We start from the raw sequence: 67,564 nt of genomic DNA on the forward strand, positions 1-67,564 counted from the left end.
AGATGAAATGGGCCAGACACTTCCTCGTACCTTCCCGACCGTGCTCACATGCTCTCTCCGACCTTTAAAGCTTTCCTGGACACGTTATGGACCTTTCTTAAAACACACACACACACGTACACACACATAACAAACACACACCACTGATATCCTAGAAGGTTTTAAATACCTTAGTCTTGATTTGAAGCTCATTGTATGTAGGTCTTACTTAAAAAAAAAAAACATGTTATTTTTTTTCCTTTGTGTTCGTTGCTCTTTGCTTCTTTTGTGGAGCCATTTTTAAGAAAAACAAAAAACAGGATGGACATTTTACAAACGTTTTAATCTGGTAATGATTGTTGCTTATTAAATTCCCTGGGAAAAAATCCTACTGTACGTGTCCTGACCTCTTCCTCCTTGTGTCTCTCACTCTTTTCTTTTCTTTTTTGTCACACATTTATTTGTAAATACCCATATGCTATGCTACCTTGCAGTTAAACCTTTCTGAATATCCAGGATCATTAAAAGTTGCAGCAGATAGATCAAATAAAGGAAAAACAAAGTGTAAGATTTGTGCATCTATGAAATATATACTGGCACCTGAAGTTTAGTACGTTAGCTTTGTAATAACATTAAAAGGCCAGGTAGAAACTCTGTGATATCTGAATCCTGAACTGCGAGTGATTGGAGTATTTTTATTTCCTTTTCCCGTCACATTATTCTGGACACCATCCAGTCTCCTTACTGGTCAGGGACTCTGAAATCCAGTTGAGCACTGGCGAAGTGTGAGACCGATCTTCACCTTGGAAAGCTTAGACGATATATTGTTACAGAAGTAGATGTTCAGGTTTTTGTTCTACCATATATATTTTTTGTACTTGTTTTGGTTGGCCGTAGTCTGCTTTTAAAAATCGAGACTGGAAAACTTTCAGGTTTCTATTGATGAATTATTTTTGATTTTGTTAAAAAGTTTGCCTTTTCTCTTGATCATATTTAACTTCTTTTTTTTTTTTTCCAGAAAAATAAAATGATTTTAGATGTTACGATGCAGTGCATTTTTCTTGATCAAGTGCAGTTTGAGAAAAAAAAAGAAAAACGACACCTCTGGTCGACTTAATTTTCCACTTTTTTTAATCAAAGAAACATGACACTGTCACAATAAATAACCATGCTTTTTTTTTATACTGCTGATGCTTGCTTCCAAGGAAACAAAAGAGAAAAAAAAAAAAAGTCTCAATCCAAATGGAGAAACCGAGATGCAACAGCCCCTTGTTTTTATGCTTCGTCGTCGTGCAATATTGTACATAGAACACCAGGAAGACGGGGAGGAGGGGGCTTCTCTTCCTTTTTTTGTCCTTTCTTTTTATTACAAAATATAGATCCAGCCATCAATGGTGCGCTCTAGTGATAAAGAGACGGTTCTTTAAGAACCCGACTATTTACAAGTAAAGGAGACTGTGGACCCCTAACTATGAGCTTTGTCTGGGGGGGGGGGTTTGGGGCTTTGGCTGGAAACAGTTCACCACCAGTGGAGAAGGTGCACGTTCTCTGTGTAGTAACTGTAATGAGGGCAAAGCAAAAGGAAGAGAGTTTCAAAAATAAAAAAAAAAGGCCATGTGTTAGGATGAATCCAAACCCCACTTCTCCATATGCAGAGCGTTTCTATACAGTCCATGTACCTCAGATCAAAATGAGCGAGGCCTGCTATCGGCTTCAAAGACCAACAGAGGAGTTCCAGCCCCTTTTTTTTTTTTTTTTTTTAACTCATCAAGCATCACATTGATCTTTTTTTGGCTGTGTAGTAAAGCATGTCTGGATATATAGGGCATCACCTACACACCTCTTTATATGGCCAAAGGTTTGATTGAGATCTGCTGGATCGGATCAGTAGTCTGTGATGAAGCCCCCACTTTTTAAATAATCGACATCAGGATTATGAGGGACAGCAGATCCTTAATCTGCGGCTGAAAATAGCGCGCACATGGATGAAAGCGATTGTTCTGAAAATGAGTTAAAAACAAAACCACAGCATCACAAAAAAAAAATCAATGGCATTCAGAATCACTTATTTCTTCCTTGAGGTCGGTTATCTCCTGTGCAGAGCGGAGGAGAACGTTTTCCAGCAAACACGGCTCGTTAAATCGACAGAAAAAGGCTTTGGTTCCCCACGAGTATGAAGCCAAACTGGGTGTGCTTTAAAGCGGAGGATTCCTGGAGTCTCTTTCTTTCCACAGGTTCACAGAAGAGTCCTGCGGGCTCCACGAGCCGAAGGGGGGAACGTTAAATCTAGCAGACGCCCCATCACCACATCATTTGGCCAAATACAACAAAGGCAGCGTAGAACATGCAAGGACGACACAAAAGACACGAGAAAAAGGTTGGATTGTGGTGTAGCAGAAAAGGTAGCGTGTGGTGACCCTCTTAGCTAGCTGTCACCTCCTGTGTTGTTAGGGACTGAACCCCCCACCCCCACCACCCCTTTTCACCAAAGCATCAAAAAGAAAAAAGATTTAATTTGGAGCGATTTCTCCTGGGTTCACAAACGCATTTAAAGATATTTCTCCGTCTTACTTGTAAACTAGGCATAGTTTATATTTAAAATAACTTTTGTTTTACAATGCAATGTAAGAAAAAAAGAAGTATATCCCCGTTGTATTTTCAAATGTACACGCATCTATTTACAGATAACTTTTTCCTTCTGTGCATGTGCGCAGCTGTTAAGAGGATGTGTGATCTCTGATTCTTTAAATCCACCACCACCCCTCTGCTGTGGACTGAAACATCGACTAATAACTGATCAGGAGCTAACACACTGCTCTAGGCGCGTCAATAAAGTCCAGCAAGACCGTACAAGTATTTGATGTCCATAACAGATCTAACTGGTTGTTGAGGGGAGTAAATAGTGATTGGATGTGAGGCCAGTATTCAGGACGCCCCTTTACATTTTTACCCTGGAAAACCCAACAGGCAGTGGCAGTTATCCGATTCTCTGCGTTATTGAGAAACAGACATTTCAGAGATAAGGGAGAAAACACTTCAGAGCAAGTATGATTGAAGAGGAATGGAAGACAAGATGCATGACTGAGAGTTTGTGGTGAAGTTTTACACAGTTTGAGTTAGTAGCAGAGAAAGACTCTTAATGGACAGATGGGGTCAGACAGGCAACAGAGTGGTGTGCTGCTTATTTGAAGATTGTAGGGCTGTCGGTGTTTTTGAGTTTGTAGCAAAACAAACTTGTTTCGAGAAGAAGGCTCAGACTGCTGTGGTGAATCGGGAGGGGGGGGGAGTGGGTTTGTCTGCGTAACAAAAAGGCAATGGTGTGGATGGTGTCGAGGGGAGCTGATGCTATGATGAAGGATCCTCACACCTGGCTGGGATTCAGTTGCTGAGCAGCAGCTCTGTCGCTGTTTCCACATCCCAGGATTTTGAAGACAAGGCTGCTATTACTGCATTCTGAGAGAGAGAGAGAGGGGAAAGGAGTTAAAAAAATATTGGATTGCAAGTTTAAAATCAAGCTAAAGCGCTACAATTGATTTTAAGAAATGAGTACAATATAATGAACACAAAATGATAAACCCTAAACACCACAGAAATAAATACTTTCACCAATTATTATTTTTTTTAAATGGTTCCAAGCACATTCTGGCAAGCATGCTGTCAGAAAACTAACTATCTGTGACTCTTTCCATTATAACTTCTAATTGAATTTGGGAAACACACACTGCCAATCACTGGTCGCTAGAGTCTGAGGTCTAAATGTCTGATTAAAAACAGCCTCAAAGACATTCAGTTTACAATCCCAGAAAATGAAGAAAAACTGAAAATATTATCATTTCAGAAGTTGGAATCAGAGAATCTGGTATTTTTCTATCAGGTGAATTTATTATGACAGCAACAAACAATTCATTGACTAACTAAAGTGTTGCCCTCGTATTGTTTTTTTGAGCAATCAGCTGTTTTAGCTCTTCCATCAAACAAACAAACAAACATCCCCACTCTGTCGTCAGACATCATGCAGCCATGTTCAACATCAAAGTACAACAAAACAGAAAATGTCTCTGACCTTATCAAAGCCCATGGCACAGAGTTTGTCTATTTTGCGAGTGTAGTCTGGACTGGATACAGGAGCGCCTGCGTACACGTGAGACCACAGCCGCGCAGTCTGTTTGAACATTTCTGGGTTCTGCTTGTACTGAGGGTGCAAAGAGGAAAAAAAGAGACATACTGCCAATACTGACCACAAATGAGGAAAGAAAACACATTTTAAGAAGTTTAATAACTCCAAAAGTTCCTTTGTTTAAAAGAAAGACTACAACAAACTTCTCACCTGGTTTGCTACGACAGCATCCTGTGGATCATCTGGTTCTGCTGCAGCAAGGAGAGCCTGTAGAGACAACAGCACCGTCCGGAGGGTCATAGCAGCCGCCCTGTGGGGGGAAGCGAGGTTTAAAAGGTGGAGCAGAAAAGGGTGTTTTCACTCGAGTTTGACGCCCCGTGTAGGGAGGGACACGCAAGAACAATGTGAGGACCGAAGGTCAGGAACATTTCACTCACCACTGGTCTTTTAAAATGTCCAGACAGATCGCTCCTGTCACAGAACTGATATTAGGATGCCAGATCTTAGTGATGAAACGCACCTAAGAAAGCACGGAGTCAGAGGGACAAACAAGGGCATGGTTACAGAGAAATGGGAGGCAAGTGTGGGTTAGACTTTTATATGTAGAAGGCAGTATGATAAAAAAAAAAATAATAATTAAGATAACACAAGGCTGTAAACCATCTCAGATTTTTATACGGGTTCAAAAGTGAAAGTTGTCACTGTGACATGAACTCTGTGCAGTATTACAGAGCCATAAACTAAAATGCCTGATATTTATATATCATGTGTTCACCTCTGTAGTCAAAGTCAAAATAAGAAAAGCCTTTCTATTTCTCATCTGGTTTTTAATACACTTCTCACTATAAGGTTAAACAGATAGATGGTCGTATGTGACTCATGTCCTTGTAACGTTTACATCAGGATTCATCTCCCTACGAGTCTGACTGTATCCAGGGTTTCTTATTTGTCTGTGTGCATGGCGTCTTTTTGATTCCTGAACTTTTTTTGTTGCTCTCTCGATCGCTTATTTTTGTACTGACTCGCTGTACATCATCAGTTTGGGGAAAACAAAGTTATTTTCTGGCTGCCTGCACTCTGTTGAATTCACCTTTTCCATTGGTACACTTGAATCAAAGACATGGGCAAAAAGACAGTTTACCCTTTGTATTGTCAGTGCTGGACTTGTTTTAGCTCACAGATTGTGACAGCATCATTCATCTTTATAAATTCTCCATTGCATACAGCAGGGAATCATCAAACCCAGAATATATTCACTGCTAAGCTAAAGCCTGACTGACATGTCTCTGTGGTTTAGTTGGGCTCTATACCAGTCTACTGCTTATACACTGGTACGGGTTTAAATAGTTTGGTATGGATGGTATTGAACTTTTTGTAACAGAATATAGTATTCAGACACGATGCTGACGATGACACGTGTAAACCAAGCCTCTGTTAAATACTCTCACTTGTCAACTTTTGCAAAGTCCAATGGGTAAAAAAAGATTATTGCACAATCAATGTTTATAGATCCATTTTTGTTCCTGCACACAAGGGACAATACTGATCGTAATATCACTAATCTGTTTTTTTTTTTTTTTTTGGCCTGGTTTGGTTTCAGTATCTGTCTCAAAATCCCCACATCATCAGGTTCTACCCAAAACCGTAGTGCTAACCAGAATCACAGCATGCAAGTAAGGAAAGGCATAAAACATACAAATAAGAAACTGATGTGTAACACTGAGGCACATACCTTTGGCGGGTTAAAAGGATAGGTTTCTGGGATTTTTATTTCAAGCTGATATTTGCCACCTTGCAGATGAAAACAAACAAACCAGTATTTAGGCATCAGAAAACTTTTTTGAAGCATATGTAATTGTCATGTGGTTAAAATGCAGCTGTTGATAACTCAGTGGAGACAAAGATTAAAAAAAATGTTTTCATCATGGAAAAAAAAAGATCACAGCCAGATTACAGCTGAAAACAAATGGATTTGATGTAATATGGGCCCCAGTGATGCAGGTAATGCCTGGGCTCTAGTCACCTCAGCCTAATTTAATTGATTGATTTATTTTACTTTAAATGCACTTATCTATTGTATAGCAATTTACCTATATGTTTGCAGAAGTCGAGGAAACAGGATTTAAAAACGATGTGAAGGCTGCCATATGTGTGCAAGTAAGTCTACGTCTATCTAATGTAGGTATGAAGGAAAGGGTGTGTGTGTACGTGTATGGATATGGATGTGTAGTTGTTTGGTAAAATGACATGTAAAATGGATTTCATGAGAAAATGGACAAGTGTAAATGAATGTTTTATCTGTGTACTAAATAAAAAATAAGTAAAAAACAAAAACAAAACTGCTGGTCAGTACCTTCATATGGTGTATCTGGAGGACCTGCTATCTCCCCCCTCAGTTCTGTGAAGTTCTCATCCACCATGTCGACTTTTATCTGGTTTTTACTTGTCTGTGAGATGGGACAAAATGAGAGGGACGCTGTAAATAACCACCCTGACACACACACACACACACACACACACACCCACACACACACTGTGTCTGGACATGTCTCTCTTTCAAGTATCAAGCCACACTTTTAAAAACAAACAGACCCAGACTGACATTTTTCCTTCCACAGAAACATTAACACCATGTTTTCAGAGCTCTTCATGAGGTTACCTTAGCAACAGAAACCCCATAATAAAAAAAAACAGCTTGAAAACGGTGGTAAGATCACAAAATACTGACCTTAAAGGGCTAAGATATTTACAGATTTTAAAAAAACATTGACATTACAATGAATTAAGGTTTAAAACATGTGATTCGGTGACGTACGCTGAAGCATAACAACACAGCTTGATGCTAGGCTAATGGTAGCCGAGGACGATACATGACGTTTCAAAGCTGCTTTACAAATCGTCAGGAACTCATTTCCGCTGCAAAACAGATGGATGAGGATTGTACAACAACCCCATACGTGGTCGGTTAATTGTAGTTGACAATAACGCAGAAGTATTGCGTTCTTGTGTGTTAAAAACATTTGGGCCTGTAAAGTGGAGACAGCGGAATCCCCGGTGTTTCCTGAACACACCCACCTGACATAACAGAACAGGTTTGGGGAGGAGGGGTGGGGGGGTTTTAAAGCTAGCTGAAGTTCTCCTGTTAAGGCCTGACCTGTACTGCAACACAAGGACTGTAAAGACCTGACGTTAGCAGAGGTAAATTTAGTCTGTGTCGTGACGGCCAATGTAGTTCCCGCAGAAAACACAGAGAAGAGTTTTAACAACAACAAAAAAAAAACAATACAACACCTCTTCGCTTTTGACAACTTCTTTGAACTCCCGCTTGATTCTTTGGACCGCGATGTTCGCCATGGCTGAGTCTGCTGAGACGATCCCTGCCTTCCAAGTTCGACCCGGGGCCTCTGTGTCCCTGTGTAGTCCCGTCTGTGTGGAGGGATGATTTCACGAAGCCGTCCTTTCACTTCCACCGTCCGCCGCTTATCTTCACCACAGAGGCAGCTCAGTGTTGCCTGCCTGCTTCCCCTGCCTGCCTGCCTGCTTCCCCTGCCTGCCTGCCTGCCTGCCCACCAGCCAGAGCACAGCCAGTGAGTCCAGAACATACAGAGCACACGCACACACACACACACACACAATGCAGCTACACCAAGAGCAAACTGGAACTTTCATTAATGAGCTCTATGAGTTAATGTGCTTTTTTTGTGACACACCTTCAGGACATTTCTCAGCACGTCGGAATTCTAGCACAGCCATTTGCATACATTTTAGATCTGGTTGTAAATGCTCAATTCATAGTTGTTTATTTTTATTTTTTAACTGGCCAGTGTTAAGGTAGCTGCCAGGTTCTACTTTTACTTTTTACTTAACTTATATGAACTGACACTTAACAACATGCAGGGCACACACTTCATCTCTTCAGAGCTTCAAACTTAAATTGAACCTTTCAATATCATCCCTTTTCTTTTACAGTAAATTCAATTCAATTCAATTCAATTCAAAGGCACACGGAGCAGTAAATTAACAACAGTGTGTTAAAAAGCATTTATATAATAAACATTTTAACCTAAATATAAAGTGTCAATTTAAATGCAACTTAAAAATACAAAATATAAAGGAGTAGATATAAGTGGACAGTGATCGGACTAACAGATGTAAACAGAACTATGTGCAGTAGTGACCAGATGTAAACAGAACTATGTGCAGTAGTGACCAGATGTAAACAGAACTATGTGCAGTAAACGAGAAATAAATATATATATATATACACAGAGCTACTAATAAATATATATAAATATATATATATACAGAGCTAAGATTAAGATTAACTTTATTGTCCCAGTGGGAAATTTGTCTTGGACTTCACAGAGCTCTGATGCAGTCGCAAAAAATAACAAAATACTTTCATTGGTCGGTAAAACATGTCAGTTAAATAATCATTAAATTCCATACAAGTGAATTACTAAAATCATAAATATGTAATAGTTAAGAAAGGTGATAAACAGTGCAGGTACATCTACACATCTTCACACACACACACACACTCACACACACTCACACCACCTCATACATGCACACACATACACACACATTACAGCTTAGGTACTGTTGAGGGCTTTGATGGACAAGGGAACAAAGGTATTTCTGAAACGGTTGTTAAGCTTTGTGCAAGTAGGCTAAATACTAAATGATAAGTTAATAAGGTGAATAATGGAACAACAGAACTATTCATAGTTTTTTGTTTTTTTTAACTGGCCAGTGTTAAGGTAGCTGCCAGGTTCTACTTTTACTTTTTACTTAACTTATATGAACTGACACTTAACAACATGCAGCGCACACACTTCATCTCTTCAGAGCTTCAAACTTAAATTGAACCTTTCAATATCATCCCTTTTCTTTCACAGTAAAGCTGCTTTCATGGTCAAGATGTTAACTTATTATTTGGGCTTCCATCTCTCACCGAATGTCTTTATAAGTGAGTAGATACAATTAAGATAATTAAATATAAAGTTCACAATATATGATGATACTTACACATGACCTCTTATTGTTTTGTTAGGTGTATTTCCTAAAGTATTTTGACTATTGAAATTGAAGAAATAGGCAGTTTAATTCATATGCTTTCAGTAAGTATTCGTGTATTATGCGTGACTTTACTAATGGTGGAAGAAATATCCAGAACAGATATGTAACAATATTAGAATGAAAGCTGAAGACCTCCATTCACACCCGAGATAAAGTCAAAGTTGAAGTATAAATACTGCAGCAGAATGGGCCCCTTTAGTTTAATATTTATATAAAATGATTAGCCTATTGTTATTTCTGTGCACTCTGTAGATGATGTTATTATTAATTTGATATATTTACGGATACTAGTGCATCCTTTGTTTGAAATTGATGTCTTGATGGTGCGAAAAATATATATCTGAATCAGGAGCTACAGCAAGTCAGCTCTTACAGTGTAGATAAAGTACGATTTTTCCTCTACCTCTCGACTATAATTTAAAGGTTACGTCTTTGTTTAAGCACAATAATTGTATAAACGTTATCAGTTACATACCACACATGTTTATTTGGTTACACAACTGTACAGCTGTTGCAATTCGGTTATTGTGCTTCTGTAAAGGTGATAGGCAGCTCCACTGTTTGTTTACAATCCAGACCACAATGGTCTTATCGTCCCCTGATTGGCTCAAAGGCCCGCCAATCAAAGCGTTTCACCAATAACAAACGTTGACAACGCCCCTTGAGCGTGTAGGCCACGCCCCTCGCCCTCCCGGATGTCTGTCATGAAGAATAGCTAGGCGGCTGTCTCACGTGTATCAAACAAAACACAGACAAAAGGTTGATATTCCTGCAGATTTACGGGTTTTGTGGAGGGCAGCAGTGAAACAGCAGCGCAGCTAATGCCCTTTGGAGACACCTGGCTTCGTGTTTACATCCATAAAGCAACAAAGTAAGTCGTGTTTCGCTTCCGTGTTAATGTCACATCTGTCTGTAATCATAAGTCCATTAACAGGCGGACAAAAACAGCTGTGAGTTTCCTCTCGGTTTGAAATCTAGGTTAGCAAGAAGCTAGTTCAACGTTGGCATAGTATTCAGTGTTATGTGTGTGCACAACTCAGCAGGCTTCAGTTTTCAGCAGGGTCGAGATGACATGGCCTCTGTATTTATTATTCCCTTTAGAAATATTCAGGCATCCGTGGAAAATCTAAAATGTAGGCTTCATATTTTCCACATAAATAGTCTTAAAACAGGTTGTAACTGAGTGGAAATGCTGCGATTTTATGTATCAGTGTTGTATTTTCATGATTTGGCAGGTTTTTTCCCCCCATCTTAAACTATCATTTTGCAGTCGAGCAGAGCAATCGTTGCATCTTACATCTAGTATGATGCATCCTTTGTGGGTCACTTAAAACCGTGTGACTTTCCACTGTGATATATGCATGTATAGATTTATGATCAGATCGATATGTCGGATGTTTCAGTGTAATAACATGTAATAGGATGTATGTGGGTGGTAGGCCAGTGTTTGAATTGCAGAACCAACATGTCACATGTTTATCTGTTAATGTAGAAACCATGATGCACACAGTTTAACATGAGGTTTATTTCCCCACTCAAAAATGACTGACTCTATTTTCTCTAAAGTAATATGGATTTGTTATGTAAACTGCTGCTCATGTTTCTGTAAACAAAAGCAATTGAATAAATAGAACAAATATCAGATAACAGAGTATCAATATCTCCCCAAACACCTGTTTTTTTGGTATAATGTTATTGACCTAGATAACATGTAGATGACAAGACGAGTGTAGAATCATTTGCATCATTTTTGCTTGTTTTTGTTTATGCAAAACTGCCTGTCTGTCTCCTTTTTCCTTGAGGAAATTCTGCTTTACGTCACCCTATCTCTGGGGAGTATCATGTTTATAAATTGTTGTCAACAGCTAATTAGTTAAATTCTTGTTTTTAGGACCAATTCACTGACTTGATATAGTTCTGTTAACATTTGTCATATAGTTATGTTTACATCTGTTGTATCTCTGTTCTACTTGATCTATTTTGTATTTAATGTTATATTTTATATTGTTAGTTTATACTTTTTTGTCTTTTTGTTTTTCTGCTTCTCATTTTTTTCTTTTCATACGACTGCTCTATGTGCCTTTGAATTGCCCCCCGCGGAGAAATTCAAATTTCAATTGAATTGAAAGGTTCATGTAGGAGTCTATATTAGTGGTATTAGATAAATGAAAACTTCAGGCTTAATATTTTGAAAGTACATGGTTAGCACTAGAATAAATACATGGAGAATATTATTATTTTGAATAAAGGCTTAACTAGTGTAGCTAAGATATATATATATATATATATAGAGAGAGAGAGAGAGAGACCATTTTTAAAACATTTCAAAAAGTCACAAGTTCAAATGTTCACTATTTTACATTGCTGCAGGCTAAAAATGTATTTATTAATGGTGACCTTGAACGAAGACATTTTCACCAGCCTCTGCTGTTCACAAAAAGCTAGATTGCGTGGCAGAGTCCGTCTTTCTTTAACTTAGCAGTCTCCTCCCTCTTATCTGTGTGCGCCTGTGAAACAACAATACGGCACAGCATTAGGTTTCTCTCACTTGTTCTTGTTAGTCCTAGTTCCTTACAGGAACTTTTGTTTGTGCCAAGGTGGACATCATCTGGTGAGACATGGCAGAGGGAGGCTTCGACCCTTGTGAGTGCATCTGCAGCCATGAGTATGCTATGAGACGCCTCATCAACCTGGTAAGTCATTAAAAACTGTATATTGTCATACTTGATGATAACAGGGAGCAGATGATAAGTATGGAGTTAAAAAAAAAAGGAATATCGCCTGCTGAAGTTGAGAGAGAAGCGAAGAGATTAGCGTTAAAAACCACCCGGTACAGGGAAGGTAAAAAAAAAAAAAGCTGTCACTGAGCCACCATATCCTGGTTCCTGTTCAGTGTTTGTCTTCAGCCCTTATTACTTCTGCCATGCAGGGGTGTGTTTTATTGCAACCAGGTTTGCATTGTGTTGTGCATCTCATCCTTATGGAGTATTACGTCAAATATGAGGTCAAGACTATTCAGAGAAACGGCGTTAAAGAAAGAAAACATGTTGTAATTGTTTTGTTAGTTTCCAGGTGATTTGATTGGCTGTTTGTGCACAGGTGTAACTTGCATGGCGAGCTGCAGTTGGCTCAGAGGCCGTAGCTGCCCCAGGGGATTTCTGATTTGCTTACAGGAGGAAAGGGTGTAGTCTAACTGGCTAAAGACTTTAAAAAAAGACTGTCAGAAATGAACAGGGCTTGATTAGAAGCAGGCTGCGCTCAGATGGTTAATACGCACCAAATCTGCTGACAACTGTAAAATCAGCTGTGATGGGGAAACATGTTTGTCTGGTGTTAAAGGTCCTCTTTCAGTTCATGTCACATTTTTTCAATAGGCCTAAAAGTTTCTTTACTTCTGTGATTTCTCTTACAGCTCAGGCACTCTCAGTCCTACTGCACAGACACAGAATGTCCTCAGGAATGTATGTATGACCATTATACAGCTGTTTTAATGTTATTAACATGTTAATGTTAAGATTATAGTCTAGATATTCATATCAAACATGTGATAATGAATGTTTCTGTATCATGTGGAAGCATGGCTGTACCACCATGTTCTTATTAGTGTTGACTTCAGTTTCTGAGAAGCTTAGGGTTTGTTGTTGTTGGTTTTTTTTCAGTGCCGGGTCCTAGTGGGTCGGTCGGCGGTGGTGGAGAACTGACCCTCCCCATGATGGTTATGGGATGGATGGTTCTGGCTCTGGTCCTCTTCCTGCTGCGCCCGTCCAGTCTCAGAGGTTCCAGACAAACAGACAAACCTACTGGACCCCACAATGTCAGTATTGACCCCCCCCCCCCATCCCACCTCTATAACACGGCCAACGTTAAGATATGGATACATATACACATGTTGCATGATACTGCACAAGAAAAGGTTTACAGGTCACCGTCTGATCAGAGCTTTACCCTGAATTAAAAGTTAGAAAGTATTTACCAAAAGAAAGAAGAAGAAGTTATTGTTTATTTCCGATTTCTCAGAAATTAGCAAAATAAAAGTATTTAAATTACAAATTACCTTCTGTAAGTGGCTAAGATTACGTTCAGACTGCAAGCCTTAATTCACAAGTCTGATTTATTGCTCAGATCTTTTTTGTTTTTGTGTGGGTGTCCACATTACTTTTTAAATGTGACCGGTATCAGACTCCTGTGTGAACTGGTCATAGCAGCACGATATGCTTTCAAACACAGGTCGGTAACGATACGACCCCTTATGTTTTACCTGTACAGAATATCACCCTGAATACTTATGAAGTATATCACCTCACTGTCCCTGCAGCTGTCATCCATGTTTGTTTGTTATTGAGCAACTTCTGGTTTTACTGTTGCTGAATCCCTTTACTGAGCTGAAACATTGCAATGTCATACCATTTGTTTCATGCTGATATTCAGCTCACACTGGATGTGTAGAACAATTGTAATTGTGTAATTTCAAATGAGTTTAGCCTGTTCAGTTTAAATGAAGCGGCTGTTTGATCAAATACATGAATAATTTATACATTTTCTGTCTGTTTGAAGGAGGTTTGGTGAATATCTTTAAATCTTAAGTTTCTCAAGAATGAAAAAGCAGAAACTGAATCTTATCTCTTTTCACTCTGATCTGCAGCTTTATCTTTACAGTAAATTAGACCCTTGCATCATGAATACTTTTCATTTAAGTTCATACTTATAAGTTTTCTTGCTTTGGTTCACAGAGGGACAGAAGAGAACCTCCAGCACCCCCCGTTGATTAGCAGCGGAGCCAGACTAGGAGCACTCAGACACCTGGAGCTGCACCGTGACGGCGTTACTGTGGCCAGTGACCATCTCCCTGCCCAGCTTTATCCAAATATCTCTTTCTTTTCTTTCTTTTCCTCATGGTGTTTCGGGGTGAATCAGTCAATGATTCCTATTATGAGGGCCCAAATCGAGCTGGATTGATGAGGTGGAATACAGACACATAAATCTGATGGTTTGAAGGTCAAAATAGATTTTTTTTTAATGTATCAAAACCTGCCACAAAAACAGTTTTGTCAAGTGTGTGTGCTCATTTTGTTTTGGTCATTTTTGACAAATATACAGAATGAGTCATTTAAAAACATAATAAGAATATAAACACCTCTTTCCCAAACACATAACTTTAATCAATATAACAAAACAGGACATGCTCTGTATTCTCCAGACATTATATTATTAGCCAGTAATGTCAGCATGTTCATATATCAGCCGGGTGTTCACTACATTTTAATCAGATATTTTTTTGCATTATTCAGAGTAAGTTCCTGATCCCAGCTTTGGGGCTGACTGACCCGCAGAAACTTGAAATGAAAGAATGTGTTTCCTGGTTTTGGAGAGGAGGGAGGGGGAAGCAGGGAGATCTTTAAGGAGATCAAAATAATGTTTGTGTGCTTTTTGAGTAATGAGGGGTTGTGGGTTTCTCGTTTCTCTCTTTCAACTAAATACGACTCTAAACAGCACCAATAATGATGTCGCACCACATAATGTTTTAATAGTCAGTTCAAACCAGCAGAGAGATTTCATTTCATTGTGGAACAAAATATACTCAGTGCAGGAAACATATGTTTTACTCCTATTGAAATCATTCTTTATACTGTAATGTTTTGTGTTTAATGATGAAAGTGATTATTGTGAACTGACTTAAGAGTAGCCTAGATTCATACTTTAATAGCACCTTTATGTCGTATGTTGGTTCTTTTTTTTTTTTTTTTTTTTAAGGTGTGTGGTGTAAACTCAGCTCTCTAAACGATGTTCAAGTGGAGACGAGCGCTTGGTCCTTTCTTACTTTAAACAACGGCAATCTTTCACTCATCGGAGCAAACCAAGGTTTCTACTTCACAACTTCTGTTTGGCCATTTGTTGCATCAATGGAATGGAAAGGAGCAAACATAAGTGCAGTTTAAACCAGTGCCAATGTGTTTCTGTAGTACTGATTCTCTGCTCATGTGGAGGACGTCTTGTGAATGAACAGCAATATATGAAGTAATTTAATTCTAATGTTGTGATAGGAGGATCTGAAATGTACTATTGTATCATGTTTTCTCATTTCTGTGGTTAACAGTGCAAGGTCATTTTTTTCCATGACCAGTTGTTTAGCGCCTCAGTCAAGAGCTGTGCCAACAATCATAATAGTTTTTCATTCCTTTTTTTGCGATGGGTTGCAGTACGTGAAAGTAGGTTTTCTGCTTTCAGTCACTTGGGGATCTTAATCATGTACCTACCATGAAAACAATTCTATTCAAGTTGTTCTAGGACTTTGGTCGTGCTTCATGGTGACATCAGAAATGAAAGAAGGGTCTTTATTAAATGCATTGTTTAAACGTTCAGAAAGGGGACATGCTCTGTAACACGTGTGGGCTCAGTTCATCCCAAAAGTCTTGAATGGCTGCTCTTCATTTCCATATCAACTCATGTCCCCTGATACTTTTATTACATCTCAGAAGATTTGCTTTGAAGATGGCAGGGACGAGACAAAAAGATGAAACAAGTAGCTGTGTAGAATTAAGGGGAAGCCATACTAGATTGTTGAGATGAACAGTGAGAAGACCATGATTGAAACTGTTACTGTCTGTGAGAAAAAGGGCTTCAACTATGCACTTTTACTACAACAACAAAAAAAAAACAAATAAAAAAAACAGTGTAACTTACCTGGCTGTGTTTTGTTGATGAACTCTGAGGAAAAGATGGTTAACACATACACCTACAATCATTCCTGCTTTGTAAGGTTGGTGTTTCACAGATTTCATGTCAGAAATGCAGCTGAAATAAAGACAGAAAAAATAAGTGGAATATAACAAAGACTACCTCAAGAACAGTTTTCCAATGTAATGTATGTTAAAGAATAAGTCAACTCTTTATGAGGAAAATATTTTTTACTTAACTCAATTTACTTGACAACTATAGACGGTATAGTCAGAGCTAATTAAGTACTAGTTTGATTCATTACCCTTGTTTTTTTGTGATAATACCACTGATACGAGTCTACAGAAAACATTATCTTTTAAGAAATGTATTGAAATACCAAAATGTGCAAAGAGTCAGACTTACCAGCTTACAAAAGGACATAAATACAAGGAAAATACTCAAAAAAATTAAATTATAATAATTATGATTTCATTGACAGACTGAGTTAATACATTGGAATTATTGATAGAGATTAAATAGCATTTAAAAAAATATATTTAAAAAAGCTTAAGGACGTTGGCCTTGTGAATATGATTTTAGATTTTGATAATAAAATAAATAGGTTGACATGAGCACACAATTTGTATCATTACATGTGGAATAAGTGGAAACGATTTCATGTTAAATGCTAATTAAATCGATTCAGTGCAGAACCATGTTTATTTCGTGTAATCCTTTGAGCATGCGCAGTACAGAACGGGAAGTCTCCACCACGTCTCCCAGGGTTACCGTCAACAAGTCTGTTCGCTAATTGCTATGCCCGCATGCCTTTTAGATTTGAACATTTACGAGAGTCTTTATAATATTTGTGGAACCCTAAATGAATCATGCGAAATGTGAACTTAGTATTATACTAATTAAGACGTAAAGGTAGCTATGAAGCTCACCAGCTGGCTACCGTTCACAGTTAACATGGTTAGCATTAGCTAGCATGCTAATATCAATGAGAGGAACTGTTTACAGTTTTCAAAATGACGAGTCAGGACTTCACCACACTGGCTTACACGAAAAGCCCGAAAACTTCAAGAAGGACAACGTTTCAGGTGAAATATTGACTAAGAGATGGAGGTTTTAGTTAAACCGAAATATAACTTTTATTGTATATTAAATGTTGAATTTATGTCGTTTTGTAGGATGAACTTCAGGCTGCTGTTTCTGCCAGAGCGAGCAAGACTAAAACAGACCAGTATTCATACTCTGATGACTTCGATGAGGATGAAGACGGTAAGATGGCATCAAAAATATGTAGAGAAGACAGTTCTTGATAGGATAGGATAGGCACATTAAACAGAATAGATAAGATATACAGTACAAAATGAATGATGAAGTTAACTCTGCAGGGAGTTCAGACAGTATGTGCAGAGAATGACAAGATAAAGTGACAAGTGATGATTAAAGTGACTTAGTATGATAAGTAATGTAAACAGCAGAGAAGAGAGGCAGTGTTGTACCACAGTAATGCAGAGTGCAGTTATATAATATAATATAATATAGTGCAATATGAAGAATATAGTGTAATATAATAAAATGTTATATAATATAGACTAATATAATAATATAATAAAATATATAGAATGTACAGTATATATGTATATATATATATATATTGATGCTAAATGATAATAATAATAATAATAATACAATGTTAGTAATGATAATAATAATGAAGGAGGAGGCTCCGGGGATCCGACCGAAGATTTCTGCCTTTTAATAAGGCAGTTTTTTCTTACCACTGTAACTTTTGCTGCTTTGCTAAAGTGCTCATGATGGATAGGCCGGATCTTTGTAATATAGCAACAAGTAAGGTCTTTCACCTGCTCTTTGTAACATAACAATGAGTAAGGTCTTTTACCTGCTTTTTGTAACATAACAAAGAGTAAGGTATTTTACCTGCTTTTTGTAAAGTGTCTCGAGATAACACTTGTTATGAGTTGACGCTATACAAATAAAAGTTGATTGATTGAAATTGATTGAAGCAGGTCATGTGGGTAGTGTTTTATGGGGGTGAAGTTTTGTGTCAAGGACGGACTGTTATTGATGTCATGGGCTGCCGTTGTACATACATAGATACATAAATACATATGCTCAGATGCCCTGACAAATAAACTTAACTTAAACATAAATAAAATAAAACAAACGGATGATTCTGTCTTAAATTTCTTTTTAATCTGTTATTTAACTAAGTTTTATGTCAAATAAATAAGTAAGTTTTACATCCAGGCACATTTGTGGGTACAAACCAAGTTAGAGTTATAAACTATTTTTAATTCTGTCTCTGGTGTTTCCAGACTGTTGATTAATGATACTGTTATTAGTTTGTCATTCTGTTTTTGAGATGAATGCTTTTATAAATAACAACTTTTTTTCCAGTAACTTGAAGTGTGGGTTGGTGTGAGTATTTGTTCACAGGTTGATCTTTAATATTCTGTATTTCACAGATTTTTTGAATGAACTCCTCAAATCCAGAAAAAAGCGCGCCGGTGCTTTCAAGGCTGAGAAGAGCAAGTCTAAAATCAACGACTTTGAGATCTCTGACGATGAAAGCAAACCCAGCCGGACAAAGAGAGTTTCGTTTCTGAAAACCCAAAGAATTAGCTCTCCCTCGGGGGACACAACGGCGTCAGAGTCACATGAAAAGGAGCCGCTCGATTACTCTGTCAGTCACAACAATGACTACAATAACTCGTTTTCCTCACAACACTCTGCAAACGTCAGTGAAGATAATGACAGATATAAAAGCAGCGACGTGGAGTCCGCCGATCATCAAATCACAAGACAGAACTCGAGTAAGTCTCTGTCATGGCAGACCTCAGGAGATTCTCTGCTGGACATGCCTTTGCCTTTACCATCTGACAACAGTGTGGCAGAGACTCCAGAGGGGAAGAGCAGCGCTCCACAGACTCCACAGCTACCAGCATCAAACCTCAAACATGTGTCATCAGCAGGTCTGTGTTTCATTCATCAGAGGCCACATAACATGTTACCTTCATAAATATTCATCCAGATTTTAAATTGATGTTCCCAAACTGTCCTTATGTAGACAGTGTTGCTGAGAGGGAGCCACCCAGGCCAAAACCAAGGCAAAGGACTCTGGGACTGATCCTTCAAGCTGCACAGAAGAAAGTTGAAGATGCTGAATCTCAGGACCTCAGCAGGCCTCAGACTTCCTCCGCATCAATCCCCCTCTCCACCACTGGCACAGACAGCAACACAACTGTAAGGACCTGAAGTACACACATGGCACTCATCTTCACGTTTTTGAAGCTGCTAATAACAAGAGACACATTTTATAACTGGATCAAATGTTTGTTGTTGTTGTTTGTTGTTGTTTTTTGGTGTAGTGGACAGGAGAAGATCACGCAGCTTCACGTAGTCTCAGTAAATCCTCGTCAAGTAAGAGTGACCTGTCACAGCTCATGACCAAGTCCACGGTCGATTCTGGATCCAGAAGTAATACCCGACACGTTCATCAACATAGCCGACATGTTTTTTGTTTTATAACATTTATAACTTTTTTTTATTTTGTGTATTTTTAGAAAGCTTTTTCTCTGATGACAGCAAAGAGGAGGAGAGGAAGTACTCCACATCATTTGAAGAGTTTAATGTAAGTCTTTCGTTTTCAGCTGTGTGAATGTGATGCCTTCTTGTGTTATCTCTTTTTAGTTTGTGTTAAAGACGCTTTGCCTCATTTTTTTTTCTTCTTCTCAATCTCAGTTGTGTTTATTGTTTTGTTTTAGGAGGAGTCATGTGATCACACAAATCAGCTCTCTCATGATCAGGGAGAATCTTTTGATAGCAGGTACGTACCCCATGTGCAACAATATAAACCCTGCAGCTCCAAAAGTACAACAGGATAGTAAGTTAACCGACTGTTGTTTCATTTTGATCAGGACATCCGGTTCTCAATCCAAGACCACCCCCAGATCTCAGAGTGTTTGCTCCAGGAACGTGGAGTCAAAGTATTTAGGAAGTCTCAAAGTACTGGATCGCAAAGTTTCACTCCAAGAGTCTCAGCCTCAGGCAGGAGATTCACTCAGAGCTGTCATTTACCAGGTCAGTGCTTTTATATTTTTTATGTACATATACCTAATGAAACCAGAGGGAAATGCAACTTTTCACTCTGTTATTGTGAGACACGCTTCACACACACATAGTCCCAAAAGCATAAATAACCTATAGACATGTATTTATGGAAAGATGTCAGAGTGAGAGGACTCTACAGAGACTATCGCCCTGAGCACTTTGGGGTTCTTTTCACAAGGGAATCCCTGCAGTACTTGGGAAGTAGACTGGATCCCCTCCAGGAACCATTCCCAAGGAACCATTCCTGGCCTGTTCTGGGACTTGAACTGGTAACCCTTCCCAACCCAAGTCCCTACAGCGCTGAGCTACTGATAGAGTCTGTCATGTAGGATCTAAACTTTATGTGTAACCTGGAAACTCACCTTTAAAAATCTACATTAATCGGGAGCGCCGGTGGTTGGTGTGTGCGCCCCATGTATGGAGGCTGTGGTCCTCTGGGCAGGCGTCAAAAAGCCCAAAGCCCAAAAATAAACCTTAAGAAATCTACATTAAGGGGGCGCCGGTGGCCGAGTGGTTTGTTTGTGAGCCCCAAGTGCAGAGGCTGTAGTCTTCTAAGTGGGCGTCTCTTGTTTAAATCCCACCTGTTTCTACTTTCCCGCATTTCATTCCCTACTTTCTCCAATTTGCAACTCTTTCCACTTTCCTGTCTCTCCGATAAAAGAACAAAAAAAAGCCATTAAAGTTGTCGACGTTTTCGTTTGGATACGTCTTGAAACGTGTTTTAAAATGACACAATTTCTTTGGGCAGTGTTTGGGGAGTTTTCCTCCTATTTGTGGTTATTAAAAACTAAAAATTACTTAATACTGGGTGCCTAGGACTTTTTCTTTGTCGCTGTGGTATCAAGACAGATAGGTATGGTTTGATTTTTACTCGTATCTTATGTAAGATTAAACTCCTAGTATTGTGACATCTTTAAACTACATCGCTTCAGTCAACATGTTGTGTTCACAGGAATGGCTTAGAAAGAAAAAGGAAAAGTCAAAAGAGAACATGAAACTGAAGAAGACAGAGGAAACCCTGAAAGACAAAAAGAAAAGGGTGAGTCATCGCTTTAGTGAATCTTAAATACAAAACAACACACTGGTTTATTTTACCATTAAGCTTTCCATTGTTAAAAACACAAACAGGATGAAGAAGCTAAAAAGGGAGATGCTGTTGCATCATATGAGGCTTGGAAAGAAAAGAAAGCAGAGAGTCTCAAAACAAAAGCCAAAGAAGAGCAGGACAAGATGAGAAAAGAGCAACGAGCGATTGAAGAGAAAGAGGAGAAAAAACAATCAGCCAAACAGGTATGATTGTTATTCTGTAAAATAAAAACACTGTGTGGAAAGATGTGATGCTGATCAGTGATTAATGCTACAGGTGTTTGAAAAATGGAAACAAGAGCACGATCGTCTTCTGAAAGAAAAGTACCGAAAAGAAAGAGAAGCTGAAGATAAACAAAAGTTCAAGAAACAAGAAAAGGAGGAAGAGCGACAGAAAGATAGCAAATCTGCTTTTACAAACTGGTGAGGAAATCTTTCAGTTTCTAATCTTCTGTTTTGCATTGCATTTATTTTAAAGTGATTTAACATGACCGTTGTTTGTACACTGTCATCTAGTGATAGAAAGTTTATGTGTTATGCCAAAGCTGCCTGGACAGTATGAAGCAAATATTGTCTAATTTATGAAAGAACGAGTCAAAACCGTTGCTGTACTGTTATGGTTCTTTCACACATAACACTCCTGAACATGTTCAGGGTGAGCTGCATGTGTGAACGCAAACAGCAGAAATTTTCACCCCGACTTTACCTGAAATATTTTCTGCCAGTACCCTTTTAAAATTTCCAGTGATGTCAGGGTGAGCCAATGTGTGAACGAAGCAGGATATATTCAAGGAAATTTACACCAAGCAGGCAGGGGGGGGGGGGGGGGGGGGTGGCGTTTGTATAACTCCGGGGGTGACCCGTACGATCTTTGTGTATGCAGAGAAGCTGCTCATACTTTTAATTAATGATGTGATATTGATGTTTAGGCAAAGAGTACCATGAAAGCACTGGATGATGTTTCTTCATCAGTCATTTCAGCATTGTCCCTTTAACGCCATGTCCCCCATCTCCCCCCTGCACTTGGATCTTTATAGTGCTTTTCTAGTCTTCTGACTTCTCAAAGCGCTTCGACCCTTCCGATTGAGAGTTAACAGACTCTGCCACTGAGCTTTTCTGTGTGAACAGGTGACTCAGGAAGATTTCAAGTCAGTCTGTCCAGGCATTTTCAGGAGTGCATGTGTGAAAAAGGCTTGCTCTACTTGACTAATCAAAACGTTTTCTTAAAAGAAAAACTTCAAGCCATCTTAACATAGTGGACTATTTGAAATGGCTGCATGCAGTGGTCAACAGTTAGGTTCAACTATTATGAACAGGCTGTTCCTTCAGACAATGAATCAGCCACTAGATGGCAGCAAGAACTAAATGTTTATCCATATCTTGTTCCCTGTATCTCAGCACACAGGCATCAAAGTGTGCAGTGTACTCACTCCCATTTAAAATGTTTTCATTTATTTTTCTGAAAATGTTTAAGGCATGAAAAGAAGAAGGACGTTCTCCATGAGAAAGTTTCAACGGAGCGTAAAGAAGTCCTAACTAAAGCAGAGGAGGAGCGCTACATGAAAGAGGAGAGAGATAAGATGGCGTTAGAGATGTATGAAAACTGGCTGGTAAGTAGAAACGCTCATGACACCTGAAAGTTGTGTTTGTTTGTTTTTACCAGCATTTGTATTTTATTTCTTCCATAAGAGTCAGTTTTCAGAGGGTTCGTTTCTTTTTGTTGTCTTTTTGGAACAGATAAGAAAAGAGCTGGAACAGAAGAGACGAAAAGAAGAGAGACGGATTCAGGCGATACTCAGGGACAGTCCCCCTCCACCGTGGAGCCCTCCTAATAAAACCATACCGTTCAGAAAATAACATCGGAAATGTAACATACCACCGATACAGAAACTGTGGGTCGTATGTTACATTTACTGAATTGCTGTGTGCATAGTTGGTTTTAAACATAGTTGATATTAGCTTTTATATTTTATATTCTTTGTTTAAGTCAGAAGATGAAGGCGGAGGAGTTTGTACTTTTATATGTTATTTGGGGAAATGTTTGTATTCAGAAGGATTGAAAAATATAAAAGGAAAACGAGTGATTAGTTGCAAGTTGCAACTATAAAATTGTTTTATTTTTAACATGTAAAATGCAGATTATTCGACTCAGGTTTAGGGTTTGATTTCAGAGTTAAGGTTATTTTGTCTTTAGATTAAAATAAGTTTCTGAGCAACAAACTTTGTGAAACTTTGCAAACACTTATTGTTTGACTTAACTGCTTTAATGTATTGTTTAAAGCTCCTGTTAAGAACTTTTGGCTTGTGCTGATTTTGGCGCCCCCCTGTGGACAAAGCAGGACAGTACATCACTAAGCTGATCTTGGGCTGATTGTGTTAAAGTAAAGTTGTCCGACTCCAAATCTCATCCTTGATCTGAAATTTAATGCAACTAAAAAAATCTTTGACGGGGAAATATTTAATGAAGGCGGTTTGCAGCGTGGTGTTACTTTTCACCTGACACCTTCCTCTGTGGCAGGAATGACAGGGACATAAAATAACTTCAGAATCAGCTTTATTGGCCAGGTATGCATACACACATGAGGAATTTGACTTCAGTGAACTGTGCTCTCTATGTAAAAAAAAAAAAGTACAACATTACATATTAACAATAAACACAAAATAAGCAAAAACTAATATTTACAAGGCTAAATGAGACAATAGTGCAGAGGTGGGTAGTGCAAACATGCGGAGAAACTCATGAAAATGAAGTGTAATTATGTAACAGATGGGTTAATTAACTTGCGGTAAAACGTTTTTTACAGTATTTGTGTGCTCAGATTAATTTATCAACGCTGGTCAATTCATTCAAACTGTAGTCTTTAAGAAAGTCTTCAGTGCTGCGATGACATAATGGGCTGATTCCTCCTCGCCTGCATGAGAGGAACGCTTGAAACAAGTTTCTACAGAGGGAAGCAATTTGGATTTACAGCGTAGACAGCGTAAACTAATTGTCTTAATTAGAGACTGCTGTTAATGTCTGTGTTTATAGCCCATTATTAGGTCTGTGCTCTTACTCTGAAGTCCAATAAAAAACTTTCCCAAAAGGGACTCAGATTCTGAAGCTGCTTGTTTCTCCTGAAGATGTGTTTCTAAAGCTATGAGTGTATGACTTCTTTCTTCAAGATCATTTTCTGTGAAGTGGATACTTTATCCAGGTGTGTCAAGTGTTTGTTAAGAATGTGTGGTTGGTAAACCTAAGCCTTAACACGGCACTGCATTCAGAGATGACATCATAAGGTTGTTTTTTAAATAGTTAAGCTGTTTAGAGATTTATGAGAATACAAACGTATTTTTTTAATTGCCTACATTTTTGCAAATTACCCTTTAAGCAAAAACATAAAAATTGATTTTCCAACAACATTTAGATTGTTTTACTAAATGTTTTACTCTGTTACCTCTTATCTCCTTATCACATGGATCTTAGTGGTTCCTAAAGTGGGGGTTGGGACCCCCAGGGGGCTCGCCAGCCACCAAGAGGGGGGTCACAAGATGTCTTCCAAATGAAATAAAAAAAAATAATAATTTAAAAGTTTGCACATGACATGAGACAAAGATGGTTGCTGCTCTTTACACATAAAGATGAACACATCTGTTTGTCTATTCATCAAGTTTTGTTTGTCCACTCAGTGCTAAAGTCTGTACATGAAATTACCACAACAGATTCTGCTTAGTCTTTCTCACTTACATGCACCAGCGCTGTCGCTCCAGAAGTGGACCTCAGCTCAGGGGTAGAGAACGAGCAGGGAGGTTCATGATTGGTTCATCAAGTTGGTACCTCGTGGCAGACATTGGTCAAAGTTTTTACAGGCTTACAACTGCTACAAATGATTAATTATCTTCTTTCCCTTTTCAGAGCACAGGAATTATTAATTTCTGTCAGGACCTAAAGACAATTTAAATCAACTCATTAATTAAATCATTAATAAAGTATTTCTGATTCTGAACATCTTTAATAGTGTATCTAGAGAAAATTACCAACCCTGCCTTTTAGTATAATAATGTTTAAAAATGTCTAAAAGCTGAAAATTCACTTTACCTAATAACATGTTATAACATGAATGCATCATCCACGATAATTTAATTCCATAATTAAAAGTAACACATTTAAAAGGGCAGCAGCAGAACAGCGATGATCATGTGCTTTTACTCTGAAAGTTCAGCGCCGGAAGTGTCTCTTGAGCTGCTGCTGCTGGGAGGAGGGGGGGGGTGTCATAAATGACTTGGTGTACCTTGGCAAAACTGCCTCAGTTCAGAGGTAGTGCTGATAAAGTTATCGGAGGAGCTCTGATGCTGTGATTTTTCTGGTTTACTCGAGTTAAATACTTTTCACATATTTTTTTTACAGCTTAGCAGCGACTCCGGAAGCGACAGCTGCTGTTTCTACAAGACGCATTTTTTTTTTTTTTTTTTAAAAGAGGAGCTGAAATAATCCACACAGTCCACTGTCGAGTTGGCAAAGGTAAGGCAACGTTAGCTATCGGCTGCTAGCTTAGAGGCACACAGACGTCCATTCATTTGAGTGTCTCGTCTGTGTGAGAGAAAACACAAACTATCTCAGTTACGATGCTGTGGATGTGTAATGTTACCCTCTGTAGCACAGCTAACATCAACTAGCTGGAAGGAAAGATATCTGGGATAAAAGGTCCTTTTTGTTTTTCATGCAGGTTGGACGTGGCTGGTCGCTATGAAAGGTTTCTTTATTTTCTCTCCCAGGTTATAACGGTGGAAACCATTACATGTGAAGACAGCAGGGGGGGGGGATTTAATTAAAGTCTACTCCACTGTAGATCAGCCTGTGTAGGTTTTAGGCACAGTAACATATCTAATGTTAATGCACTGTTTTAGTGTTATCAGATATTGTCCCAGTGGTAAAAATAAATGATGACTTAAAAGAGTTGAGTTCAATCTTACAGAAGTAACAGTAAAGTTAAAAATCCTCACAGTTAAGAGGGGGGGGGGGGGTTACTAAATATTTAACATGGTTGGCTCAGAAATAAATCAAACCATGATTTGATTATCAAAAAAGGTTCCAATTATGTGTTTGTCATGGGGGTGAATTATTAACAGACCAGTTCGTAAAGCTTCAAAGTCTTAGCAAGTGAATCTGTGATTTATTTATATACATATATATATATATATATATATAAGGTTGGAGCAGGAATGTCCTAAATGAAACACAAAGGGTTTATTTAAAATGAACAAACTGGCTTTTATGATAGAGCGAGATTCAGTCCATGGAAGTAAAAGTGAGAAACTTTTAATTAAAAAATGTAATGGATGAAAGAAAAGTTATTCTACAGGGAAGGGCCCTTTTATTCAGGATGGTTGTAGATAGATAAATCAGTCAGGCTGATACGTTTGCTTAGAGTAACATGTTGCTGATTTATCATATTTGTGTATAAGTTAAATATCTAATAAAAGAAAGTTTGACTGTCCTGATGACAAGCAAAGTGTGGAGAGTGTAAACTGAAAGTCTGAGGCACCCTGATGTCGTGTAAAAATCATTTATTAAAGAGGGATGTGTGTTTAAGTTAATTGATATATTGAACAGAAAGAAGTTGAAGAAATGCCATGATGTAGTAAGATTTACGTTGAAAATAAAAAGTATGTTTCCTGAAAACAAGAATGTAAAACCTCTTTTTAAGATGGTGTTGCAGAAAGTACATTACTCGGGTGAAGGTGGCCGTGTGGTTAGGGCGTGCGCTCCATGTACAGAGGCTGTAGTCCTCGAAGAGGGCGGCCCGTTTCCAAATGCAACCTGTGGCTTCTTTCCCGCATGTCATTCCCCTCTCTCTCTCTCTCTCTCGCTCTCTCTGTCCCTAATTTCCGCTGTCCCATCTCTACAATAAAGGCATAAAAACCACAATAATAAATCTAAATCTAAAGTATATTTCTTAAGTCATCTGAGTTCCTTCTTTGTATGTTTGCAGATGTTTCAGATAAAGAGGATCTGCTGCATCGGAGCTGGGTATGTCGGAGGCCCAACATGTAGTGTGATCGCCCACATGTGTCCAGAGATCACCGTGACCGTTGTGGATGTCAACGAGTCGCGCATCAAAGCCTGGAACTCCGACACCCTGCCCATATACGAGGTATCATCTCGTTACGCTGCGTTGTTAAAGAAACCGTTTTCACTGATGTGTGTTTTCCATAACATTCTTATCAGAGGGTCAGAAACCGTGAAGGAGTGGTCCGGTTCATTAACAACCTTTTTTTAAATATCAGTTAGATATCACGTATCCAGGCAACAGTGTTAGCCTTTGTTTCTCCTCCGTCATGGGCTGAATGAAACATAAATGAGTTCCAGGCTGCGCGGTGTCGCAACAGCAACCACAGGGTATTACATCATCGTGACGAGCGTAGATGACCAGTCATGGAGAACTCGTATTACATTTTGTAACTGTTGGAGTTGTGTTTTGTTTTTACGCATTTCACCGACACACCCTCACTGTCTCATTTTCCCCACTTCCTCTCGCTGCAGCCGGGACTGAAAGAGGTGGTTGAATCATGCCGAGGGAGGAATTTGTTTTTCTCCACAGACATAGACTCAGCCATCAGGGATGCAGACCTCGTCTTTATCTCTGTGAGTCCCCCTCCCCCCCGCGTCCCCCCGATGCACAAACACACTGACACACAGTTTCTGCTGTTTGACCTGCTTAACAAAATACATCGGACATACATGGCAGCTACATTAAAGCAATGCTATGGCTGTTATTCCTCCCCAGGTAAACACACCCACAAAGACCTACGGGATGGGGAAGGGTCGTGCAGCCGATCTTAAGTTCATCGAGGCGTGCGCTCGGCGGATCGTGGAGGTGTCTGACGGCTACAAGATCGTGACAGAGAAGAGCACAGTCCCCGTCCGAGCTGCAGAGAGTATCAGACGGATATTTGATGCCAACACTAAACCCAGCCTCAACCTACAGGTGTGTTTTTTGGTCAATCGACAACCTCTGGTATTTATAAAATCAACGCATTGTGGCATTGTCTGCAGTTCCTTGAGTGTCCACTTGAGGCTGGCTCCTAAAGTCCCACTAACAGCCATGTTAAAATACCCGTTTTTACAGCAGAAATAAAAAATAATTACAACCTGGGTCCCTTCAGAAACTAATGGGTGACATTACTGAGCCTTGTTTTCTTTTTGTTTGTTTTTTTTCCAGTATGAGAAACAAACTTGAATTTGTTGTTTCATGAGTTTAATTAATTGCACGACTGCTTCAGGTGCTCTCCAACCCGGAGTTCCTCGCGGAAGGAACAGCGGTGCGCGACCTGAAGGAGCCGGACCGCGTCCTGATCGGCGGAGACGAAACGGCAGAGGGTCAGAGGGCGATCAGGGCGCTGTGTGCCGTCTATGAGCACTGGGTCCCAAAGGCACGGATCATCACCACCAACACGTGGTCCTCGGAGCTGTCCAAACTGGTGAGTGTGACGGCTGCTGCAACAACTCTGTGTTAGAATATTTTTAGGTTTCTGTTAATTTTAATGATTACTGCCCAAAATCATCTTTTCTTTGCCTACAAAATACCTGACAAATTCAAACAATCCTATATTCATTTAGCTTGTTTAATGCGATCAATAGTTCAGAAAACAGCTCGAGGGGTAAATGAACTGAAGACTCCTGCATCTATTTTGTTATTGATACACTTTTAAAGTCCATTTAAACAATATTAAAATCCATGGCTCACACTGAAATGTTCATAATAGCTGTTGAATAAATTGCTTTTGACTTATGGATCACTAATAGTTTCCACACCTCTGCGTGTGTGTGTGTGTGTTATGTTATAATATAAACATGGCATTTGCTTCTGTAGGCAGCCAATGCATTTCTGGCCCAGCGCATCAGCAGCATCAACAGCATCAGCGCTCTGTGCGAGGCCACCGGCGCCGACGTGGAGGAGGTCGCTAAGGCCATCGGCATGGACCAGAGAATAGGCAGCAAGTTTCTCAAGGCCAGCGTGGGTAAGAAACCGTGACTGACGTGAGCTTGTGTGTTGATTTTGATACAGTCCATCAGAGTGTTTAGTGCGGCCTTCTGTCCCTTTTTTTTTTAATGTCCTTCTCCACTTGTCAGGTTTTGGTGGAAGCTGTTTCCAGAAGGACGTGCTGAACTTGGTGTACCTGTGCGAGGCCCTCAACCTGCCTGAGGTAGCCTCTTACTGGCAGCAGGTGAGACACACACACACACACACACACACACACAGCGTGGCTCTCTCTCTGAAAGTATTCGCTCACCGTGTTCACATTCCTCTCAACCTGTGTTTGTGATTCTGTCAGGTGATAGACATGAATGAGTACCAGCGGCGGCGGTTCGCCTGCAGGATTATTGACTGCCTCTTCAACACGGTCACTGGTAAAAAGATCGCTCTGCTGGGCTTCTCCTTCAAAAAAGACACGGGTGACACAAGGTGCGTCCCACTCCACGTCTTTCTCTTTCTACATTCTCCTCTCACACCTTTGTAGACCTTCTTCTCCTCCCAGTATTTTCTTTTTGTGTTAATCAATAACCGGGGTATTGTGTGTGTATGAACAACCCTTTTATAGCTCCACACATATAAAACCGCCGTGTCATTGTTGATCACACTTTCCCTCCACACCTGCCAACCCGTCTCGGCTGAACTATGGGCTCCGATCAAAGTTGACTTTGAACTGTGTGTTTGTGTCGCAACTCCAGGGAGTCGTCCAGTATCTACATCTCCAAGTATCTGATGGATGAAGGCGCCAAGCTGTTTATCTACGACCCCAAAGTGCTTAAAGAACAAATCATTCACGACCTCTCCCAGCCCAACATCTCAGAGGACAACCCAGAAAGAGGTGTGTGTGTGTCAAATGCATTTTATTTTAAAGTGATTTATTTATTAAGGCACATATTTGATTATTTTTTCAGTACCATGCACAAAGAGACCAGTAAGTCGTTTTTTAGGAAAGATGTCAAAGTGCTGACTTTACTCGCTGCTGATTGTTTGAGCTCGCACAGATAGCGCAGCAGCTTTTGTCGTTACAGCTCGTTTTCTGGTATCTGAGAAAACAAACAAAAATAAAATAATAACCTTCAGGTGTATTACTAATTAAAATAAGTTGTGTGCAGCATTGGATTGAAGTTAGTCACATTAAACAATTAGTTTCTTCGGTTGTGATTAAGCTTCAACCTTTAGGGGGCTGAATCGTGAAGCTAATACAAAATAAACTGCAGTTCCTCAAATGGCCACCAGGGCTGGCTCCAAAGGTGAGTCAGGTACTAAAATGCCTAAAAACACATTTACAGCCTGGTACAACTTGGTCTCTAATTCTAAAGCTGGTTTCCCTTTTTAATAACAACTGTAAAATGTTTGAGCTTTCACAGAGTGATCCAGTTTGAATTTGTTAGATTTGCGTCAGATCAGTGATCACTGCGAGCCGTCTGCTACGCATCAAGTCAGCTACGTCAAGTCACTGAACTTTAACTATTCAGTGACGAAGCCAACAGTTAGCTTCTTTTATTTCAAATGTATAGTCTGTAGTTTTTAGTCATTGCTGCCACATTTTGAGGGGAATGTCCAAAAAGCTGTAACCAATACAAACCCAGTATTTCTCAGTGTCCTACATTAAATTCTTGCTTTTTTAAATGTCTCATCAGACAATCTGCTGAATGTTTGTTTCTAATGTTGTGGTGATCACTAGATGTGATGAGTCATTATGACTCTGTGTTGACGTTTGTCTTTTTTTATTTTTATTTATAGTGTCTGAGCTGGTTACTGTGACCACTGACCCTTATGAGGCCTGCCAGGGAGCGCATGCTTTGGTCATCTGCACCGAGTGGGACATGTTTAAGGTCACAATTCTGCTTTTCTTAAATTTTATTTCAGACATACTTTACATTTCTATATCTTAAGAAAGCAAACTTAAAGTCATCCCACAACCCTTAAATCCACTACAGGAGCTGGACTATGAGAAGATTTACAAGAAGATGCTGAAGCCGGCCTTCCTATTCGATGGTCGCAGGGTGCTGGACCACCTCCACGCCGACCTGCAGAACATCGGCTTCCAGGTGAGCACAAAGCGAACACGCCACACATATTCTACCCACTTTGTGTACATTCAAAATGACCATTGTGCATTTGGAAAACGCCATTTTGAGGAGGTCGTGTATCACATTGCCGCCTGCTCTCTCTCCGCAGATCGAGACCATCGGTAAGAAAGTGACGATAACAAGAATCCCCTACACTCCGGCTGGCGTCGGTCCTCGCAACGCTGTCATCGAACCTCCCCCCAAGAAAGCCAAAGTCTAAACATCTTCTGTCCAACTCACATGACAAGCTACACGTTCCTCTCCCCCACCTTTTTTTTTTTTTTTTTGGTTTGTTTTTTATCGCTGGTGAACTATTTCATTCAGGCCTGACCGCTCTGCTGTTCGGTTCTCGCCTTATTGTGGAGACAGGTTGACCAGACGCTCCCTGCAGGGGGTCGGGGGGGGGGGAGAGGGCTATGTGAGCCGTCAGATCAAAATAAGCGTGACTGTGAATCTTTGAATGAACTTTTCAACAAATAGGAACAAATCATTTTATACATTTGATGTCTGTAGCATTTCAAGTGCAGGTTTACATAAACGCTGTGTTTTAGTCCATTATTAATGTGAGTCTACTCTCCATCAGTACGTCCTGTATAATCAAGTATTATTACTAAATTTTATACTATTTTTAAAATATTTTTATAAATCATATTACTGTATGTTAATCAGTATGTCATCTGTATTAATGGCCGTTTACTTAAAATGCCAATGCAATAAAAGATGTATTTTAATGTGTGCCTGTTTCTTATTCATCAAACCCAAAAGTGACAAATTAAACTGGCAGATTCATTCTTTTATGAAAAGATAGCATGTTTATTTTTTGTCCTAAGGTCACATATTACACTCCTTCTCAATAATTTTAAATAAGTCTCAGAGATCCCCAAAACATGTCTGTGAAGTTTCTTGTTCTAAATCCACTCTGATCCTGTATTTGATCATGTCTATAAACCCCTCTATTTCAGCCCTGCTCAGAACAGGCTGTTTCTGTGTCTGTACCTTTAAATATGTAAATGAGCTGTGTCTGACCACGCCCCCTCTCTGGAAGGGCTCGGGTGTCTCAGGCTTTCTCGCTCCATGTCCTGTTGTTTACGGTGAGAAGGCAGACTCAGAAGGCAGAACAAACACCTAGCTGTGGGAGGGTCACCCACCTGGGGGAGGGGCTACTGCCCTTTGTGATGTCATGAGGGGAAAATCTCCAAACGGCCTGTTTGAGCACATTTTCTGGAAAGTGGAGCAGGCAAAAGACGGAGAGGATGGACTTTTCTCATGATTGGGGGGTTTGTAGACGGACTAGGGACACTTCAGTGTTCTGTCAACATTGTACAGTGTACTTTGTGAGATATGTGAAGTTTGCAAAGAAACAGATGTCTTTCTTTAAGTTTAAAATATATATTTTATTACATTAAGAAATGAACAGTTTGAGGCTAAACAGGCTTTTCATCAGTCACAGAGAGACAAAGTCCTTTTAAAGAAACAGAACCTCTTAAATTTCAGGAAACGATTAAAGGCCAATTAAGATCAAACTGCACTTTCTCTCATGTTATACAAATTCAAAAATGCCGTGACACCGTGTTTAAGCTCTCTGACAACCATACATTTGAGTATCATTCATAATTTCACGTTTTTGTGGGGACAAGAACTCTCAGACCAAAAAAAAAAAAAAAACTTCTGCTTCATTAAATCGTCAGTCCTGCAGCAGCGGACATCAAAGAGCTCCCGCAGAGCTCGATGTCACAGGTCAGCGGCTCTTCACCTGAAGCCCGGGGCCCCTGAGGGGAGGGAGTTCATGGTAGAACAGATTTAGGGCCCCACCCCTCCTTGAGGTGCAGAGATGGCAAATTACAGCGGCGGTTAACCCTAAGTTGTATTTCCTTCAGTCAGGGTGTCACAAAGTGAGTGTGCTCCCAGGTGATCTTCATATCTGCAGGCTCTAAACTTCTGCTCGCCCTCTTTGATCTCCTGTCTCTTAAACTCCTCTCTCTGGGGCCGTCATGGTTGAAACAGTGCAAACGATTGGTCCCTGTACTTCTCATGAGTCCTGTTTGTCATATGTGATGAATCTATTTTCAAGCTAACAGTGATGCACTAACGTAGAGCTGAAGTTGTGCGTGTGTATAGTTATTGCTGGCAGCTACATTAAAAAGAAGAGAGCCTCTAGAAGCTGCTGCTTTGGTGCTTCTCATTCTGCTGTTGTTGCTTCTACTTTTCTCTTGTTCAGTAGATTCTTCAGGAAGAACTCGCCTGTGAAGAAAGAGGAGGGGCATGTTTAAAAAAATGTTATCCGACAAATGTGACTCAATTCGATCTGCAGAGTGCCCTTGCACCTTTAAGAAAGAAAACCTCAGCTCTTTCATGAACACCTACGCACTTAATGAAAGGTGTTGTGGTACTCGGAATTGGTCTTAAAACCGGCCTCGAGACCACTTTTGATAGGTCTCGGTCTCTGTCTCGGTCTCGGAATCAAAAGCATTTTTACTCGGCCTTGTCTCGGTCTCAGACTGGTCGGACTCCAGATTTTAAATTCAAGACCGGTCACTGTGATAAGAAGGAAAACTCCTCTTTCTAAAAGAAGGAATCGCTTCAATTCATTTGTAGTTTGATTTTTATCCCCCGGTTACGGCCACAACCTTCCCGGTGAGTGGGACGCCCGCTGGACACAAGATGATGATTTTTAATTTATATTTATGGTCTCAGTCTCGTCCTGCCTTGGTCTTGGTCTCGACTGGGTCTTGATCCCGCCTCGGCCTCTGAGCACTCTGGTCTCAGGTATGTCTTGGTCTCGATTAGTGTGGTCTTGACTACAACACGACTTAATGGTACGGATGATGCTGGTGGTTTTGTTTGATAATGACCATGATGATGTTCAGGATGGTTTTGATGAAGAACTCAGCTGTCGACGTTGCGCTCTGCTTCTGTGCACCGCCTGTCATTACCTGCGTGTCTGATCAGATTTAAAGATGTTTGTTTGAAGTCGTTTCCTCCTCCTATAGATCCGTGCTCGTGTTGGACTTACTCTCTGATGTTCGTCGCTTTGGATAAAAGCGTCTGCTAAATGAATTCTATGAAATGACCGATTTTTTCGATACATTAGCAGATCAGCTGTGTGACCAGCGTCTCGATGGTCTGTTAAGAGCTGTTCATGTCAGTCGTTACTCTGATGAAGACCCACTGCAGGTCAAACTTAAGCTGCTTATATTGTTTACTGTTTCACATGGTCGCCATGTGCTCGAGGGGAGTACTGTGAGAAAACTAAAACCTTGATCCCTGCACAGGAATTTTAAATATTCACTCTTCCCAAATTACAAAAAAATACCTTTTAAAACAGAAAAATGACAACATGTGTCTCGTGGTATCATATCTCCAGGAATCATCGGTATTTATGTTTCTATGTTTATATGTGGCAGTGAAAAAACATGCAAACGGTATTTAAAATATTCACAACATAACGTCCTTGCAGAATCAATGTCACTGTTTCTATAAACGGAACAGTTTTCTTCTCTACTGAAGAAGAAGTCTGTGTGAAGTGTGGTCTGTAGATAATCGGGGTATCTGGGACATCTTCTCACAAGACGGTACCGCAGCTGAATTGTCGAATGTACAGTCTCAGCGTGAACTCTATTCACTATATTGTGGTAGCCGGTGTGTCGGAAAGAAACCTAACCATAAACTATCTGCATGTCTAAATACCATCAGAGGAAGTTGGAAAAAAAAGGTTTCTAATTTTTGTGAACTGGCCCTTTAACTCGATAGTAAAGGATTTCTGCTTTACCATGTATGATATTCTGTTTAATAAAAACTTATAATCACACTCTTAGACGTCAGATTTTCTCTGAAATGTCTGAAGATGTTCCAGGTATGTTTTTTTTTATATGTCTGATGAAGACTGACTTCAGAACCTGTTAACATACAAAGAGTGTCAGCTCGCTCAGTTTGTGTTTAATGTCCTCCAACACCGCAGGAGGACACTTTATGTTTGGTTTATGAAGATTAAAGCAGCTACTTAACAAGTGTTAATATTTGGTTAGTGTCGTGCGTTTGTTCTTCTTCTCTCGTCCATGTGGGCTGGGCACATCTTTTGCCGTGTGACACACAGAACTACAACTACTACAGCAATTAAACATTACAATCACGCGTGTCACTGGAACAAGTCCAACTGTAGTCAGTGACTCACCTGCTTTGTAGGAGGATCTCACCAGTGGCCCGCTGGCTGTGTAAATGAAGCCCATCTCATTGCCAACTTTCTCCCAGTGTGCAAACCTCTCTGGAGTGACGTATTCCTCCACCTAAACCATTACAGACATTGTCACAGCGCTTAAATCATTAAAACAAACGTGTTTCTTTTAAAGCTTTTTGTGTTTGTGGAGTACTGACCTTAAGGTGCCGTTTGGTGGGTTGCATGTACTGGCCCAGAGTCAGACAGTCCACGCCTGCCTCTCTCAGCTCTGAAACATCATCACACACTCCACAGTGAGCAGGACGTTGTCTTGACTTTAGGTCAGAAACCTTTGAGGTGTGACTGTGCGTGGCAGCACGTGTACATACCGGTCAGTGTGTCGAGTATCTGCTGGTCGGTCTCCCCGAGTCCCAGCATGATCGACGTCTTGGTGAGCCCAGTGGGGTTGACTTTTTTAGCGTGCTTCAGGACGCTCAGGGACTGGTCAATGTTCGCTCGGGGGTCACGGACATGCCTGGAAACAGAGGGGGAAGATGATCAATAATCTAATCTATTTATTGAATTAGGACAGTGCACATTAATCATTTCAGCAAAACACATCTATGTGAATATGCCAGAATTAGCACAAAAGATCAATTTAATCCGGAGTCCTAAAGCAGCTACTAACAAAAAGACATCAAACTAATGTACACAACACCTCACAGGACAGTCTGTAACATAACTCAGAGACAATTTAACAAACAAAATGGATCCAGACACCATGAAGAGATGTTAATCCCTGTATATAAACTTTAAGGAGGGGAATGGCTCTCTTGTTCCCCCTGCTGGTAAAAGTGTGTATTACTAAACTTAATTTAAATAAATAGTTAAATATTTATTATTACAGCCAGCGTGTGCTTTTTTTTTTTTTTTTTACACAGGCCAGAAACGTTTCCAAAAAGGGAGAAGAAAGACTGAAAATTTATCATAAACGTTGATAAAACCTAAAGTATGAGTGTTTGGAATTTGGACTGAAGATAGTAGACTTAAGAGGGCTGTAGTGGATTTGTGTTCCTCGAGGCTTAATACCAGATAACAGCGCAGAATGAAACATGCTACAGTGCTCTTGTTTATCATTCTCATCATTTTTCCTTTTGTCTTAATTGCAAAGAAATAAAAACATTTTGTTGTCTGTCATTTTCCTCCTTTTTTTGTGCTGATCAGATTTCACTCAAATCAAACTGGAGAGCACGTCGTGGACTCAGGGCGTTCAGACTTTCTGCCTCTGACTTTAAGAACATGTCATCTTATCAGAAGTCTTTAATAACACCGGAAGAACAAATAAATCGATCGAATACAAAGATCAGATTTGTAGTGTCAGTCGGCACCTTTGCAGCTCTCGCACCGTCTCCACATTGTGGGCGTAGACGTCTAACCCTGACAGGGCGATCTTCTCCACTGCAGACAGGTCGCCGCGGAAATCTGGGGTCAGACACTCAACCAATATCTGAGAGTTCCTTAAGGAGGAGGACAGAAGTGCGGATTCATTTATTTTTTGCTGCGATGTTAAGACGCACAAACATTGAATAAATCTAAGCGGGATGGATGATGATACCTTTCCTTCAGATTGGAGACGGTCTTGGCAAAGTGCTCTGCTCCTCCGTCTGAAATATCTGCACAGAAGAAGACAGAAAGTGGATGAAGTGGACGTGATTTAGAGGACATTTAAATATCCTGAAAAACATGCAGAGGAAAAATATAGATCTTCTGGTCAGCACTGTTTAGTGACTTCCAGAGTTTCATCGCGAGCTTTGACGTGAAGTCCGACTTGAGCAGAGTTAGAAACAGATGCACTGAACACATTACCGTCTCTGTCCACCGAGGTGAGGACCACGTAGTCCAGACCCCAGGCTGCGATGGCCTTGGCTGTGTTGTACGGCTCGTCTGGGTCCAGCGGTGGGGGGCGACGGGCTGTCTTCACGGAGCAGAACCTGCACCCACGGGTACACGTGTCCCCCATGAGCTGTGTGCGTGAACACAAGAGAGTGAGAGTCAAGCGTCGTCTGCTTATTCAGCGTAACTGATGCAGGATTCAGATGCCAGGAGGAGACTCACCATGATGGTGGCGGTTGCTGTGGCGTACTCTCCTCCCCCCCAGCATTCTCCAATGTTAGGACACCTGGCCTCCTCACACACCTGATGAAGAGCGCACACACACACACACACACACACACACACACACACACACACACACACACACACACACACACACACACACACACACACACACACACACACACACACACACACACACACACACACACACACACACACACACACACACACACACACACACACACACACACACACACACACACACACACACACACACACACACACACACACACACACACACACACACACACACACACACACACACACACACACACACACACACACACACACACACACACACACACACACACACACACACACACACACACACACACACCGTTTAAAAAGGGATTTAAAGGATTTGGATACCGGATTTAAAAGAGTGACTTGTCGTCCGTGCGACTCACCGTGTGCAGGTTGAGGTCTCTCAGTGTGTTCTTCAGCTTGTTGTAGTTTTTCCCGATGGGGATCTCCGTCTTCAGCCACGGAGGAAGACGCAGCCTGTCACGAGAACGACAGCAGAGCGCTTCAGTAAAAGACTTCACTGCTTTTTGGTACACGTGTTTCACAATGACACAATCTTTATTATTTGAATAAACACTGTAGTATCAAAGCTTTAAAACAACTTTTCAGATCTTATATATATATTTTTTTTAAACCATGTTTTATTAAGATTTTCAGATTTTTTTTTATAGAGTATAAAGAATAAAGTCAGACAGAAAAACAAACAACAAACAAAACAGGGCTTGCATTGCATCACTAGCAGAATATTTCTTAACACAAACGTTTAAAGAGAGACTCCGTCACTGTCCGGGAGCTCTGTCCAATCGGGCAAGATAATCCAAAACAAAGGCTGCCGGATGCTGAAAAGTTTGTTGAGGTTGACCATCATGCCGTACTGGATTTTCTCCACGTGCGGTACTTCAGTCATATTTTTAATCAAAAGACAGAGAGAGACTTGTCTAAATTGCACAAATACCGACACGTTGTCGATGTATTTGTGTGCAGGAGTTTGTCACCAATTTTTAAGTTGTTAAAAGTCAATCAGTGGGGGGGGAAATAAAAACACTTCTCTCAGAAAAAAGCACTCCCTCTTACATCCACATACACTGTAAGTGTATCAAAGTTTATGCAACAGAAGTGATTTGATGTACACGTAGGGTGTCCTGCGGTTTTTAAAAGCAGGATTTCACTTTAAAATGGCTTTCTAAAGGATATACATTTGGAAAAAACTTGATGAAAAAAAAGCAGAGGAGCAACTGCAGACAGAAGCAATGTCAGTCAGAGAGTTTCTCCGTAGCATGCAACCACTTCATTTCCCTCAGAGGAAACACAAAGAGACATCCTGTTGATTCATCTGAACACAGGCCTGTTGATAAGGTTCGGGTCAGATCTGGTCTTTGGACCTGCTTCTGATAACACTTTACCTTCCATGCTGTCTTACCTCTCTCCCTTCTCTCTCTTCAGGTTGCCTTTATATTCGTCCCACTTGCTTTTCTCTGACAGATCCCCTGAAATAAAGTCTTGCAGGTCAGGCCCGTCGTCACCCAGGAGCTCCTTCTTCCTGTCAGCTCTGTCTGGGGAGGATTTGGCCACAGTGGACAGACTGCTGCTGTAAACCTGCAGAGGAGGGACTGATGGTTAGTTCAGGGACCCACAGCTTCACTGAGACTCTTAACACAATCACAATCCGTCTTTCTGAGAGTCTTTGTCGTACCACGCAAACTATGAAGTGTGAAGCCACCACAGCTGATCACACAAAAACGTCACGTTGAGTTACGTCACTGCAAGATTGCATCTCCAGGCCTGAGAGAAGGCTAACCATCGACGGTAACAGATTACTCATAACGTCAGTGTTTGTAAAGTGTAAGATGTTTATTTTATTTTATTTACTCACGTGTGGGCTGCTTCTGGTACTCAGCCACAGATGGTTTGTGGAGAAACGACCGGCGACACAGCAACTTTGTTTGAGCAACGCCATGACTTTAGCGAGCAGGCGACTGTCATTGGCAACAAACATCGACGTGCGGCTGCTTTGGTCTGGTGTTGCATTCGAGTGATGTCGGCGGAGTGGGATTTTCCAGAGATGAGACGTTCACGGATCATCCCGGCACTAGTTTAATATGTATACATATATTTAATATGTATACATATATTTAACATGTATACATATATTTAACATGTATAAATATATTTAATATGTATAAATATATATATTTGATTTCTTCAGTATTAAGAGTTTTTTTTTTTTTAATTCAGTCTGTATTTAACAAGATAAACCCCTGCGAGTCCGAGCCCCACCTGAGACAAAATAATAAAAGTTCAAGGGGGAAAGGTAAAAATGTAAAACAAAAACCTAAAAACGGGGGCTCTAATGAGAAAACTATTTTTTAACAAGTCAGATATTATTAAAAACTCCTTTGAATAGCTTAAATAAATAAAATATACTAAATACTAAACATGCCAATATATCCACAAGTGGAAGTGTAAATACCTTGTTTTATTCTATTATTGTAGTTTTTCTCCCTTTATTTAACTGATGTAAATGTTTGATTTTTAACTTCTTGTTATTTTTAATAATTATATTCCTGTTTTCTTGAGCTGCTGTAATGCAAAAATTCAATAAAGTTTAACTTTATCTTTATGTAATATACACAAATGTTTATAAACAATACAGTTAAAAAATGAGGTTTAAAAAAAATCTATATTTCTGTCCATATCATTTTGTGTGTCAAATTTTCAATGTGACTCAGGACTTTTGTTGTTCTGTGTTTATAATTATTCTGTGTTTTATGTCTGTAACTTTTTGTTGTGCTGCCCCTCTTGACCAGGACACTCATGTAAATCAGATTCTTAATCTTAATGAGGTTTCTCCTGGTTAAATACATTTAAAATAATAAAACACATTTTTTTCCATAACAGAGCATATTGATTTTTTCCCCTAAATTAATTTCAGTCCAACATAACATTTCAAAAACATGTTTAAAATCATCATCCATTGAAGTTCAGTGATCGTCTCGTAATGCCTGGTGACGCCGCGTCTACATTTGCGTCGTGACGTCCTTCCTTCCTCCTTTCCTCTGCTACCGGCGAGGTGAGGATATCTGAAATATTACCGTCCGGGTTCATCTAACTCCATCTGTGTACATTAAACATGTTATTAACTTTATTTTAAACTGTCAGACTTGAGCAGGATTGAGTTTCCTTCCACAGTCTGTATTTTTGTATTTTTCGTGATGTTTGTTAGAAATATGATGGTTGTGTTTGTTTCTGAGGCCTTGCTGTTTCTGCGCCGTGTTTTCTCATGGCCGCAGCGGCGTGGACTATATTTACTGAAAACGTGTCTTTATATTTACACTGGAAATCCCGCGAACTAATTTACTTACTAAATTCTCTTTATGTCTTTAAACAGAATGATAACGCTGCTATCTTCTCAGTTAAACTCATCATTAGCATTAGCACGAAGCTAGTTGAAGAAACTCAGTTTATCTGTGTTGGCTGGAGACTCAACTCCAGTCACACTGAAGTCTGAAACGTGTCTTTAACTGGAGGATTCACGTTGTTCCTGAGACTTCTTACAGTAGAAACATGCAAAGACATGACATGATAACCTCACCCTGTAACATGTGTTGTTAATGTGATGAGTTAAAGCTGCAATATATCATCAGATATTCATTAAACTCACTTTATTATTATTGTTTCTTCTTATGCAGAATGAAGACCATTCTCAGCAGTCAGACTGTCGACATCCCCGACAATGGTAAGAATCTGCATGTCAGAATTGTGATTATACATGTGTGTAACATATTTGACATGTAACCCATAGAGTGCTGCTTCTTACTCTTTTTCCTTTTCTTGTGTGTGTGATGTCTTCTTTTCTTTTCTGTGTGTGTGTGTGATGTCTTCTTTTCTCTTCGTGTGGTGGCACAGTCGAGGTGAGGTTGAAGGGCCGGACAGTAATTGTCAAGGGACCCCGTGGCAAACTGATCAGGCAGTTCAACCACATCAACCTGGAGCTCAGCCTGCTGGGCAAGAAACAGAAGAAGGTGAGGACGAGCGAGGCTTTATCACTTCAGTCTAAATCCATTTTATATATATATAAAAGATGTTTACGTGCTTTTGTAGTTTTAAATTTGTGTTATAAGGTTTAAGTGCATCTGTAATAATCCCTGATGACACGTTTAAACTGATTCACAAAGCAGGGAACAAGATGATGTACAGTTATGCAAGATCATTTAGTCTTTATCTTGATTTCGCACATTTTTCCATTTGTATGATTTAGTTTTGAATGAACATCGTTTCTGGTGTCATCCCAAAGATGAAAAGATTTTTTAGCCTCTGTCTTCATGCACTCACTCACATCTGAAAAGAGCAGAGACAGAACTTGAGGGTAATAATTATTTGCCTCAGCTCAATCTTTAGTTGATGTTTAAGGTTGTGTACGTAATCTGCAGGCGCTGCTGTGTATTGAACTTAAATGTGACGTTACAGTGTTTGGATATTCTGTGTCATCAAACTTCATTGTTAATCTGGAGGCTCCTTAAAGATGTTTTAAGTAGATTTTAAAACTGTATTATTTATCTACATGTCACATTTCTTGTTTATTTTACTGACCATAAGTCGGTCTCTCAAGAATTAAGTTTAAATTGAATGAAACAACATTGAAAGTTGTTTATTGGAGACAATACTTCCTGAAAGATTTAACAAATTATTTCAGTTTTTCACTGATTGATAAAAGTTTTCTAAGTCGCTCCGCTTGCTGTCTTCAGCTTCGTGTGGACAAATGGTGGGGAAACAGGAAGGAGTTGGCCACAGTTCGCACCATCTGCAGCCATGTCCAGAACATGATCAAGGGAGTCACTTTGGTAAGAGAACAAACATTAAATAAAGAAAAGCTCTGAATCCTTTAATCTGACTTCATAGTTTGACTAACTGCCTCTCTCATTTCTTTCTGACTGAAGGGTTTCCGCTACAAAATGCGTTCTGTGTACGCCCATTTCCCCATTAACGTCGTCATTCAGGAGAGTGGAACCATGGTGGAGATCAGGAACTTCCTCGGGGAGAAATACATCCGCCGTGTCCGAATGAGGGCTGGTGAGTCTGCGGCTAGTGATGGAAGTGATTTAATGAGACATGTGTTCTTATGTGAGGCAGAAGTGAATTAAAGCTTCCTTAGATGAGCTGGAGTATGATGGATCTTTAATGTTAGTAATTATACTATGGGGGGAAAATTCAGTTTAGGCACAAATAATCAGATCCTGTCAAATACAACAGACTGTCACTGATGGAGCTGGATGAATCTGTTTTTCGTTCTTTACCAAAATGACAAGAAATAAAGCTTGTTCATTTACCACAACAGAATTTAGATTTAACCTCAAACTGTGATTAACCTCACAGCTGTAGCTTTAAAGTTTCTTTATTTACTGACTGAAACATCAGCTGTTCATCAGAAGTCTCAGCTTGTAGTTCACGCTGCATTAATAAATGATGAATGTTGGTTAAATGAAGAAATTCCCAGTTATTTGTGGAGGCTTCTGTAGTGCTGAAAACTACAGATTGGAACCAGGAAATAATCCAGTTACAGTTCTGTGGGACAGTTCAGGTGTTTGAATTGTAGGGTTTTAATGCTGAGGTCCCTAAAAGCCCCCGACTCACAAAAGAGCTTCTAATCCATCAGTGTGTGTGTGAATGAGATGAGCCTGTGTTTGTCCTTGTTTTGAAAAGAAGTGCAGCCCTCTTATTTGATGGTGTTCAAACTGTAATCTTTTTTTTTTTAAATCCACACCAATGACACTGATTGTGTTCTCCTTTCTCTCTTAGGTGTGAACTGTGCCGTCTCAGCTGCCCAGAAGGACGAGCTGATCCTGGAGGGTAACGACATTGAGCTGGTTTCAAACTCAGGTACGCTCGCGTGCCTCGTCTCCTTACAGCTTTTCAACGTGTCTCAAACATCACAACTTGACTTCTGCTCAGGTCGCTCTCTTTGTTTGAGCCCGTTCACTCGGCCTCTCGGCTCTCTGCTGCTGAGGCGTTGCAGGTTGTTCCCGAGGTTTCAGTTCATCACGCTCGATGTAAAGATACTTTGAAATGCTAATTCACGGTTATAAGGGACCGAAGCAGATGAGGAAACATGGTGACATGTGATCAGCAGATTGGCTGGTACCTCCCTCCCAAAACTACTCGCTGATCTGCTAGTTTTAAACCTGTCATAGTGTTGTAGTTCATCCCTTCATATCCTGTCTTATGTTTAGCACTCCTCTTGCATTCCCCTAAACTTTGAACATTATATTCTGCTGTAACAGGAGAGATGACTCCTCCTGTCACAGGATGTAATGCTCTTTATTCCCATGTGTAGGGCACTGACATGGGGATGTCCAAAACTCCAGCATATGTGGTTTTGGGGAATGTGTTTAGTATTACGTTTAGTGTCTCTTTTAATATCTCACACTTCAATTTGATTTTGACTCTTGAGCTTGTGATTTGATCCAAAATGTATTTTTGATCGTCAACGTATTCCTGATTTGTTACTAAGAGGTGTTTCTTCAGAATCGACTCAGTCTGCTTCAGGCTAAGAAGCTGCAAAATATTGTTTACATTAAAAAGCACACTAAAGTGTTTAATATAAAGCTGCTTTTTAGATGTGATTAAAATAGTGAAAATACACTGAGGAAGACGTTTATTTATGCTAAATTTAAAAAATACTTATAATTAAATGTGTGCTCTTAATTCGGCTAACTCAGTATTTATCAGAAACTCGTCAGTGAAAATGACTCTTATTATAAATCTGAAGCTATAAATGTTGATGACACATTACAGTTGCAGATCTTTTAAATGAAACAAATGATGGATGTTGTTTTTATTGTCCGTTCAGAATTGGCTGACAGATGAATTTAGTGATGCAGTGTGTTTTGTCGGCTGTTGTTTTAAAAACACGCCTCTGAGACAGGATGGGCTGGACCTCTACCTGCTCCAGAGACTACAGGAACGACGTTAGCATGTTGCACTTTTGAAGGCCACAACTCGGTAATGACCCCCCGTCAGAAATCTAATTATTAAAAACAGTAACTTGAATCCTTTAGACCAGATAAAGAGGCCAAACTACAAATATCTCAAATAGAATTCAGCTTATTATAATGATGTTCATGATCTCTCCATGACTCTGATTCCTCTCCCATGTGGCCTCAAAGTTTGAAAATGACTGACTTCACTTGTATCATATAGGGTCTGGTACACTCCTCTATCAAACGTTTTCGTTTTGTGTTCAGAGTCAAAGGTCACATTGTCTCCGTCCTGGCGTGATCCCTGATGTTCTCGTCTGTGATTATTGTGATCCTGTGTGTGACACGCTGCTCATCATCCCAACCTTTCTCTGTTCCAGCTGCTCTGATCCAACAGGCCACCACAGTCAAAAATAAGGATATCAGAAAGTTCTTGGACGGTATTTACGTGTCTGAGAAGGGAACAGTAGTGGAATCCAGTCAGTAAAAGTTTCAACAGCGCTCGTGGAGGTTAGCCGATGCCGTCGAAAAAAAAAGCCGCCTCTGTCGTCTCCTTTGTTCTTTATTTCTCCCTCTGCATGTTCTTCTCACTGTCTGACGTCTTGATGCATGCAAAGACGATGGATCCTTTCTTCTCTTTGATTGTTTCTTTAAAACGCTACGAGTGGGTTACATATATCTCCTGTGAGATGGTCTTACAACGTTTGATTATGATTTTCTTTGTTTGAAACATCAGAATCTGCTAAATAAAAAACATGATTAAGGATAGTAACAGCGTTTTTAAAGATGAGTAATGCAACCTATTCTTTGTTGTTTATTGTTTTAATTGTTAGAATAATATAATGAATTTATGATATTATCATTCCTTTAACTACACAGACTTAAATAAATGTTTCACTTTTCTTTTCCTTCACCAGTTCTCTTCTCGTTCACTCTCTTTCTAACATGTTGTGGGAATGAAATCTTATCATTAAAGCACCGAGCTGTTGCATTTAATCACCCTCTGTTCTTTTTATATTTCCTTTTTTTTTTTCAGCGGCCTTGATCCAACAGGCCACAACGGTCAGAAAGAAGGACATCAGGAAGTTCCTGGATGGCATCTACATCAGCGAGAAGACCACAGTAGTGGAGCAAGATGTTGAATAATATCCACCATGTCCTGTTAATGACCAATAAAGATACCAACTTTTCCAATTCAGCGCTCTGCTTCTGTTTTGTTTTTTTGTACTCGCTGCTCAGGTGCTGGAGTTAATTTACACATCTTTTACAACATCAATTAAACTCTTTCTCCAGGGTTTATGTTTCTCGGGAAGATTTGGCTCAAGTTGTGGATTGTCTTTTTGACAAAAAAAAAAGTACTATCATATCTTTGGCTACTTCGACATTTTCATTGTCTTAAAATTGCCATTAAAAAATATCCAGGATCAGTTTCAGATTTCTTGATGCTCTGAGAAAAGAAAGATGGAAACTTACATGATCGTCCTCCACTTAAAGGAAAAATGTAAAAAAGAGAAGGCTGGCATCAGCACGTTGTTTAGCGTTACTTCTCGTGGTGCAGTGGTCACATTAATCAAATGTGGACTACTATCTGTTAGGGAGCTTTCCAGGTGACATCAGTAACACTTCTCCACATACAGATCAGGATACAAATATTAAAATATTTCTGAAAGTTGATGTTTGTTCTAAAGGTAAAATGACCCGCCTGGATGTGTTGAACCGAGGCTTCGATTGTTCCTTGGATTAAACACTTAAGGGCGCTGGGGTGGAGTTGGGATTTCAGTGGATTTAGGTTTTACTGTCAGCTGCTCCAGGATCGTGGACAAACACAGAGGACTCCTGCCCTGTGAGGCAGAAAAACAAATTGTGAATAAGAGTGAACAGAACTTTTTAACCTTTGCATTGCTGGTGGATTTGAAATTATATTTGCCTTCAATGATAAACATAACTCGTATATTTACAATCAGCATTTCCTGTACTACTGCTGCTGCTACTGTAGTCTCAGTGAGGCGATTACTTTAACGATTAAAAGAAAGGCGACCCCGCTCTCCAGCTGGTCCTGTAGTCATCCATCCTTCTCATCATGCTCTGGGATGTAAACATCACAGTTTTCCTTCTCCTCGTCGGCGTGTAGGTACTACAAAAAACATCAAGATACAACAGAGTGAGTGAGATAGAAAATCATTTAATGAAGTTAAGAAGTGCAGTCTCCTCTACTCTACTCTCCTCTCCTCCCCTCCCCTCCTCCTCTCCCCTCCTCTCCTCCTCTCCTCCCCTCTCCCCTCATCTCCTCTCCTCTCCTCTGCTCTCCCCTCATCTCCTCTCCTCTCCCCTCCTCTCCTCTCCTCTCTTCTCCCCTCCCCTCCTCTCCTCTCCTCTCCCCTCCTCTCCTCTGCTCTCCTCTCCTCTCCTCTCCCCTCCTCTCCTCTCCTCCTCTCCTCTCTTCTCCCCTCCCCTCCTCTCCTCTCCTCTCCTCTCCCCTCCTCTCCTCTCCTCTCCTCGCTCTCCCCACCTCACTAAAACAAAGTATTTACTTTTTCCATACTCCTTTTCCTTCCCTAGTCTTCTTCTTCGTTTACTCTTTACATTTACTTTACATGTCATAATTGTTGAGTTTTTTTTGTTGTTCTGTGTAAATTGTTATTGTATTTAATTTAAAAATATAAAGAACGTACGCGTAATGACGCACGACGCACGCCAAAAACAACTACCGGTCGTGCGTCATCTCCGGGCGACGACAGAGTCCAGCTTCGCGCCAACCGGTTGAAGGATTTCTCTACTTTCCTGACATCTAAACCCGACTGTAAACAACCAGAAAAACTTTAATATGGTATGTTGCAGATTTCTATTATTTCTTTCGCTCCCACTGCAAGCTTTCTGCGCAAACAACTTGGTTTAAGAAGTCGAAGGTAATCCTGTAATCACGTAAAACCTGCTCTGAAAGGAAAGACAAGTGCGCACAGTTAGCTGCAGGGAACATGTTAAACTAGGACACATATGAATAACATTTAGTGGATAAAAGTAATGTGAAGAACAGAGTACGATCACCTCTGCCTTAAGTGTTGACATTTGTTTGTTAACAAAGTTTAAATCATGCACTTGCTAAAAAAAAACAAAATAAGGATGATAAAAAGTGAAATTCCTGATGTGCAAATGAGCAATTCGATATCAGTCCAGGCTGTAATCTGTAAACTCCCTTCTGTGTGTGCAGTCTCCCTCCATTGTGTTGTAATGAGGTTAACATGTTTGTGCGCACTCAGGACATCAGGCGGTTCTTTGCACCGTCTGTGGTGAACAAACCAAAAGGAAACAACAAAACAGAGGAGGAGAAGAAGAGCCTGTCCTCTCCTGATGAAGAAGGGAAAAAGAAAAAGAAGGAGACAGCCAAGGCGAGGACACTACTATCATCTTCCTCCCTTTGTCTTGTAATGAATTCTGTTTTATTCCTCAACCTTTTATTTGATGTTTTATATCTTATCAGGTCAAAAGCTCCAAACAAGAGGAGAAACGCAAAGACAGCGAGAAGAAAAGAAAGAAGCACGCCGTCATAGAATCAGGTGTGTGTGACTTTTAGCATGTGTTTATTTATACATCATAGTCTCAGAGTTCAGTGCTTCACTTCAACGGGTGGGGGCCTGATCCCCCGTCTCCCCTGACAACAGGTACCTCGTATGTTAGGCCTCGCTGTAACCAGGACATGAGGGGACTGAATATTAAATAATAATTAGAGGTGATGGTGCTTGGAGAGATGATTCATGTCCCATACAGTTAAAGGGATTCTTCACCCGTTTGCATTAAAATCTTCTGTATCATTAGAAACCTGGTAGTATTTTTGAATGGTCGCGCATCCCGCCCTCATTTTCCCCTGAGACCGATAGTGTCGCTGCTCTCACTGTTTGTCTATGGACACAGACGTAGAGTCTGTTTTCTGCCAGGAATTTCCAAGATCAATTCTGGAAGAAATCTCTGAATCAGTTGAGGAAACGGCCGTATGTGTAGAAGTAAACATGTCTGTAAATGTTTTTATTAATATATTTCTACTGCTCTGTCGTATATTTTGGAGAAACTGTAACGATCAAATTTCCCTCTGGGATTAATAAAGTATTTCTGATTCTGATTCTGATTCTGAAATCGAGGACCGTAGTGGGAGTGGTCTGCGGTGCTGTGCATTCTGGGATTTGGTGTCTTTCATCCACATGAGCCAAAAAGACACTTTCTGCCTTTTCTCGGCCAAGAAGGCACCAAGTTCAAAATTTATATCACATTTCTACATGTATGACCCGATGTCAACACAGATTCATGTTTCAACGGGTGAAGTATCCCTTTAAGTGTTTTAAGCACAATCTTAACCAAATTAATAATGATCTGATCTGATCTTGATTTTGTTTCTAATTATTAGCAAGTGAGAGTTGGGTTTGTGATTTTATTTTTTTTAACACGAGTGAGACTCCTTGTTTGCATATACCATCTTTGCAATGCACAGCACCTGTGTGTAATCTGATACCCTGACACACACAGAGTCCAGTATGAAAACAAGAAGACAAATAAGTAAATATAAAGAGCACGGGTAGGAAGGATATACATCATATCCAGGTTTCTCAGAACAACATGAGTCTATGTGAGAAGCACAAACTGGGGAGTTTGTTTGGAGCTGTGATTGCCGGCTTGACATTTGACTTTCCATCCTCTCTCTTGTGTGTTTTCTTATTGCCACATTTTGTTTACATGTTTGTCCTTAGACTCAGACTCAGACCCGCCAGTGAGGAAGTCGAGCAAATCCCCTAAGGAGAAAAAGTCGTCAACCAAGACAACTCCCCCTCCCAAAAAGGATCCTGTGCAGTATGTCTCTGAGTCAGGTAAAAGGACTTTATCATCTTGTTGCAGAGATACATCTTTGAGCTTTGCAGCAAGATCTGTGAATTATTTTTGTGGTTAATTGTCACATTTTCTTATGATTTTTCTGTCTTCTGTCTTCACACGAGCAGTTGATCACTTCAAGAGAAAATAGTTCCAGCTTTAAGATGATGTTGGGTTAATTTAGCGTTTGACTGGATCTTCTCTCTTTCCGCTTGTAGACTCGGACAGCGACAACTTTCAGTCGTTGAAGAAGGTCTCGAAAGCCAAGCAGAATGGCTCATCTAAACAAACAAAGTCCGACAGTTCCAGTCCAGGATCCAAACCGGGGCTGAAGTCTCCTGTCAGGTCTTCCTCCACTCGGGGGAAAACTGCTGTGAAGTCTGTTGCTGTGCCCGTCACCCCCAAGTCAGCCCCGCCTCCTCCACCCAAACGCACCCCCACCTCAGTCCTCGACTTCTTCGGCAGTGGGACTGTTCAGCGCTCGGAAAAGAAGCTTGTGGCCAGTACCAAACGAAAGGCTGTGAGTATGAGATGAATGCTCCTCTGTTTGAGCTTTGTCACTTCAAACCCTCTCAGCCAAAATGACAAGATCATGATATTCAGAAAAACGTCCTTGCATAGTGAACGTTTTTTTCCTGCTTTTATATCAAAGTATCGAATGAGGATCCTTTAACACTAATTTGACTGTAAACTGACCTTCCCCTCAGCCCACTCAGGACTCTGAAGATCTGCTGACTGACGAGCAAATCGCCAGAGAGCTGCAGATGGACGAGGACATGGAGGTAAGCTGCTCCACGTATCAGCTGCTCTTTTTACTTCAGTAACGACAAACAAGTTGTTGATTATCAATCATTCCTCACAGACATTTAATGAGTAAAAAAAATCCCTGAAAAAGTGAGAAAAGTTAAGTTTTCCTTCTCTATCTGATCGTGAGCTTTGTGTTATAGTAAAAAAAAAAAAGCATCTTCAGTTTTTTAACATTTAAAAGATGAAAACATTTCTCAATCTGAGAATCTATCTTGTAGTTTCAATGATAATGAAAAAAGTGTTATTTAATGTGTTTCATATTTAACTTGCATGTAGCATCATATATACTTGGGTTTACATCAAAAAGCATTCAATAGGGGCGTCGGTAGCCTAGTGGTTAATGCACACGCTCCATGTACAGAGGATTCAGTCCTCAAAGTGGGTGACCCAGGTTAGAATCCGAACTGTGGCTCCTTTCCCGCATGTCATTCCCCACTCTCTCTCTCTCCCCAATTTCTGATTCTATCCACAGTCCTGTCTCTAAAAAAAAAAAAAAAAAACGCCCAAAAAAGGCCAAAAAGGAAACTTAAAAAAAAGGATAATTCAACTTTAAAAGTTTGAGTCCAAAGCCTGACATTAAAAAAAATTGGGGTCTAGAAAACTACGAGAAATCCTTTGTAAGTAAGAAATTCCTAAAGGCAATGATTGATTGAATATTAGGTGTTAAAATAAAGAAGTTAAAAAAAGGGGGGGCTTAGTTAATAAAAAATGTTTTTTTTTATGCTCATGCTAAACATGGTTGAGGGAGTAATTTGTTTTTCCAATCTTGTGCTTCTGTGTCCTCATTTGTGCATCACTCAGCTGGAAAAGCAGGTCCATGAGGACGAGGAGTTTGCCAGAACGCTGGCCATGCTGGACGAGGAGCCTCAAGCTAAGAAGGTGATTAAAAAAAACAAAAAAAAAAACAATTCAAAGGCAGATTCACTTTTGATGTTGGCAGTCGTTAAATGATTTGTTTCATGTGGGTCCTCGTTCAGGCTCGCAAAGCCTCTGATGAGAAAACAGCAACTACTCCCAGCCCGTCAAAGGCCAAACTAAAGGGAAGTGTGTGTGAGGATGTGATCAGTCCGACTCCAGAGAAGAAGCCCTCGCCTGCCAAAGCCAGCTCCAAACTGGCCATGATGAAGAAAAAGGCTGAAGAGAGAGGGGAAGCTTCAAAGGGCAAAACACTAATTTCACCCTCGAAAATAAAAATCTCTCCCAAGAAGGAGCCCATCGCCTCGTGCAGCTCGAACATGAAGTTCACACCCAAAGCAGGAACCACGCCCACCTCGATTAAAACTTCTCCCAAGAAACCAGAGGTGAGGAAGACCTTTTTAAAGAAGACATATTATACCCCCCTCTCCACCTTTTCAAACAGTCCCCTGTGGTCTTAAATGAAACATCTGTGTTGAGCTTTGGTCAAAATATAACATGAATCAAGCACCAGAGGAGGTTTGTGATCCTGTATAAACCAGCTCTCTCAGAACGCTCCGTTTTGGTGTGTGTGTCTCTTTAAATGTAATGACCCCCCCCCTGAGTTTTCCCCGTAGACATCACTCCTCTGTAGCGAGAATAAAAATGGTCGACCTGCGCAAAAGTTTTGTTCTAGGCTGGGGGTGGAGATACCAGGGGAGGGGAGGGGAGGGGATTTTTTTTTTTTACACCAGAATCCCACTGTGATGTCACAAACTGAGAAGATTTGAAACGGAGAATTTTTCTCTGTGTTGTAAGACTTATGCAGACCACAAACAAAGGACTGGATGGGTTTATTTCACATTTTGTGGGTCAGTAGACACTCAGGTTACACAAATATATGTTCAAAAACACTGTACAAGTGGTTTTATATAATTTGTCCCCTTTAATTGATCTGTCAGCTAAGATCTGAAGCCCAGTACAAACCCTGGGTTGTTTAAAAAAATGTTTTGCATACGATTAATTTAATTTTTTCCTCTTCATGTCTCTGGATCTAATCAGAGCACAACTACAAGTCCTGATGACCCCGAGAAGAAAAAGGGCAACGCCGCCGCTTTCAGGAACTTCCTCAACAGAGATGGACCGCGAGCTCTGGGCTCAAAGGAAATCCCACAGGTAACACACACACACCTCAGATTATGACTTATCCCGCTGTTCATCTGAGCACCATCTCATATGAAGAACTTTTCTTAACAAAGTTACAAGGTGCTTCAGACAGCTGACAGCCTAAAGCACAGGACAGAAGATCTTATTGAAATGTTATTTTTGAATACATTATGAGAACAGAAGAATAACAATTGAAACAGAGATAAGGGAAAAAGAATGTTTTCAGAACAGATGGAAAATTAGAGGGTGTTAGCAGGTTGGTTATTCCAGACTTTGGGAACCCAGATTGCAAAAACCTGAGAGCCCTTAGTCCTCAAACAGGCTCTGGGTACAACAGCAAACTCCTATTGGCTGATCTGAGAGGGCGCCTGGTCACACGGGGGGTCAGATGGTCAGTGATGATACCGAGGGGACGGGTCATGTAGAGCTTTAAAAATTAATACAATTTTAAAATCAACATGGAAATAGACGGGCAGCTAATGCAGGGAGGTCAGGATTAGGATGATGTGTCTTTTTCTTCACTGGTAAGTCAAGCTGCGGCGTTTTGAATCAAATGACGGCGATGAAGGGAAGCTTGAGTTTCACCCGTTTAAATGGCGTTAGAGAAGTCCAACCATCTCTCGTATCTGATCACTGTGTGTTTATCGTGTGTGTGTGTTTCAGGGTGCTGAGAACTGTTTGGAGGGCTGCGTGTTTGTGCTGACGGGGGTCATGGAGTCCATGGAGAGGGACGATGCCAAAACCCTCATCGAACGCTACGGAGGGAAGGTGACGGGCAACGTCAGCAAGAGGACCACCTACATGGTGCAGGGCAGAGACAGCGGAGTGTCCAAGATCGAGAAGGTGAGACCAACATGATCCAGACCCTCCAGACTGCTGATGTAGTCTCAAGAGAATAAGAAGGATTCAAGCAGCTGTACTCACTAATATGAGACACGATGGTTCATTTCTGTATTTCCCTTTCTGCCTCTATTCTCTGCACTGTTTCTGTATCCATCAGTAAAATAAAACCGTCTTTTTTTTTTTGTGCACTTCTCTTTACCATCAGGCGGAGAGTTTGGGCACTAAAATCCTGGATGAGGATGGTCTGTTGGAGCTGATCAGAACCAAACCAGGAAAGAAGTCCAAGTATGAGATCGCTGCAGAGTCTGAGGTCAGCGCTCACTTCTGTTACATTTACGTTTTCTTATTCAAGCTCCTGCATTAGTGATGTATGATTTTTAAATAAGTTGTCAAAACCTCTTTTTCTTCTGTCCAGTTCATCTTTACAAACATTATTCAATGTGTTGTTTTAATTCCTTTTCGTTGTAATGACAAATAATAGTCTCTGGAGACATCAGAAATGCTTCTTATTTAACCAACAACGTGCAGGTCTGTCTTGTTAATAAGAAGATATTAGCCTGAAAGGTAATTTATATATTTATATGGAGGTTCAAAGTCTTTTTTCCTACTGAATTCAAATTGTGATAAACCACGTTTAAAGCTCCTGTGAGGAACTTCCGCCCTCTTCTTGCAGGGGGGGACAATCGATCTCTTAAATGAACTTGACCTGTAGATGTATAAGAAGTGTTTTCTGACAAAGAATCTCTTTCTGCTTTAATTTAAACGTCTAAGGTTTAACCCTAAATGAGTCTTACACTTGGGAATAAAAAAAAAAAAAGACTGTTTATGCAGCGTGCTGTTTCTCGCCTCGTCTGAATCCTGCACGGCAACAGGCATTAAAAAGAACAATAGAGGAAAATCTATCTTGCCGCTGAAGGTCTTGTTTGCTTTTGTAGGTCATGAAAAGTCTTCAGAATGAATTCCAGTTCATTAAAAACTCTTATAGGAGCTTTAACGTTATAGCTTTATCTCTGGATGATCTTATTCTTTGATTTTAAATTTTTTTTTAGAGTAAAGCCTCAAAGACCAGGACTCCCCCGGGCAACAGCACAAAGAACACCCCCAAAGCCCAGAAGATCTCCCCCTCTAAGGGTAACTCCCGGTCCCCTCACACCCCGAGCCCGTCGAAGACCGGCCTGGCACAGGGACACGTTTCCAGGAACAAAGATGTTGGCACGCCATCTGGGAGAGGATCGGGTCACACCGCCAGGAGGGAGCTGGGCCTGTCCACCTCCTCGTCTTCAGAGTCTTCCACTGGGGAGGGGGCCAGTCTGCTGTGGGTGGACAAGTACCGGCCACGCTCTCTGAAGACTGTGATTGGCCAGCAGGGAGACCAGAGCTGTGCCAACAAGCTGCTCCGCTGGCTGAAGAACTGGTACAAACACCACGGCGGGGGCTCTGCCAAACCAGCAGGTAGTTTAACTCTGTTTGTATCGTGATTAGTGAGCAGCAGAGATCTTTATGTCATCAAATAAATCCCATAAATCAACTTGTTTCACTGAGGGGGAAAAATGTGTCTGTGTTTAAAGAGCACGTGTGTGTTGTGTGGTTTCTTGTCGTGCAGCGGCGAGGTTTGGTAAGTTTGGAGGAGGGAGAGACGATGGATCGGGATCCAAAGCGGCTCTGCTCTCTGGACCTCCAGGTGTGGGGAAGACCACCACAGCCGCCCTGGTCTGTGAGGTCAGTGTGAAAACACAGACACGTTACTGTGTGTGACGCTTCTTTGTGTTGACACCAGACCCAAGGAGTGTTTTCACACATGCACCAAACCCCTGAAAAGGTCCCCAAATGTGCAAATGAACTGCATGTGTTAATGCAAACGGTCGTATGCAGCATACTGATTTGATCTGGATGTGGTTAAATTACAGCGTAAAGTCGGGGTGATCCGATGTATGAAAGCAGCGGGAAATATTCAGTATAATCTCCCCTGAGCGAGGGGCATTAATGTCACACAACCAGTGAGCCCCCGTTTGATTATCAGGCATGTAACAAAGCTGCTTCCTACTCTTTTCTGCTCGCAGAGAGAGCAAAGAGTGCAGTAACATGTAGCATTCATATGAAGGGTTAAAACTCCTAATGTTGGATTTGCCCCCCCCCTCTAACAGTGAAAACTTCTCACTGTGAGGGACATGTGGTAATAACTAATTTTAAGGCAGGCGGTCCTGAAATTCTTGGATGTTTTCACGAGTGCATGTATGAAAACATCATATATGACATCTGATCATTATGCTTTGCTCACTATCTGTTTTTTTAACTGAACCTCTTTGCCGTGCAGGAGCTGGGTTTCAGCTACGTAGAGATGAACGCCAGCTGTACCCGCAGCAAAAGAAACCTGAAGGAAGTCGTAGCGGAGTCACTGAACAACACCAGCATCGAGGGCTTCTACAAAGGTGAGACCTTCACTTACATTTCTCTGAATATGGTTTCACTGGAACTTAATGTTGTCTGTGTTCAAAGAAGCAAAATCAACAACAACACACACACACACACTCAATGACTGGCGGCCTGGGAGATTGCCTGTATAGCTGCTAAATGTTTTTAGCCTCAAAGTGTGAATGCATGCTGTCTGCTAAATGTAACTGTATGAGTGTGTTTTTATCGTTCAGGTACGTCTCAGACTGTGACAAGTCAACACGTCCTGATCATGGATGAGGTCGATGGTATGGCTGGTAACGAGGACCGTGGAGGAATCCAGGTGAAAAAAAAAAAACACCCACACATTTCTGTGAAGAGCGAGAGTTGATGTTTGTCCCATGTCTCTGATTTTGTGATGTGATCGGGATGTAAGAGGTGTTCAGCCTTCTGAACTGTAACATTAGAAAATCCGTCTTCATCTGATTCTGACCTCTGATCTTTGACCTCCTGTAGGAGATGATCGGCCTGATCAAAAATTCAAAGATCCCCATCATCTGCATGTGTAACGATCGTAACCACCAAAAGATCCGGTCGCTGGCCAACTACTGCTTTGACCTGCGCTTCCAGAGGCCGAAGGTGGAGCAGATCAAGGTACGCACACACATCCTGTCCAACATCTGTCAAAACTCCAGGACGCTAAACACAAACTGAAACTGAGTCCAGCTGGTTCATGTCGGTGTCAGGTTGGCGGGATTTGATTTGAAGCTGAAAATAGACAAACACTTTTAATATTCATGTCATCATAAGAAAGTTTAAGATATGCATGAATTGATTTTTAAGGTTATAATAAAACTCCTTCCTGTCTGTTATCTTCTTTTACCATTTGAATAAATCCACTGAATGTTTAGTTTCTTCGCTCCTTCACTCTTGTTTTTGTGTTTTTCAGGGCGCTATGATGTCCCTCGCTTTCAAGGAGGGAATCAAGATCCCGCCCCCAGCTCTGAATGAAATGATTTTGGCCTCCAATCAGGATGTCCGACAGGTAAGGACGTTAATAAAGAGTGTCATTACATTCAATCATACTCCTGTTTTTTTTTTTCCCCCGCCTCATGTTTGTTGCCTGTTTTCTGTGCAGGTGATCCACAACCTGAGCATGTGGTCAGCCAGAGACAAGGTGATGACGTACGACCAGTGCAAGTCGGACGCAGCAAGAGCCCGCAAGGACATGAAGATGGGTCCGTTTGACGTCTGTCGGAAGGTGTTTGCCGCGGGCGAGGAGACTGCCCACATGAGCCTCATCGACAAGTCGGATCTCTTCTTTCACGACTACTCGCTCGCGCCGCTCTTTGTCCAAGAGAACTACCTGCATGTTCGGCCCAAAGCTGCCGGGTGAGAGAGGCTAACTGTTTCTGTGTGCTGAAATAAGATAACTGCCTCCTGCTTCTGTCTTTATTAAAGTAAACACATGAGAGTGGTGTCAAACTTCTATTAATCCTCCACGAGAAAACAAAACATAAAGGAGATCTTCTGAACGGGGTTTTGAATGTTTCTGCTTTTTTTTTTTTGTCTTTCTTTCCTCTCAGTGGCGATCTGAAGTCTCACCTGGTGTTGCTCAGTAAGACGGCTGACTCCATCTCAGACGGAGATCTGGTGGACAGACGGATCCGCTCGGCGCAGAACTGGTCCCTGTTGCCCACCCAGGTAACAAACTCATACTCAACATCACACTTACGAGAAGGTTGAATCGTGCCTGTAGGTTGGGGTTCACACTGGCAATTGTTGGTGTAAAGGCTGTGTCTGGTTATCACATTTGAACTGAAAACATGATGAAACTCTGGCTCACTGGATAGTTGATGCTAAGGTCTTCTGGTAAGAACAAGTGTGTCATGGGATTTTAACAGAAAATATTTCAGCTTAGAAAAGAGACAAAACAATTGGTTGGGTTTGACCCTTAAACTCTCTTTGTTATCTCTATTTGAAAAGGCTCCCAGGTGTTTGTATCACTGGTTTAATGCAGGATAGTAAATCTGACTTAAAGTCAGGGTTGGTCATTTTCCAAAAACCGGCATGATTTTGCTCCGTCTCCACCCACCCCCTCCCCTCTGTGCTCCCTCAAAAGCCACGCCCCCTCACTTACATACACAAGCGCCGTTGGTCCAGAAGCAGAGCTCAGCTCACGCTTGGAGTGTGTGCTCGTGCATGCATGGGGTAGAGAATGAGCAGGGAGACAGGGAGGCGTGTGATTGGTTCATCAGATTGGTACCTCGTGGCAGACATTGGTCGAAGTTTTTAAAGGCTTACAAACTGCTACAGATGAAGGATTTTCTTTGTTCCTTTTTCAGAGTACATGAGTTATATTAATGTCTGTCAGGACCTAAAGACAATTTCAACCAAAATCTTAAAAAGTGTTTCTGGAGGAAATTTCCAACCCTGCCTTGTCACATGTGGACTTTCTTTTTTCTTCTGTATGTATAAAAGGTTCATATCTTTTTGAAACAAACACAAGATACTTGTGCCTGAATGAATCCCTCTGCTGCCCTTCTGTTACATTACATAACCTACCACATGGCCCTTAGTGGCCACCATAACTCAAACAGCATTGCCATCTTCATTAGACTCATGTTCACTTCATACAAGCAATCCAGGAAGTGACTTTTCTCCTTACTCTACCACATGGCTCCTAACAGCCCCAACAACCCACCCATGTAGACCGATGAGCAGCCAGAACATTCATTTTTTGTTTTATAAAATCTGACCTGACTTAACTAACAAGAACCTTGTGCATGAACGTGTGTGTTCCTCTGTGTGTGTCCTTGTAGGCCGTCTATGCCAGCGTGCTACCAGGTGAGCTCATGAGAGGCTACATGAGTCAGTTCCCCACTTTCCCCAGCTGGCTCGGCAAGTACTCGTCCACCAGTAAACATTCCCGCATCGTCCAGGAGCTGTCCTCGCACATGGGTCTCAAGTGAGCAGACGGTCATTTAACTACTCACAAGTTATCAAAAACATAAAAACAACAGCTGACTCTTTTGTTTCTTCTTCTGCAGGACGCTGAGCAGCAGACAGGCGGTGAATCTGGACTACCTGCACTACCTGCGGCAGGCGCTGCTGAGCCCACTTCAGAAGAAAGGAGCAGATGGCGCCAGTGAGGCCGTGCAGCTGCTGGACGACTACCAGCTCATCAGAGAGGACGTGGACAGCATCATGGAGATCAGCGTGTGGGGCGGACAAGCTGATCCCTACTCCAAACTGGACCCCAAGGTGAGCAGGAGGCGGAGACGAGACGGGGCGGGGTTTGGGTTAGCGGGCTTTTCCCACAGATTTTTGCGTTTCTCCAACTTTAGATAATAAATAAATAAATAAATGTTCCCTCTCTTGTCTGGTTGTTCCCTCCCAGGTGAAAGCAGCATTCACACGAGCCTACAACAAAGAGGTCCACCTCACACCGTACTCCCTGCAAGTAGTGAAGAAAGGTCGTGGTGGCGGCGGCGGCGGCGGGGGAGAGTCAGAGTTTGGAGGAGACAACGGGGACAACGAGGTGCAGGAGTCTGAGGACGAGGGGGAGGGCGTCAAACTGGACGCCATGATCAAAGTAAGAGAATTTAAAGAGGGATAACTCAAGTTTTTAGACAACAATGCTTAAAGGCTGTCTTTTCATGATGGTCTGTTGTTTTTTTTTTTTTAAACCTTCCTGCAGCAGAAGAAGGCTAAAGCTACCAAGGTGACGAAGAAGGAGACGAATAAGGATGATTCTGGGAAGGGCAAAGGCAAGGGGAAAGGCAAGGCAAAGAAATAACAAGACGACCAGAGGAGGAAAGCTAACTGTCCCTGTCTGCCTTCTTCTACCCTCACAGACTGTCTTTTTTTTTTTTTTTTTCTTTCTGACTTTCTCTTACAACGATCCTTTAGCGAGCGTCACAGATGAGTGAGTCTGGTCTTAAATACTGCAGGTAACTGATCCAAGCACTTAAACCTCCCCAAACTGCTGAGAAACGTCTTTTGAAACCTCCGGTCATGTTTCCATCGGAGCGTTTCTAGACTGAACAAGTGATGCATACTATCTGCTTTGTGACCTCCACTATCATGTCCACACGCCTCCTGCAGTAACACCAGTGTCCACAGGAATGACCTGCGTTTGTTCCATCATCAGATTGTAAATAATGGGACTGATGTCTAAGACTGTTACCTTTTGCTACAACTACTACACAGAAATGCTTTAGATCTGTATCGGTTAGCACTGATGTTCCTGTATATTGCAATTTTGTATAAATTTCATGAGGAGTAAACAAACCTGTTTGGCTCATGAGTTTCTTTGATTTTTGAGCCTCTGTGACCTTCATAAATGAGATCCCTGATCTTAACCAGCACACTCAATCACCACACTGGAGATGCCTCAAAGTGTTCAAATACAAAACTCCCTCAGTGACCCCCTCAGAAAAGTCCTGCACGTCTTTCAGTGGAAGTGAGTGCCCCCCAAAAAAAAGGCAAACAGAGAAGGAAAAAATATGGATGTTGAAATGTTAAAGAGTCACCTAAAGCTACTTGAACAGTACAGGAGATTAAACAAGACAAAGAATCCTGAAACAAGTGTTAACTTAGATGGTTAATTAAAAAAAGATTCAGTCTCTTTTTTTAGAGCTGAACAGAAATGTGAGCACAATAAACTCACAGGGAACGGTGTGTAAAGTGTCGAGGGCCACTTACACAGTCTGGGAAAACAGAAATATTTAAAAGATGAACGACAGAAAAAGAGGACAAACCATATCAAAGGAAACTTCAGGTAACTATTCATTCAAGCATTTGTACATATTCTCGTGTCCAGTTTGACTTTTCACAGGCAGATGATCCCGAGTACAGAAGTGTCTGTACTCGTTTAAAGCTTCTTCAACCGTTCTCACTATATTATAAAAGATGACGTAAGAAACCTGAGCAAACAGCTAAATATAAAAAGCTTTATTTGATTCTTTCTGAAAAGTATTTCATATTCAGTTCATTCTTTTATTTTCACATTAAAAAACTAAATTCTGCACACATTTTGTCCTGAATATAGATCTGAAGTCTGTAAACTAATCTTTTATTTGAAGATGAATATAAATGATATTGTTTGGTTTGGTTTTATTCACTGATCCACTTCTTCAGCCTGCAGGTAACTGGAACAATCGGAGATCTTCTTCAGCTGTTTGGCACTCAGAGTCTCGGAGCACATGGGGCACACCGACTCGGTTTCCAACAACCTGCACACACAAACAGTTCAGTGAAGACTGAGGACAGTGAGTGAGAGGGAACTTCAAGGGATACACTTATTCACTCTCTAGTAGGAGAGTCAGATGAGAAGGAGACATTTAGCTTAGCACAAAGATTCTTTGAAATGAACATGTTACAAAAAAACAGAAAAAAATGGAGTAAAAAGCGAGCTAGTTTGGCAGTGATGTTGCTACGCACAGTAAACTGATGAAGTCTGAAACAAACAATCAGGCAGAGAAACATGAAGATGATGTCAGTAAGGTCCAGACCTCGTTTTTATAAGAACTTTTTAAATGTGTTCTTAGTATAGTCAGGGTGGTGTCAACTATTTGCTGGTACAGTATTTAAACACATTTTCATACAGAACCTCAGCTGTTTGCATGTGTGTGTGCAGTTTGCATGTGTGTGTGTGTGCAGTATGTGTGTGTGTGCAGTATGTCATGAAAGCGTGACAGTCTTATAAACTTTACAAATTCTGAATTTCAGATACATTTTGAACATTTGTGAATTTATCTGTTAAATAAAACCATACCAACAACAAACATGAGTTCAACGCGACCATCCCTCAAGAAACAAAAACTATATTTGGGACACCTTCCTTTATCACAGGGAGCCTCTTAAAGTAACGACCTCTGTGTCCCGTAGACGGACTACATCAACATCACTGCTGGGTATTAAATCCTCTCTGAAACTGAGCCGTTAAGATGTACAAGATAAGTATCCCAAACATCAAACTTATGAAGGGTAAAAGTAATCTTGACCTGCAAATACTAAGATCTACTTTATATTCAGAAACTGCTGTTGAGTAGACCGTCATTTAGATGATCGTTTTTTAAAGTTAAAGTCTTAAGTCAAGATTTGTCACATTTCTGTTGTGATTCTTAACCATGATGACTCTGCTGCTGTGGGTCTAAAAGTAAATGATTAGGAATATGTGATCAGTTCATGTAACTATCTGAAAAGTGGAGGTGCTGAAGGTTTGGTTTATTAGTAAAGTTGACTTACAGAATGAACTGTGAGTAGAGAGCAGGAAATTCACAGTGTGGACACACACACCAGTCCTCCTTCAGCATATGACGACCCTGAAAAAAAGACACAGATGATGAGAATGTGGTCCGAGAAGAGGGGTGAACTATTTTGTTGAAAAGGAAAAACAGCACGAGTTTATGACTGGGTTAGTGAATGTGTGTGTTTGTACCGTGGCGATGCAGTACGGCAGGTTGTTCTTGCAGGAGATGCACAGCAGATCGTTCTGTGGCAGCTGGAAACCACAGAAGGGACACGGGGTAGTTTCCTCTTCCAGCTCGGAAGTATCCGGACGTCTGTGGTGCAGTGGACGAGAAGATGAGATGTAGAGCAAGAGATCAGTAAAAAGGAAAGAGGTGATATATTGGAGGAGGTGAAGTACATATGTGTAGAGGGAGTTTAATGTCTTTCAGCATGAGGTAAAGAAAAGTGATGAGCATTCCTCTCACCGAACCATCGCCTCGATCTTCTTCCTGTACTTTGGGTCGATGTCGTTTCTGTACTCTGGTCTCATCAGCATGGCGGCAAAGCTGAAGGCCGAGTTCTTCAGGCCGGCACGATGACATTCGATGACTGTGGACGTCAGAATGGGAACAACATCTACACACACACACAAAATCAAAGGTCAAAAGTATTCAGATTTCAGCTACATTAAAGCATATTTTTGATGTTGTTGTTTTTAAGTGTGAAAAGGTTTATTCTGTGTGAACTCACGTGCAGGAAATTTGCTGATATTGTTGCTGACACGAATGAGCATGCGCGCTCCTTTCAGGTGATCTACCCGCTTCACATGGACCTACAGAGAAGGACACATCATGTACAGAGTCACTCACATACACATTACATCCAGTTTATCTTAAGGCCTCATTATAAACATATACATTAATATATGATGAGGCCTCAGACGAATATATTTGAGGAGTTTTCTGTTGCTGTTTGTCCGTCTGACGAGCACTTTGAATATAACTGAGGCCTTTGTTCTTGATCATAACAAACTCATTATATGAACACGTTACATCAGATGTTTCATAAAGCGTCTGATTGTGGATTCCGTCTCTGACTTTTTTAATGATGACCACAGCCTTTATATGTTGGTTCTCCAAACTGAGTGGAAAATGAGCACATGTTTGTGTGTAAGCCTCCTTCTTCACAAGTGTGGTTGAAAAGTTTTTGGGGAAAACAAACACCTTCAAAGCATTTCAAGAGGGTTTCCAAATAGCTGTGGGTGGGGGAGGAGTTGGGTAATATCTGGACAACATGTCATGACAAAGATTTTCCACCCTCTCCTCAGTGTCATCTCTACAGAAAGCTCTGGGTTAGAGTATCAAATACTCCTCATTTCCTGGACATTATTCATACACATGTATGTGCATTAATTCATTTGAGCTGATCTCACCTTGGCCAGCAGGTAGGAGTGCAGGATCATCAGGTTTGTTGCCATCTCAGCGGGGATTTTAATCTTCTGGGACTGCAGCTCCGTGTACATGCTGAAGAGCACGTCATGGGCGTTACGGTAGTTCCCTGTGGGAGCAACAAGAAGAAATTTAAACAAATGGAAATAGTGTGGAAAACTACTGCGGCTTTATTTTTTTTTAAAGGTATTTTTGTACCTGTACTCTGCTCTTCTCTGGCGATGATGATGGCGGTGCGTGCGGCCTCCCTGTACTGCTGCAGCGCCATGTACAGACGGAACAGGTACTTTGCATCCTGAGGAGAAGAAAGAGAGGTCAATGTGACATTAGATCGTTTAAGGGCACAGCTAAATACAAAATGAGGGTCATTTTATGAAACTGAACACGATCCTTTGAACAATATGGGTAAGAAGAGATATGTTTTTTTTTTTTTATTGGTATCTTCTCTGTTGACAGGTGGACTGTGGCTTGTTTCTTTTCATCTTACTCTACAGTAAAGGCAGCTTAATTTGTGCAGCACTGGAGTTCAAGACTAAGTTCCCCAAGAGGTCAATAAAGTGTAGTATCACATCACATCACATTGTTCAGTATCCTGGAATTTAAAAAACCATCGTGTAAGATTTATTTTCAGAGTTGAACTCTCATTCAGTAAGATCTTAACACTACAAGGTAATCCGCTCCTTCAGGAGTATGTAGGTGCGGGTCAATAAGCATCTAGAGGAGGTCAGCAGTGGATACACAGAGCTACAATTTTAACTGTGTGCGTGCCAAACACACACTCTTTGAAAAGTGGGAGGAGCAACTGAGGAGAAAGATTTATAATACGTACATACACATAATATATGGGTTTAAAAACTGTAAATATTAAACAAAATCCTGTAACCTGGAAATTCAAAAACACAAAGAGACAGACATACATGACAGTGGATTGATTACCTTGGGCATGCCGTCACTCTCTCCCATCAGGTAATCTATCAGCTGATTGGTCAGAGAGAGGTCCTTTGCCTGACCCACCTGAAACACACACACATCCAAAATAACACAAATGAATTGTCACATGATAGCATGTAGGAACTAGGGATTTTCACCAGAGCAGAATTCAAACTTTGATATGATACTAGTTCAAATGAAAATACTGATACCTGTCTGGGGCTCCTAATATTCAATTTCTTGTTTGTAATGACCAAAAACTGCGAGCAAACTGTCTTAATTGCACAAATATATTGTCACATCCTCTGCTGTCTGTCTGCTTGTATGAGGCTTATTAGAACTTTAACCCCAAAACGACTGAAGACATCATCATTTTCCAACCTGTGAATTAGAATGAAAAGCACAGCTGCTCTCCGTTCTGTCCTTAGCTTGTCTACTAACCCCCCAATCATGAGAAAAGTCCATCCTCTCCGTCTTTTGCCTGCTCCACTTTTCAGAAAATGTGTGCTCAAACAGGCTGATTGGAGATTTTCCCTTCATGACATCACAAAGGGCAGTAACCCCTCCCCCAGGTGGGTGACCCTCCCACAGCTAGGTGTTTGTTCTGACCCTCTGAGTCTGCCTTCTCACCGTAAACAATAGGGCATGGAGCAAGAAAGCCAGAGACACCCAAGTCCTTCCAGAGAGGGGGCGTGGTCAGAACATATTTGACTGAAGGTCTGTCGTTTCTTTGAAAGCTTCTGTACTTTTGATCATTGAATTAACAGAGACTGTATTGCTGTATTAAAGTATCAGACATTTTGACACTCTTAGTGGGATATTTAGTTTGTCACTATCGCTCTCACCGTCTCTATGGCCATCTCCACCGCCAGGTTGTCCTCAGTGCTGGGACACTTGAGGAAGTGCTTCAGCGCCTGAGTCACAGTGAACAGAGAGAAGAAGAAAACACATACATACAGTGAGTCATTAACTGTAACAACATACATAAACATTAAAAAAAGGTTTAATTCAAAAGAGTACTTACTCGGCTGTACTGCCCACACTTCTGAAAGAACTTGCCCGCCTGCAGGTGTTTCTTCTCCCCCTCGAAGTAGAGAGCGATGCTCTGGTAGTCCTCCTGCGTGGCCTCAGGACCTGATGAGCACAGCAGCAGGACAGAACAACAGCGTACACATTCAGTGACCCATTCTGACTTTATGTTTCAATCTTTCAACCGTGTGTGGTTTATACACCACACACACAGAAAGAGACTGACCGATGATGTCAGCGTAGACCTCCATCTGTCCGTGCTGCTGTGCCAGTTGGAAAGCTTCATCGTTACACTGAGACAGCACCAGGAAGTTGATGGCTGAGCCGTAGTCGTTCAAGCGCAGAAAGAACCTGAGACACACACACACACACACACAGTAAGTTTTGTAATAACAAAGGCTAGTTTGAATTATAGTGCTTTCAGACTTTCAGAAAATAACTCTTGAAAAACTCCTGATAATAGCGTATTATTTATTTTGGTAAAATCGTTTGTAGTTTCAGTTAACGTAAATGTTTTTTACATTTTAGTTTTGGTTAGTTTTCAGAAACACATTGGTTTCTTCTTTTGTGTTTTTCATAATATCTTGACTTAAGTGTAGGCTTGTATTTTACAGTTGTATTATGTTGTTGCTAGAAAGGAAAATAAATGATTTATGATGTAAGGTCAAAATCTGCTTCTTTCTTTATTTGGTATAACTGTAATTTGAATATCTGTAACAATAGGAGGGTTAATTTGTGAACATAACATCATTTTACGATATCTACACGGTTACATACAATGTTCTCTTGTTCGTCCTACCTGGCGACCATCTTTGCTCCATCGATGCTCTGCGTCTCCTTGACGATGCGTACAGCGTCCTCAGGGTTGTTCAGGTGGTCCAGCAGCACACGTATCATGTTGTCCCAGTCTTTGGCACTCTCATACGCCTGTGCAGCCTCTTTGTATCTGGAGAACACATCAAACACGTTATACATAAACCCTTCTTTAGTGGCTTCATTCTCCTCAGTGTGACAGACATTCAAACCCAAGAACATACTTTCCGTCCGCCTCTTTGGCCTTGGCGTACTGCAGGTGGATCTTTGGAGAGGACACGTGTGGCAGCAGATCTCCCACCTTTGCCCTGAGCATGGATAAAAATACAGTTTAAATGTATAAAGGAGGAGGGACACTTACAGGTCTGAGAGTCAGTGTGTGTTGTTTGTCTCACCAGTTCTTACAGCGGATGTAGACAGACGCAGCCTTGTCATAATACTGGCCTTTCTCATAGAGCTGAGCGGCTTCAGAGAATTGCTGCAAGAGAAAGAAAACAAACCAGCGAGAAAGATATGTGAGAAAAAAAAAATGCACTTAAACACAAGTAACCTATATTATAAAACACAAACAAGGCTGACTCTGTACCTTCATGCTCTCCAGTATGGCTCCACATTCCTTCTTAAGGACTCTACTCGGGTGCTGGATCGCCTGAGCGGCTCCTCTCCTGATGTCGCCCATCCTGATGGACATCCTGGCTACACCCGCTTTACATGCGTCGTCATGCTCCTCAAACTGCAGGACGAGGAGGAGAAAGAATCACATGAGAAAGAATCGTCTGGAGTCATGAGTGAGGTCCTGTGTAGTAAGCACAGACTGTATAAAGCACTGATGTAGTCATAGTGACGTCATCGGTAGGTTTCTGAAGAGGCGTTTTAAAGCAGAATGATGGGGGACGCCATATTGGAAATGCTGACTCTACATAACTTTCCGTCAGCTGATCTGCTGTCAGACAGAGTTGGGAGGTTAGGTGGGCCTTACCCCTCCTGGCAAACTGCTGCAGTTCAACCAGCTGTCAGTCAAAGCAGCTATGCCACTAATTGTGAAAATGTATGAATAAGGCTTAATGAAATCAACCCCCCCCCCCCCCACAAAAAAAAAAAGAAAAGAAGGTTTTTACCAATATTGAGTATTGAGCTATTTATACCAAATGTGTTTTATGAACCAGGCTGTAAATATTTTTTATTTCTGAGTCTTTTGCAGCCACATGTGGAACTGCAGTTTTTTTTGCACTTTTGCATTTGATTCATCTTTCAACACTGGATGTTGCTGCTTGGTAGTAATTATATTATTCATAGTAAGTAGTATTCATCTTCATGCTAACAGTGTGAAATTAATTTTACAATATTATTCAAGCAAGCTGAGATAAAAAAAATGATAGCACTTACTTTAGCATCATGGGTCATGCCTTTTTCATAGTGAGCAAGAGCGTTCACATAGTCTCCACTAGAGAGAGAGAAAGAGAGAGCGAGAGAGAGAGAGAGAGTGAGCGATAGAGATAGAGAGAAGTTTATTTACAGGGTAGACTGATGATGATGAGTGGTGATTAGAAGTGTAGTACAAATACTTGATTAAGATATTGAAATAAACTTTCTGGAATCTGTTACTATTTATCAAACTGTTTACTTTTTTTTAAATTAAATCTTTTTACTTTTTCAGTTTTACTCCAGTAAAGA

At 40.8% G+C, this 67,564-nt stretch overlaps 8 protein-coding genes across 10 annotated transcripts in view; 5 read left to right on the forward strand and 3 right to left on the reverse strand.

Moving 5' to 3' along the window:
* Positions 1–1,087: 1,087 nt before the first annotated feature.
* Positions 1,088–7,666, reverse strand: ube2kb (ubiquitin-conjugating enzyme E2Kb (UBC1 homolog, yeast)). Its single transcript, XM_061065437.1, has 8 exons — positions 7,388–7,666; positions 6,450–6,543; positions 5,829–5,887; positions 4,534–4,616; positions 4,307–4,406; positions 4,043–4,171; positions 2,456–3,432; positions 1,088–2,415 (listed from the first exon to the last, which is right to left on the reverse strand). Exons 1-7 carry the CDS (start codon positions 7,448–7,450, stop codon positions 3,358–3,360), a joined length of 603 nt encoding a protein of 200 aa, XP_060921420.1. The 5' UTR covers positions 7,451–7,666; the 3' UTR covers positions 1,088–2,415; positions 2,456–3,357.
* On the forward strand, positions 7,660–15,858 carry smim14 (small integral membrane protein 14). 2 transcript variants are annotated; one of them, XM_061065546.1, is made up of 5 exons: positions 7,660–7,683; positions 11,776–11,871; positions 12,591–12,639; positions 12,838–12,992; positions 13,909–15,858. In XM_061065546.1, exons 2-5 carry the CDS (start codon positions 11,797–11,799, stop codon positions 13,945–13,947), a joined length of 318 nt encoding a protein of 105 aa, XP_060921529.1. In that variant the 5' UTR covers positions 7,660–7,683; positions 11,776–11,796; the 3' UTR covers positions 13,948–15,858. The 2 variants fall into 2 exon arrangements, with proteins under 2 accessions (XP_060921529.1, XP_060921522.1); XM_061065539.1 differs by lacking the exon at positions 7,660–7,683 and adding an exon at positions 9,864–10,049.
* A 740-nt stretch (positions 15,859–16,598) lies between these two features.
* Positions 16,599–24,167, forward strand: map9 (microtubule-associated protein 9). The gene is made up of 13 exons (XM_061065199.1): positions 16,599–16,938; positions 17,029–17,119; positions 18,334–18,840; positions 18,936–19,111; positions 19,237–19,345; positions 19,432–19,499; positions 19,633–19,694; positions 19,786–19,948; positions 20,931–21,017; positions 21,107–21,268; positions 21,342–21,487; positions 22,539–22,674; positions 22,802–24,167. The coding sequence occupies exons 1-13, from the start codon at positions 16,867–16,869 to the stop codon at positions 22,919–22,921; spliced, it is 1,899 nt and encodes a 632-aa protein (XP_060921182.1). The 5' UTR covers positions 16,599–16,866; the 3' UTR covers positions 22,922–24,167.
* A 1,168-nt stretch (positions 24,168–25,335) lies between these two features.
* On the forward strand, positions 25,336–31,886 carry ugdh (UDP-glucose 6-dehydrogenase). The gene is made up of 12 exons (XM_061065218.1): positions 25,336–25,565; positions 27,037–27,198; positions 27,588–27,689; positions 27,832–28,032; positions 28,328–28,525; positions 28,918–29,065; positions 29,178–29,272; positions 29,381–29,511; positions 29,778–29,917; positions 30,823–30,914; positions 31,020–31,130; positions 31,261–31,886. The coding sequence occupies exons 2-12, from the start codon at positions 27,037–27,039 to the stop codon at positions 31,369–31,371; spliced, it is 1,491 nt and encodes a 496-aa protein (XP_060921201.1). The 5' UTR covers positions 25,336–25,565; the 3' UTR covers positions 31,372–31,886.
* Positions 31,887–32,520: 634 nt separating this feature from the next.
* On the reverse strand, positions 32,521–39,531 carry lias (lipoic acid synthetase). Its single transcript, XM_061065265.1, has 11 exons — positions 39,377–39,531; positions 38,924–39,099; positions 37,887–37,980; positions 37,420–37,500; positions 37,171–37,327; positions 36,920–36,977; positions 36,693–36,821; positions 35,694–35,839; positions 35,523–35,593; positions 35,323–35,434; positions 32,521–33,392 (listed from the first exon to the last, which is right to left on the reverse strand). Exons 1-11 carry the CDS (start codon positions 39,497–39,499, stop codon positions 33,331–33,333), a joined length of 1,209 nt encoding a protein of 402 aa, XP_060921248.1. The 5' UTR covers positions 39,500–39,531; the 3' UTR covers positions 32,521–33,330.
* A 983-nt stretch (positions 39,532–40,514) lies between these two features.
* rpl9 (ribosomal protein L9) lies at positions 40,515–45,675 on the forward strand. Of its 2 annotated transcripts, none has more exons than XM_061065469.1 (7): positions 40,515–40,573; positions 41,193–41,239; positions 41,410–41,525; positions 42,249–42,344; positions 42,441–42,573; positions 43,300–43,380; positions 45,514–45,675. In XM_061065469.1, exons 2-7 carry the CDS (start codon positions 41,194–41,196, stop codon positions 45,621–45,623), a joined length of 582 nt encoding a protein of 193 aa, XP_060921452.1. In that variant the 5' UTR covers positions 40,515–40,573; position 41,193; the 3' UTR covers positions 45,624–45,675. The 2 variants fall into 2 exon arrangements, with proteins under 2 accessions (XP_060921452.1, XP_060921460.1); XM_061065477.1 differs by lacking the exon at positions 40,515–40,573 and adding an exon at positions 44,858–44,987.
* A 2,041-nt stretch (positions 45,676–47,716) lies between these two features.
* rfc1 (replication factor C (activator 1) 1) lies at positions 47,717–59,726 on the forward strand. The gene is made up of 22 exons (XM_061027573.1): positions 47,717–47,863; positions 47,956–48,031; positions 49,214–49,330; positions 49,550–49,851; positions 50,039–50,113; positions 50,940–51,017; positions 51,116–51,439; positions 52,095–52,208; positions 52,863–53,042; positions 53,248–53,352; positions 54,092–54,494; positions 54,646–54,761; positions 55,357–55,471; positions 55,688–55,776; positions 55,950–56,087; positions 56,383–56,478; positions 56,572–56,825; positions 57,020–57,137; positions 58,256–58,401; positions 58,484–58,697; positions 58,834–59,028; positions 59,134–59,726. The coding sequence occupies exons 1-22, from the start codon at positions 47,717–47,719 to the stop codon at positions 59,230–59,232; spliced, it is 3,501 nt and encodes a 1,166-aa protein (XP_060883556.1). The 3' UTR covers positions 59,233–59,726.
* A 648-nt stretch (positions 59,727–60,374) lies between these two features.
* Positions 60,375–67,564, reverse strand: part of wdr19 (WD repeat domain 19) — a 16,349-nt gene continuing 9,159 nt past the window's right edge. The window contains exons 21-36 of the mRNA XM_061065171.1: positions 67,277–67,334; positions 66,477–66,623; positions 66,286–66,368; positions 66,115–66,198; positions 65,877–66,023; positions 65,304–65,428; positions 65,073–65,182; positions 64,894–64,962; positions 64,055–64,132; positions 63,317–63,413; positions 63,103–63,227; positions 62,421–62,502; positions 62,156–62,306; positions 61,879–62,002; positions 61,686–61,762; positions 60,375–60,670 (exon numbers count right to left, since the gene is read on the reverse strand). Of these exons, the coding sequence (XP_060921154.1) occupies positions 60,556–60,670; positions 61,686–61,762; positions 61,879–62,002; positions 62,156–62,306; positions 62,421–62,502; positions 63,103–63,227; positions 63,317–63,413; positions 64,055–64,132; positions 64,894–64,962; positions 65,073–65,182; positions 65,304–65,428; positions 65,877–66,023; positions 66,115–66,198; positions 66,286–66,368; positions 66,477–66,623; positions 67,277–67,334 (1,672 nt within the window). The 3' untranslated portion in view covers positions 60,375–60,555. The remainder of the gene's footprint in view (positions 60,671–61,685; positions 61,763–61,878; positions 62,003–62,155; positions 62,307–62,420; positions 62,503–63,102; positions 63,228–63,316; positions 63,414–64,054; positions 64,133–64,893; positions 64,963–65,072; positions 65,183–65,303; positions 65,429–65,876; positions 66,024–66,114; positions 66,199–66,285; positions 66,369–66,476; positions 66,624–67,276; positions 67,335–67,564) is intronic.

The sequence above is a fragment of the Labrus mixtus genome, chromosome 2 (genome assembly GCF_963584025.1).
Source record: "Labrus mixtus chromosome 2, fLabMix1.1, whole genome shotgun sequence".
NCBI classification, from domain to species: domain Eukaryota; kingdom Metazoa; phylum Chordata; class Actinopteri; order Labriformes; family Labridae; genus Labrus; species Labrus mixtus.

Coding starts and splice junctions, on each gene's coding strand:
- map9 (XM_061065199.1), top strand. CDS start 16,867: ATGACGAGTCAGGACTTCACCACACTGGCTTACACGAAAAGCCCGAAA. Junction 21,018..21,106: donor TGAAAGACAAAAAGAAAAGG/GTGAGTCATCGC, acceptor AAACACAAACAG/GATGAAGAAGCTAAAAAGGG. Junction 21,269..21,341: donor AAAAACAATCAGCCAAACAG/GTATGATTGTTA, acceptor TTAATGCTACAG/GTGTTTGAAAAATGGAAACA.
- smim14 (XM_061065546.1), top strand. CDS start 11,797: ATGGCAGAGGGAGGCTTCGACCCTTGTGAGTGCATCTGCAGCCATGAG. Junction 12,640..12,837: donor CACAGAATGTCCTCAGGAAT/GTATGTATGACC, acceptor GTTTTTTTTCAG/TGCCGGGTCCTAGTGGGTCG. Junction 12,993..13,908: donor AACCTACTGGACCCCACAAT/GTCAGTATTGAC, acceptor TTTGGTTCACAG/AGGGACAGAAGAGAACCTCC.
- rfc1 (XM_061027573.1), top strand. CDS start 47,717: ATGTTTGTGCGCACTCAGGACATCAGGCGGTTCTTTGCACCGTCTGTG. Junction 47,864..47,955: donor AAAAGAAGGAGACAGCCAAG/GCGAGGACACTA, acceptor ATATCTTATCAG/GTCAAAAGCTCCAAACAAGA. Junction 49,331..49,549: donor GCAGTATGTCTCTGAGTCAG/GTAAAAGGACTT, acceptor TTCCGCTTGTAG/ACTCGGACAGCGACAACTTT.
- lias (XM_061065265.1), bottom strand. CDS start 39,499: ATGTTTGTTGCCAATGACAGTCGCCTGCTCGCTAAAGTCATGGCGTTG. Junction 36,978..37,170: donor CACCTCGGTGGACAGAGACG/GTAATGTGTTCA, acceptor TCTTCTGTGCAG/ATATTTCAGACGGAGGAGCA. Junction 35,594..35,693: donor GATACTCGACACACTGACCG/GTATGTACACGT, acceptor ATGATGTTTCAG/AGCTGAGAGAGGCAGGCGTG.
- ugdh (XM_061065218.1), top strand. CDS start 27,037: ATGTTTCAGATAAAGAGGATCTGCTGCATCGGAGCTGGGTATGTCGGA. Junction 28,526..28,917: donor CCTCGGAGCTGTCCAAACTG/GTGAGTGTGACG, acceptor TTGCTTCTGTAG/GCAGCCAATGCATTTCTGGC. Junction 29,066..29,177: donor GTTTCTCAAGGCCAGCGTGG/GTAAGAAACCGT, acceptor TCCACTTGTCAG/GTTTTGGTGGAAGCTGTTTC.
- ube2kb (XM_061065437.1), bottom strand. CDS start 7,450: ATGGCGAACATCGCGGTCCAAAGAATCAAGCGGGAGTTCAAAGAAGTT. Junction 5,888..6,449: donor TCCAGATACACCATATGAAG/GTACTGACCAGC, acceptor TTCATCTGCAAG/GTGGCAAATATCAGCTTGAA. Junction 4,617..5,828: donor ATCCTTTTAACCCGCCAAAG/GTATGTGCCTCA, acceptor GTGCTTTCTTAG/GTGCGTTTCATCACTAAGAT.
- rpl9 (XM_061065469.1), top strand. CDS start 41,194: ATGAAGACCATTCTCAGCAGTCAGACTGTCGACATCCCCGACAATG. Junction 41,526..42,248: donor TGGGCAAGAAACAGAAGAAG/GTGAGGACGAGC, acceptor TGCTGTCTTCAG/CTTCGTGTGGACAAATGGTG. Junction 42,574..43,299: donor CCGTGTCCGAATGAGGGCTG/GTGAGTCTGCGG, acceptor TTTCTCTCTTAG/GTGTGAACTGTGCCGTCTCA.